At 41.4% G+C, this 54,052-nt stretch overlaps 3 protein-coding genes across 3 annotated transcripts; 1 reads left to right on the top strand and 2 right to left on the bottom strand.

Moving 5' to 3' along the window:
• Nucleotides 1-17,920: 17,920 nt before the first annotated feature.
• LOC143118915 (cathepsin K-like) lies at nt 17,921-20,653 on the bottom strand. Its single transcript, XM_076280054.1, has 8 exons — nt 20,547-20,653; nt 20,268-20,404; nt 19,842-19,964; nt 19,607-19,753; nt 19,165-19,380; nt 18,864-19,026; nt 18,453-18,546; nt 17,921-18,153 (listed from the first exon to the last, which is right to left on the bottom strand). Exons 1-8 carry the CDS (start codon nt 20,620-20,622, stop codon nt 18,057-18,059), a joined length of 1,053 nt encoding a protein of 350 aa, XP_076136169.1. The 5' UTR covers nt 20,623-20,653; the 3' UTR covers nt 17,921-18,056.
• Nucleotides 20,654-24,085: 3,432 nt separating this feature from the next.
• LOC143118916 (cathepsin K-like) lies at nt 24,086-28,819 on the bottom strand. The gene is made up of 8 exons (XM_076280055.1): nt 28,671-28,819; nt 28,143-28,263; nt 27,579-27,701; nt 27,233-27,388; nt 26,158-26,376; nt 25,700-25,865; nt 25,057-25,165; nt 24,086-24,592 (listed from the first exon to the last, which is right to left on the bottom strand). Exons 1-8 carry the CDS (start codon nt 28,679-28,681, stop codon nt 24,493-24,495), a joined length of 1,005 nt encoding a protein of 334 aa, XP_076136170.1. The 5' UTR covers nt 28,682-28,819; the 3' UTR covers nt 24,086-24,492.
• Nucleotides 28,820-39,839: 11,020 nt separating this feature from the next.
• On the top strand, nt 39,840-49,760 carry lingo4b (leucine rich repeat and Ig domain containing 4b). Its single transcript, XM_076279636.1, has 3 exons — nt 39,840-39,864; nt 43,632-43,642; nt 47,919-49,760. The coding sequence occupies exons 1-3, from the start codon at nt 39,840-39,842 to the stop codon at nt 49,758-49,760; spliced, it is 1,878 nt and encodes a 625-aa protein (XP_076135751.1).
• Nucleotides 49,761-54,052: the final 4,292 nt, after the last annotated feature.

Below are 54,052 nucleotides of genomic sequence, written 5' to 3'. Positions count from 1 at the left end.
AGTGTTGTCCCACCTTCTTTAAGACTGACTGACCAATGCAGTGACGATATGGGTCAAGTCGATTGCATAACATAATGTAACGGCATCACGTTTGAAAGGTTCGCTCCACCGTGCAGTTGAAAAGAGGAGGGAGGGGATGGAAAGCGGTTAAATGATGCGGAATATACTTAGCTTTGTCCTAACACTGTTAGGCTAACAGAGCAGTTTCTCAGGACGGACAAGCAGTTTTGCCGGGCGGAGAAACGACCTAACCTAGTCTTATAGCTTTTAGAATCTAAACTGAATGCAGGAAAATTAGGCTTATTTGAAACTAGTCTTTGGGCCAGTCGTGTAGATTATAGCCTAAGTAATGTGGTTATCTTAGCTATTTGCCTTGATAACAAAATCTAAGCCTAGTAGATGGCTATAGCAGATCAGATAGGTCTTATGTGTGGCTCGTAAGTTCTGAGATCAGATATGAGTGGCTCATACGTTTTTGAACCCATGCTTGACTAAAAAAAGGAATATAAAATCATCTTTTGGATATTCCAGGATACTATGCATCCTGATAAAGTTCCCTTGGCCTTTGGAATTAAAATATCCCCACACCATCACATACCCTTCACCATACCTAGATTGGCATGTTTTTTTTTATTTCAGTTAGCCTAATAGCTGGTTTAATTTGCATTGAGAGATGATCTTATGGAAAGTAGCCTACCCCATGCCAATCGTGAGATATGGTGAAGGGAATGTGATGATGTGGGGCTATTTTAATTCCAAAGGCAAAGGGAACTTTATCAGGATGCATAGTATCCTGGATCCATGAAATAACTGGGATTTCAAAATAAAAATCTGCCTGCCTCTATGGGAATTTAACATAAGGGTGCGAATACTAGAACATATATTTATTTAGAATACATTATTCATTCACAAAGAAAGTTGGTGTCCTTAAAGGTTGGATATTTCCTCATTTGTTTTATTTAAGGCATTAAGATCAATTTCCAAAAGATGATTATATTCCTCTTTTTAGTCAACTTTAGCATGGGTTCAAAAACGTATGAGCCTCACTGTATATATAAAGACATATATGTGTGTGTGTGTGTGTGTGTCTTAATTTAACAAAGAATTCAATCTAACATTTAAGTTTTTTAAAAGAGTACATGTCCAAAACCATGTACGTCTTGCAGGATGCTAAAAGCAGTCCATGTCATTTTTTGAGCTACAGCACTGTCGCCCTCATGCGGCCTTAAATCCAAACTGCGCTTTGCGCTGATGTCACGAAAATACATGCACACCCCACGCTGAAAACGTGATGCGTGTGACCCATAGTGGGCGTGGCCTAGCCTAAAATAACAAGTTAGTATAAAGTATAAGTATATGTCCTGTTTTGATCCCGTGAGGGAAATTTGATCTCTGCATTTATCACAATCCGTGAATTAGTGAAACACACTCAGCACACAGTGAACACACAGTGAGGTGAAGCACACACTAATCCCGGCGCAGTGAGCTGCCTGCAACAACAGCGGCGCTCGGGGAGCAGTGAGGGGTTAGGTACCTTGCTCAAGGGCACTTCAGCCGTGCCTGGTCGGGGTTCGAACCGACAACCCGGTTTCAAGTCCGAAGCGCTAACCAGTAGGCTGCCCAGTCCGATTCTATCTAAAAAATAAGATAAAAACAAATATTTCAGTTGACATAAAATGGAAATGTAGGCTAACATCGCTTGTTCCTCCCATAGACTGGTTCCTCCCATGCCGAGATATTCACGATTTCGTTTCAAAGTTCACTCAGGTTTCAAAAGCGAGTTCAATGCAACATGAAATCTCTGGCTGACAGGCTGGCATCGGTAGCCTGGCCCCGCCCGACTCATTCACACGTGAATAGATGGTTTCTTTCTCTTTGATATGTTAGATGCAGTTACATAGATCTCAATACAAATGTCAAGTTTTTGCCTGAAATTGCACTGTGCCTATTTACAAGGGCATTGTTCCCACCTCTTTTGGGGCCTATCAAATGTTGGACCTCTATAGAAAGCGGAGAACCTGTAGTTTTCGTAGGAAGCAGTCAAATAACTGTGTGATGTACTCACACAGAGTTACAGAGGCTAGAATATATTTTTTTCTTTCTGCCGGATTGAGCATCTCTGAACTGACCACATGCCCTCTGGGTCACTTGATATCCTTTAGAAACACAACTGAGCCCTAGCACCAGGTCTTGTGAGGCTGTGTGCAAAAGTAGATCAATAGGCCTATAGAATGAAAATATGAGTGCTTTAGACCATTATTTGCCAAGGTATGCTCATGCGTTTTGTAAAATGCCTATGGAAACTCCCCATAGGACTTTTTGTTATCCAAAATGCATACTGACACTCAAATGCTTACTGCACATGAACCCCTTTGTGTAGAAGCATAATCCTGGTCTCAAATGAAAGGTAACACTTTGAGGTTTCTTGTGGACTATTTAGATTGTATGTCAGGTGTTCTGATATAGCCTGACTACACAAAATATGGAATAATTACAAAAAAGTCTCTATTTTTGCATTTACTTTGTTGGTTCAATGAGTGTGTATAAGATAACCTATACATCTGTACAACTAATATTGGATAATACAACATGAAGATTCAATTTCTATGGATTCTTGGGAATATTTCAGTACCCAATATGTTGCATGTACTTATGGTGCTGCAGTCTACACTACATCTACACTGCAGCCAGAAGTCAGGGTAGCACCAAAAGCAGAGGAGGGGGAGGGGGGCATTTTGGATCAAATTTAATTAAGACATAATAAAATTAATCTGAAAATGTAAAGCACTATACAGATTGTACATGAAAGTTGTCATTTTTGGATTCCCAAGAGGCAAAGTTTTGAAATGGTGTATAACATTATGCTATATAGCAATATGGTTCATACAATTGATTTAGAATGTTTGGGGGAGGGGGGGGGAAGGGGGTAACCGTCCCGCCGGGTTTCTGGGATCGAGGAATTTCAACTGGGCTATATTTATGAAATAAAATGTTTGATGTTGACTAAAGGTTTGATGTACAATGTCTCAACCCTTTATTGGCATCAAGATATTTTTCATCCTGTTCAATGTTTCCCATTATTGACCAGCAGGTGGTGTTGTGTGCTTTGTTTTATAGGTAATTGCTGCAGCATGGTGGAATGTCGTATTTTTTTTTTCTAATTTGGTTTAAAAAACATGCCGCTAATGTTATACATTTCCACATTACCCTGAGGGATGCACTGCACTGTACACGCACTGTGTGACTGAAAAGACACAGGCTATAATGGACTCTTTAGCCCTATAAAGTGATTTTATAAAGGACATGTTTGTAAATAATCACATATATGTAGAACTTTCAGGAATATTGTCTCAACTATGCATGCAGGGGTGCTCCGAAATAAGTGTCTGCAGATTTTGCGCAGACCACAACCTTTTGTGGAGGGGACATGTGTCTAACACACATTTAGAAATGTAAATTAGTAGTACAATAATTCAGGTCCATTATCAGACAGGTCAACATAGACCGAAGATTAATGACCTGTAACCATTAGGCTGGTGAACGCATTGTAAGAACACTGCATCGTCCCTACCATGACGCTTGAAGAAGATCAGGTTATGCAGGCTATACCACTTACGTTCTTATACATTAGAGATCCTGAATTTGGGTTATTTTGAATATTGTGGGTGAGGGTTAGGCCTACCTGTCTAGACATAAGTTCCATATGAGTATGAATCCAGTATAATTTTTAGCTACTATTTCTATTAGCTCCTGTTAATTTGCCTTTACCACTAAAGCAGAGAGAAAAGTATACAGTTGTAAGATGTTTGCATTATAGTAGTGTGTCCACAATTTAGTGAGACAACTCTGTACATGAGCCAAATAGCCCAGCCAACCATCGTCCTAACTAAAGAGAACATTATAATACTACAGTAACTAGCTATGCACAGAACCCAAAAGCACGGATGTTTTCCCAATATTTTTTGAATTAGCAAGTCAAAAAAGTCAAAAGAAAATCTACTAGGCCTACTAAATAACCCTTTAGCAATATATCATATATTAAGGTAATGTTTCAGATTCTTGCGAGTTTTGGCGGGGCGCCACTCTTGGAAGTTGCATGGCTGGTTTTCTCATTGTGACATGCGATGCTCTTTTTAGACTGATTTTAGCTGCTACTTCCTCACACCATCACCTTCATGAAAAAAAGTGTGTATGTGTCATGAATGGCACTTGTTTGTATTGTATACACATCCAAATATACTGTAGTAGCAAATGGTTTTAGCTGTGCTACATACAACAGTGTTTAGGTTTTGTATTCTTCCAAAAGCAATGTTATTTTAGATGATAACAATATCATGATGTTGTTGATGTTTTGTGATTGTAGAATTTGATTAAAACAGAATGGTTTGAATGTACAAATATTTATTCAAACAAAATGTATAAGAGAATCTTACTAAGAAAATAGCTTTGGTTTTGCTGACTACGGTAAAACCCTGGGCAATAAATAAACTAATAAACTAAACTAAACTAAAATTAATTGTCATAGTACAGTACTGTACTGTACTGTTCAGACCTCATGTCTTGCAGCCGATATTTCTGAGACATGAAATTAAATTAAATAAACACATCTGAAAATTAATGTTCCATCCAGTTGTACAGAAGCCACGTCTACTAGTAGCAGTTTCCTTTTTTCACAATTGTACACACATACAGTAGCCAATGTGTTTAAGAGTTGTGAAAATGTATGTTCATCCATTATTCAGTATATGTGTTGTCAGATTAATTGAAGGTTAGTTTGTTCTATAGTTTGTAAGTTTGTTTCTATACCGGATGAATGATTCAAGGCCTACCCTAACATAGTAGTGTGTAACCAGGTGTCAGGTTCATTGTGGCAGATATGCTGAAGACAGAAAGGACAAACAGTTAAATAAAATATTTGTATTGTAAGAATAATTTGTATGGCATAGTATAAGCTAAATGCACATGCTCCTAGAAAGAGGGGTCATTTAGAGAAAATAGCATGAACTATTATTTGTTCATCGTCATTTTTTAATACTTTACCAGAGCTTTGTGTGACAACGCAAAGTTCAGTGTTATTGGAGATCAGCATAGCACAGGGTGACATTGGGTGTTACAAGTTACACAAACACTGTAAGGTAACACTTTTTGACAAAGTGAGAACTTGTCTTGCATCAGTTGTGCAATTTTGGTCAGTTGTGTGTGTCAGCTCTTGCAATCTTTAGCATGCAAGTCTATCTGCTATATAGGTATAGCCAATCACAGAGGCCTATCAAGCTTTTTAAAAGTGTGGGGGTTGTGGGATAGGAAAATGAAACAATCCGGCCAAATTATAAATAACTCCCTACAAGTATTTTCTGAGAGGGGTGCGGACTATATTGGTGTCCGGGAGATTCTCCCCCGAAAAAAAAATAAAATTCTGATTGCTAAACACACCATTTTAATGCAGTTTGGGACTGGGAGGGACAGAAGAAGCAGCGCCCCTCATATGTGTGGCTCATGTGACATGTAGGCCTACATGATCTACCTGCTATCACTTCACTATTTGACACTATACCCTACCTGGAGACATATCTCATGTTATAAATCAAGAAATCATTTCATTATGTTTTGTGCATATGGGTTAGCAGGATACAATAAATTGCCTATACAGACAGCAGCCTAATTTCGAGGTATCACTAATATCTATTAAATAAATGTAAATGACACAGAATAGTGACAGAACTGTAAGCTCAAATTCAAAAACGTTTGAAGTCTACCCAAACATATGCAAAGGGAATATAAATAAATTGTGTTGCATATAGCCAGCTTAATGTAAATTTAAAGATTATGATTAGCAGTTTCTATGCTTTTTCCATTGATAGTTACAGAAAGCCACGTTGTTGTTTAAACTAGTGTTGCTTCTAGCCCACGTTACCAACAGTTTCACTTGCTGCAGGGACGCACACATTGCATGAGCGCTCATAAGCGTTCTATTTCAGTTCTACATGCTGGAAATCTTAGTTCTCAGATGTAGAACTCAAATGTGTCTTGACGCCGCCGTTAAGATCAAAATAATATGTTCTTAATGGAACGCGATCGTATTTAAGATATTACGATAGATGTAGCACTATGACACACACTGACAGTGAAAGGCCGCCGACGTTTGTGATCAGATCAAAGAAGACAAATGGAACGCGATGTAATTAAGCTGTGCAGATCTTTTCCAAACGTCTTGGAGACGTATGTGTGCTGACTGGGCTATTTCTATATAGTTGATGACACCAAATGAATAAGTATTTCTGATTGGGGAAACTTTTAGCCTATTTTTTTTTCCGTCCGCGGTTCCATACCATCTTGCTGCAAATGATCAGACGTGTGAAGCACCGGGCATAACTTAATTTCGCGGCTGTGTTAATTGTTGAGGAGGCCCATAGTCTGAGAAAAGCTGCAGATCATAGACAGATAAAGCATAATGTTCTGAGAACAGTAGCCAAAGGTCTTTTTGCAGAAACAACAAGTGCCTTGGTGCGCACCCCCGCTTTCACTTTGACTCCCTGTATTTCTACATTGTGACAAAAACTGTCAGTCAGACAGTGAATTGTGGTTTACTAAATTAGCATAATGCGGTAACAATTATCATTTAAATTCAACCTGAAATCTGCTCACTGCAGACGTTATAATGCAGACCCAGGCAGCAGCACAGCCTTGAAAGACGCACACTTTGAATTTGATCAGAGCTCTGGTTCTTCACTGGCTAACTTGATGTGATTGGCTGGATGACCGTTCAATCAAATCAACAGACCTATTTGTGTCTCTTTGTGTGTGCATTATGGTAGATACAGTTCCAACTTTTTACGGGAGCGTTTATTTCCATATTTTACTTTTATTTTAATCTGTCAAAAAGTGTGGGGGATAGAATCGTGTTCCAGCAAAAGTGTGTACGTTATAACACCCACATCCCCCACCAGGCGCGTATAGCGTATAGCAAGCGTGGGGGATGTGGGTGTTATAACATACACACTTTTGCTGGAACACGATTCCATCCCCCACACTTTTTGTCAGATTAAAATGAAAGTAAAATATGGAAAAAAACGCTCCCGTAAAGAGTTGGAACCGTATCTACAACGCACACACAAAGAGACACAAATAGGTCTGTTGATTTTATTGAACGGTCATCCAGCCAATCACATCAAGTTAGCCACACCTATCCCACAACCCCCACACGCCCCTGTCCCCCACGCTTGCTACGCGCCTGGATAGTGTGCTCTTTGCTGCTCTCTTTTGACCTTTGTGGCCTTTTCTGCACTAGAATAATATAAATGTTACTTTCAGATAAGGTTGAAAGTTGTATTGAGAACAATGGAATATAATGTAGTTAAATGTTGAAAGCGGAATGTGCGGCAATAACGTTGGCGCTAGTGTACGCACTGTAGCGCTTAAAGCTCTTCTGGTTTAATGGCCTTCTATGTATATTTCCATACACGAGGGAAAGTCATGGAGAGAAGTTGAAATATACTTCTCTGTACTCTCTATACTAACATGTAAGCGTTTTGGTGTTTTGACAAAAAGTGTTTCATGAAAACTGAGTCAAAGGATGAGAATTAGCCTATATGGTTTTGCAGATTTGGAATGGGGTGAAAGTAATTGTGGTGAATAATTACTTAATATTGATCTTAGACTGGCGAACTTCAGGAAAAACTCAGGAATCAGGTTTATTCTGTTACAAGCTGAGAGAGAGTACAAAAAAAAGGTCTATGGTCTATGTAGGCCTAGCCCAGGCCTGAAAGGCCTAGGTTGGCCTGTAGCCAACTTATCCTCTCTTCCGCTACATCCTTAGTCCAAGTCTAGAAATCTAAAATCTGACAAACATTTCAGTTTAGTTACTTTTAAATGTTTTAAACAAAGAACAAAATGGTGCCAAGAACAATCCCACTTGGTTGGCTCTCCACTTGGTATCAGACACACCTACTCACACCCACTTCACACCTATATGAATAGCATGAGGAGAGATATCTTATATATCAGAAATATCACTTATAGAATGTTCCAAACATTCTCACAATCACATCATTAAAATCCTTGTAATGAGACTATCAGAATGATACCAGACATGAATACATTTACATTTCATGATACATGGATACATTATATCAAGGTAGCATCCTTTGTCTTGTGTAAGTGATAGGCCTTAAACCAGCACATTAGCATTCCATTGGGGGAGGGGATGGGGTCTTTGTTTAAAACCATGAAGGGTTACATGGCTAACTAAAAGTAGTCTTGAAGTTAAATTATTATCCATTTTAACCATACATTTATTGCTATCAATTCCCCCTTTTCAAGTCTGAATGACTTGAATTTTAACATAAGATTCCATAAACATGAGCATTCTTGAACAATTTTACACATTTTTCTTTGTTTTTTTTTTTATATATAAAGCCCATAATCAATGTAAGTGTGTGCGTGAGCAAGGAAAGCAGCGTTCAGCATACATCCTTTCTTGCGTTTCTCTTCCGTTGAAGAAGGGTCCTCTTATGAAACTTGAATGTGTCTGCATTGTTTCAGTGTAAGTGTATGCGAGTGCAAAGGGTGTGCATGCAGGCCGCGTTCGGCGTGCACCCTTGTGTCAGTCCAAACAGTCCATGAACAATGGGCCATGAGTGTCTTTGATGATGCGGAGTGCGAGGCTGCTTTCGGCACCCCCTTTCGTTGCTTTCAGTCAGTCCAGTTTTGTTGCTTCCAGAGTCATGGCAGTTGGTTCTGCCACAGGTTCCGTTGGACCTGTGGTTCCTGAGCCTCGTCCAGTCTCGTCTCATGACATGGCCTGGCTGGCCACTGCTGCTGCTGGCTGTACCTGAGCCCAAGGCAGAGTTGTCTGGTCCATCAATCTCGTCCAGTGGCATGTCCTGGTCTCCACGGCTGCTGCTCTGGGTTGTACCGGCGTGGTAGCTGAGCCTGGTTGGTGGAGCCATCAGCCATCTTGAAAGGATCTTCTTGAGATGTTTGCGTAGTGGTAGTCGAAGACAAAGGCATGTCACACCTCCCTTTGTCCCTTCTGGCACGAAAGAGATTCTGGAGAGAGTGGGTAGGGTACCCCTGCATGTCTTTTAAAGAGATTTTGCATTAGAAGTGAGGGTCAGTAAAACAAAACAGTAGGCATTTAAAAAATGACCATTTGAGCAATAAAACCAGTAAACTTAGATGGTATTTCAAGTCAATACCATCTATCTCCCCCTTTTTATAGTTTCTTAACTATAACAAAAAAAATACAAACTAAAAACAAATAAAAGGTAATTTCAAACAGAAAGAAACTCAAGTTGTGGGTATGAATCCATTCAATTGAACATTTGCCCACATCAAACAAGGTGTAAACATGTAGCAAACATTTCCCATTGGCATACAAGCAAAAATAAAAATATGTCTTAACATGTTAACCCCAAAAGATGTCCCTCAAATGAAAGAAAGAAAATGGTTGAAATCAACAATGGTTTCCCATTAAAACTCCTCTTAGGTTCATATCTCCCCAGTGAAGTTCCTTTTGTGTCCATGGGGGATAAGCTGGGGGGTTGGTTATAGAATACAGTGGTGCTAAAACAAAGGCAGTGAGATAAGATAGCAAAAGGTGTGAAAACTTTTGACCCAAGAAAACAGACAAAAGAAAGAACATCATTTCAACAGTTCAGATAATCCTGTTACATAGTTGATGAAACTTAAAGGCAAGAAAAGTTTAAAATAAAAATTGAAGACTTAAAATAAATTGTATCTCATCAAGTAGGCCTAAAACATCATAAACAGCAATTCATTTCAGCTGGGAAATAAAAGGTACAGGAAAAGAAAAGGTACTTGATACTAAGTCCTTGATCCTGATAAGATTATAAACTTGCAACAATTCCTCACCCATACATTTCAAAACAGAAGGACTTGAAACAAAAAATGGAAACAAACACATATAAAGAAATAAACAAAATTCACACACACAGGGCCGGCCCACACGCGCATTCATTCATACTGGACACACAGACACACACAGCTCCATGGAGCTGGAGGACAATTTTAAACGGGGTGCAGGAAGAATTTCCTGCTTAAAAAAATGGAACAAAAGAAGTTTAGTCAAGCCTTTTCAGTTAGCTCATATTAGCTCACAAAGACATCTAGACGCCCCTAGCGGCAGCTAGTTAGCTCAGGCGTACTTAAAAGAGGCCTAACCATGCTCTCTTGAGCTTATGCTGTTTGAGCTTGCTGTTTGCACACTTGAAAAAGATTACGACATGAATCCTGGATTCAGATGTAAAACAAAACACCACATCTATTCAAAAACAAAACAAGACTAGTGTTAGCTTAACACTTTGGATTCTAGCCGCTCATACGCTCTTGGTGATAAAAACAAAAACAGCAGCGCCAAGTTCTGTCTAATATTCTGTTTTGGTAATGAAGGAATAACAATGCTCTGTAAACAAAGAGGGGCATAAACTACGTAGCTTTTTGGGTCCTGGCCAACGTACCCGTTACCCGCAAAAAAATAGGTAGCTCACTATACCACAGTGATTAATATGAGTTTCTTAGCAAACTCGCTAACCTATTTACTCTTTATATCCAATAAAGAGGCTCCCTTCTGGATTGGGCTTCATAGAAGCTATTGTAATCCAGCACAAATAGGGCCATTTACAAAATATGGATTAATTCGTCTTGTGCGACGTTTTGCCAAAATCGGGGAATCACAAATTTGTGTCCACTATTAAGTTACGGTTTTGCCAAAAATGTCTACTCACTCAGAATGCCTTTTCCGATATCTTAACGCCCGTTCCAAACTGTGGTTAGCAGGAACCGCCCGGGTTTACAGATCCACCTTCGTTCATCACCAAAGAAGAAATGCAGATAAAAAGCGTCCTTACCTGGGAGCTGACACCAAAGCGATGAGAAAAAGAAGAAAAAAAAAAAAACTGCGGCATCTTAGAATCAGCGACAAAAGTATATTATCTCTGCGGTTGGAACCTCCATGAAAGTAATTGTGGTGAATAATTACTTAATATTGATCTTAGACTGGCGAACTTCAGGAAAAACTCAGGAATCAGGTTTATTCTGTTACAAGCTGAGAGAGAGTACAAAAAAAAGGTCTATGGTCTATGTAGGCCTAGCCCAGGCCTGAAAGGCCTAGGTTGGCCTGTAGCCAACTTATCCTCTCTTCCGCTACATCCTTAGTCCAAGTCTAGAAATCTAAAATCTGACAAACATTTCAGTTTAGTTACTTTTAAATGTTTTAAACAAAGAACAAAATGGCGCCAAGAACAATCCCACTTGGTTGGCTCTCCACTTGGTATCAGACACACCTACTCACACCCACTTCACACCTATATGAATAGCATGAGGAGAGATATCTTATATATCAGAAATATCACTTATAGAATGTTCCAAACATTCTCACAATCACATCATTAAAATCCTTGTAATGAGACTATCAGAATGATACCAGACATGAATACATTTACATTTCATGATACATGGATACATTATATCAAGGTAGCATCCTTTGTCTTGTGTAAGTGATAGGCCTTAAACCAGCACATTAGCATTCCATTGGGGGAGGGGATGGGGTCTTTGTTTAAAACCATGAAGGGTTACATGGCTAACTAAAAGTAGTCTTGAAGTTAAATTATTATCCATTTTAACCATAAATTTATTGCTATCAGGGGTTGTGGTGTTTGAAAGACATGTTTAAAAAATGGCATGATGAGTTGAAAAAAAACTGCACATTGTGTACTTCACAATGTGGACAGAAAAAAGTCCTCAAATGTACATGTCTGATCTTATGTGTCCTGTTTGGTCAGTATATTCTTGTATTCTTTATTGTACTCTAAATAATCCTACTTGAACAATATTTCAAGAAAATATGTTTTGTCAAATGTGGTTTGCTTACTGTATGATGGATGTGTTTGTGATAAGACAACAAAATAGAGTTTTGATTAATAATTGTGTTTTGGTGTTTCATCTCGCAAAACATCTGACGGATTCTGCTACTTTGGTATGGTGTTGTGTTAACTGTGTGTAGTATTTTGAAAAAAAAACTGTCTCTATTTTCAAAATTGTGCCTATATGCAATTGAAAAGCTGAAATGTGTTCATACATTGCTACAGCAATTGTGCCTATATGCAATTGAAAAGCTGAAGTGTGTGCTCATACATTGCTACAGCAAAATTGTGCCTATATGCAATTGAAAAGCTGAAATGTGTGCTCATACATTGTGCCTATATGCAATTGAAAAGCTGAAATGTGTGCTCATACATTGCTACAGCAATTAACAGACAGCGCCACTTCATGTGATGGCTCTCATGAGATACGCATCTCTGGTTTGCTAATGTATGAAGCAATCTCACACCTTTACAAATACACACACACACACACAAAATCTTGCATCAGTTCGGTAGGCTGCATGTTTCCCATTACTGAAAAATGTCCATTATATGTAATGAAATAGGCCTATATTTCTTTGGTTGTGGGGGCTGGCGACATAGCACATTTAGTAATAAGTCTATCAAAATGTTGATTTACAGACAAAAGTATTCAGTCTGCATGACGGCTTTGTTGTTGGTGTTCATTGTGGTGCCCATGTTACTGTAACAGGTTAAGTCAAGTCAAGTCAAGTCAAGTTTATTTATATAGCGCATTTCATACACAGGTCATTCAATGTGCTTTACATAAACAAAACCAAACAATAATAACAAATAAAAGCATAGAAGGGTAGAAAGAATAGTTAAAAGGTAAAGATCATAATAAAAAGAAAACATAAAACACAAGGTAAAATCATTTAAAAATAAAGAATAATTAGTAAGAAAAAACAAAGGCAAAAGTAGTAAAAAAGTAATAAAAGAAGGTAGAATAATTATCAAGGCAGATTCAGAATTTGTAACTCGGCGCAATTAGCAGAAAGCATCTGAGAACAGTTTGGTAATAAGTCTAGATTTAAAACTGGCTACAGTTGGGGCCTTTTTGATGTCATCCGAAAGTTGGTTCCAGAGCTGAGCCGCATAGCAGCTAAAAGCTGCTTCACCATGTTTAGTTCTAACAGTAGGTTTTACTAACAGGTTTTTCACCTGGGACCTGAAAGAACGAGAAGCTGTGTACTGCTGAAGCATGTCTGACAGGTATTTAAGTCCTGCTCCATTTACTGATTTATAAACAAGCAATAGTGCTTTAAAGTCAATTATGTGACTTACTAGAAGCCAGTGCAAGGACTTAAGAATTGGAGTAATGTTTTTGTTAGAATCCTAGCTGCTGCATTTTGTATCACCTGAAGCTGTTTAATAGTCTTTTTAGGAAGGCCTGTAAACAGTCCATTGCATTAATCAACCCTGCTGGAGATAAATGCATGAATGAGTTTGTTTTGACATCAGCCCTCTGAGTTTGGCAATATTTTTGAGGTGGTAAAAAGCTGATTTAGTTATCGCTTTCATGTGGCTGTTAAAATTTAGATCACTGTCAATTAATACACCAAGATTTTTAACAGTATCCTTTGCCTTCAACCCTTTTGTGTCAAGGAGAGTGCCAACCCTAAGTCTTTCCTCCTTTTTACCAAAAAGAAAATTTTGAGACATCCAGGTGTTGATTTGTTCTATACACTGACACATAGATTCAAGAGGACCATAGTCGTTTGGTGACAGAGCTAATTTGTGTGTCATCTGCATAGCTATGATATGAAATCAGATTGTTTTGGATGATTTGTCCAAGTGGGGGCATATAGAGGTTGAATAATAGTGGCCCCAAAAGGTTAAAGTTGTGTTGATATGGACAAGGCCTATGCTGTGTCCTACATTGTCTAATTCACCCAATTTAAATATTTTATCTTCTCATGACAAGGATAGTCCAACGGTACTTTTTTTCTATTATGCTGACAACAAAACAAACGTTCTCTTTGTTTAGTCTTCAGTTTTTCTAAATGCGTTTCTTTCAATACCACCATGGCGACAAAAAGAAAGAAGTATGATTTGACATTTAAGTTGACAGTTGTCAAGCTTGCCGACTGTCCGAGGAAGACGGCAAAAGGGCCAGACTCCGAGGTGGAGGGAGGAAGAAGGCCTCATGTAAAATGCTCAGGGCCCAGGCAAAAGAAATCAATGCAACAGTGAGTGAGGGCAGTGATGGCTGGCTGGACAAATTCCTGAAGTGCAACGACTTTTCGGTCTGAAGACGCACAACTGTGGCCCAGAAAGATGCCAGGCACTTCACTGAGAAACTAGTGAATTTTGTCACATTTACGACATGGATTATTAAGGCAAATAAAATACAGCTGAAAAACATTATAGCCTGAAACAGTGGTGTGGTTTGATATGGGCTCAACTACGATGGATGCGAGAGGTGTGTGCAGTGTTCCACTGGAAACCACAGGCCAAGAGCCACTTAAGTAAGGGATAATGTATAGAATGCCGGTCATTATGTAAGGCAGGGGTATTCAATTAATCTTCAGCGAGGTCCAGTTATGGAAAATTTCCTCAAGCAAAGGTCCGGAGCATCATAATGTTTAGGCTATGTATATGTATGTATGTATAATATATATCCACCTGATGACCCCTTGGTTTCAGCACGGATCTCGGATTGCCTTTCAGACATAGCTACATGGATGAAGGCACACCACCTCCAGCTGAACCTCTCAAAGACTGAACTGCTGGTCCTCCCAGCTAAACCTACCATACACCACGACATCAACATCAAATTTGACTCCCTCTCTGTTTCACCTACCAGGACTGCAAGAAATCTAGGAGTTGTTCTCGACAACCAACTAAACTTCTCAGATCATGTTGCCTCAGTCGCCCGGTCATGCCGTTTCGCACTGTACAATATACGGAAAATCAGGACTTACTTAACTCAAGATGCCACCCAACTTCTGGTTCAAGCAATAGTCATCTCACGACTCGACTACTGCAACGCCCTCCTGACAGGTCTCCCAGCCTGCGCAGTGAAACCACTTCAGATGATCCAGAACGCGGCGGCGCGCCTGGTCTACAACCAACCCAAGAGGGCACATGTTACCCCGCTACTCATCCAGCTACATTGGCTACCTATGGCGGCCCGCATCAAATTCAAGGCTCTAACGCTTGCCTACAAAGTAGTCTCCGGTTCTGCTCCCACCTACTTGAATGCCTTCATACAGACATACGCTACCTCCAGACCGCTGCGCTCCTCAGACGAACGACGTCTAGCTCTACCTCCGGTACGCTCAGGCCAATCCAAACTTTTCTCATCTGTTGTTTCTCGCTGGTGGAACACACTGCCAGTTCCTACAAGGGCAGGGACATCCCTCTTCATTTTCAAAAAACTCCTGAAGACCCAGCTCTTTAGAGAACATCTCCTCTCATAGCAACACTTACAACAAGTCTTGCTGATCCTAGCACTCACCAGCCGTCTTAAACGGACACGTAACTGTTAACAACAGCACTCACTGATGCACTTATTCTTACTGTACTTATTCTTATGTTTTTTAAATTGTCCTAAAATTGTTGTGAATTGCTCTAAAACTTAAACTGTTTACCATGTTGTTAGTCGCTTTGGTTAAAAATGCGTCAGCCAAATGTAATGTAATGTAATGTAATATATACAGGGGCGGATCCAGAGGGGTGGCTCCGTGTGGCACAGGCCACCCTTGAGATTCGATTGACCACCCCAGGTGCCACCCCAAATCCTAGTCTACGATTGGCCATTAACATGGTGTAAGGCGGGACCTTTCTTGATGCACTTGCAGCAGTGTGAAGTGTCAGACGTCAGAAATGTAAGTGGCAAACACGCTTGCCTTTATTGGCCTGCGGCACAATTGAACAGCGGAACGAAAGGTTTCCCCGATCAGGAAATACTCCTTAATACGCAACTTTGTGTAGGCTTAACAGAGGTAGCCTAAATATCGTGCCTATGACGATGACAGCTTTAAAAAAAAAACATTTATTTTACTTGTCTTGCTGGATTGAAGGCAGAATGTGGGCTGTTGCGCAAATAGATGAATGAGGGTCGGGAGATTCCGTTAACAAAACCTAAAGTTTTGCTAACATTTTCTCCATTATTATCGTAAAATATGTCTCCATGCAGGGCAGGGCTGGTTCTAATCAAGGCTAGGCTACTATATTTGGGTGGGCTGGTAGAAATTTTGGGTGGGCAAAATAGCAAAGCTGTCAAATTGGATCAAAACTATAACATAAACACAAAACAAACACAAAACAATCAGTACTACCTAGCTTGAGTTGCTGCAGCCAACAGCCAGGGATCGGCAGTATGTCTGATACATGTATGTAAAATACAAAATAGTATGTTGTCATTTTTATTTTATTTAGTTGGAAAAAAATGGCATCATATTTTGTATCAAAATACTTTATAGGTTTGTAGTTTAAAAATAGTGCCAAATTCTTTTGGTAAAACCAATAACCTACTTTTGGTGATGTGATTATAAAAGTGCAAAACAATGAATGCAGCACTGGTGCTGACTTGTAATTTGCCCAGAGTTGTTGTGATCAGAATATTGAGATTCAGGAAGATGAAATTGCTCACATACACAATACACTCCTTCATACCAACCTCAAGTTTCTTGAGAAAACAAACAAATAGACAAAAAAGCAGGTCAAATTATTGTAACACCTACAAAAATAGATGGCCATAGAGTGGGGGAAATGTCTTGGATGAGTATATTTTGTATATCTTCATTTACAGTAATAAAATTGTTTATATTTTAATGTCCCCATGATGGAATTTGTTTTAGAACAGCATAGCCCAGTGACAGACAACTTAGATAATTAACTTTAATATGTTTGTATTACATTTTATTCAAATACAAAGACATTTTATGTGATAGTAAGGTATTTGTGTTTTTTTGTCCTTCAATTTATGAGTATGGTGTTTGCATCTGGTTTCCCTAATGTATTTGTGCTAATTTCACATCTTGAGCCTGTTTCTGTTTATCTGGATGTTTTGCCTCATGCCACCCTTGAATTAATCAGTGCCTCACTAGTGTCACCCTTGTTTAATGTCTAGAATGTCTTTAATGTCTAGAATCGCCACTGGCTAGGTTTAGCTGTGACAATATCCTGGGTAATCCTAACAGCTAATTTTATTTTACACAGTAAAATCCGAATTTGAAAGCCTGGTCACCAGTTGCCAGTTTGTATGGCTAGTTTGTCTACTTTCTTCTTCTTCATAGCTGATCTACAAACCACAAAAAGGGGCAAACATGTACATGCTGAAGGGCAAAGGGAATATCAAAATGTTTTACTTTGGCTTTTTATGGGGTATGTATTGGCAGGCAGCCCTGGTAACTTACCGTTGTCGTTGACACACCTGCTCGCTTGACTGCCAGTTCAAAGTAGCCTGTGCATTGGCACATGCAGATAACCCTTCCCCCTCCCCCTCGGTTTTTCAGCCAATCAAATGACGTTTCTTGTACTGTCGTGCTGGCTGTCGGAATGATCAGCAGCACAAGTGAGTTCGCTAAAATATTGATGGGGACAATTTTGTCATCTTAAAATTTTGATTAGGACTAGTCCTTAGCGTCCCACCCTAAATCTACGCCCATGCTATTGACATTGTATGGTGGAGAGCAAGGAGGAGGATGAGGGGTTAACAAATTGACTTGTACTTGAGGATCGCGGTGATGATGATAGCGATAAGTAGGCCTAGAGTCATTTTTAGGGTTGCCAACCGTTCCGTAAAATACGAAATCGTCCCGTAATTGAAAGGAAAAAGATGTGTTCCGTATTGAACTGATACGGAACGCATATTGTATGCATATTGTGCATAATTTTTGTAGGCACTGTAGACTAAGCATTTTGAGCAAGGTAATACACTACAGTATGTGGTGTAGTTTGCACTAATTGTTTTGAGAAATGCACCAAACGTTTGTTGTGCAAACGTTAACTATGATTTAAGAAATACACCATAGTGACTGAGAAAAAAACAACTACATATGAGACCAATGTGCAAGTGGCGCAAAGCATTTATTTTTCTTCAGGCAGAGTAAATCAATGTGGGAATACACACAGCACATGTTTATTTAAATCTCAATGTTTTCAACTGGCAAGAAAATCACTGAGACTCCTTTGCAAAATGCATCTTCACACAACTGGAAAGCTGGCCATGTTGGCAATGCCACACATGTTGTTTCCCCTCTGGATGTTGATGTACCCCTGGTCTCCCCAACGTTTGCCCCAGCTGCCAAGGCACAGACAAGATGAACATGTAAATAGAAAAAAATACTTGAGGATAAATTACCACCCACTGTGAGGTGACACAACAACAACAACAACAACAACAACAACAACAACAACAACATGCAAAAGCATCTAACCATGCAGACGACATGACCATACATTCAAAACTGACGTTGTACAGAGCTTATAACATTTCAACTGCAAGCGCAGCATGCCCTACATACTAGTCAGCAACAAGTCAAACTATTTAGTGATAATCAATGTAAGCTGCTCAGAGCTGCCGTAAGAGCCAAAACCCACCTGTTTTTCACAATCCAGGCATTCTGTGTGTAACCCACTGCAAGGATGGCATGGTTTAGTCTTCTAGGGTTACACGCCGGGTCAGAGTATACACCTGAAGACAATGTTAGGAGATGCACAGAATTCAGAAGCATTTTGCAGCTTAAATTGAGAGAGGAAAGAAGCTCAAGGGTCAATGCAGTCTAACCAAAGCACAGGGGGCCTGCCTAATGTATGTATAGTGCAAGGTTAAGAGTGGACGCTACACTATTTTTATAGCGTTATCATTAAAATATCAATTAATATCTATGCTAGTATGGAGAGAATTTCTACAGAAAAAAAATTATATGCTACACTATTCAATTGCATGTCTCCACCATCCCCCCATAAATTAGAGAGAGAGAGAGAGAGAACACTTTAGTGATGGCTTACCTTGTTTGTAGAAATGAAACGTCCTCTGACCTGCATCCACAGCCACAGCGACGGGGCCAACCTGAGCCACGGCTGCAACCAAATCCGTCTCACTTCCATGAATTTCCTTAAAGCCTGTGCATTCGAATGCCTTCATGCTATTACTGTAAGCACATCTCTCATCCTGGAGGGTATTGATGTATTGACATACAATTGATAAGTCTCAACACATATCATAATTTAATTATGTTTTGATAAGTTTTGCAACCATTTTTGACCATTTTCATTACATTAGATACAACAAGAACGATGAGAAGCCTACCCTGCCTGTGTAGGGATATGCTTTCTCAGAGGCTATGCCATTCCTGTGGGCGTAGTCGAATGCGTAGACCATCCAGCCGCCATTGCAGCCTGTGTCCTGGCCCACACAGTCCACCAGGTTCTGGGGACTCAGATCCACCAGGTCCTTCCCTTTCATCTTCAGCTGGCCCTCCAGAGCTCCAGCAGCACTAAAGGCCCAGCAGGAGCCACAGGAGCCCTGGGGACACAAAGGGGAAACAATAAAAAAGAAGCTCTGAATGATGCAGTTTCTAATATGAAGTATAAACCTTCTGTCAGTCTTGCTCCTTTGTTGACTGTGGTGTGTAACTTTTCTTCACATCGTCTGGACAGGATGCAGTCAATTAACCACTATAACTATTTATATTTGTAACCAAGCTTATAGAGTGCGAAATAATAAGGCTACATATTGCAATGCCTCCTACCTGTTGCCTGACAGGTGTCACACGGCCATTTTTACGGTGGTCAATGGAGGAGGGCACAGGTCCAGACTCAGCAACAAAAGTGTTATTGCTCTCTGCTTGCATGTCAGGTCTGAAGCCCATCATCTTCTCCATAACCTCTTCTCTCGTCTAAAGAGTTGATGCAGTGGAGAGTTAGAAAGGGACAGTGGGTGTACATGTTGGACTTGCTGTTGATTGATGTACCTAAATCTCTTACCATGTCCCCCAGGTGGTTCATGCCCAGCTCGTAGGAGTGGATCCCCAGCTCATACTCCTGGTTGTGCGCCTCAATCAGCTGCATGTTCTTCTCCCAGATGGACCTGCGGATTGCCTCCTCACCCTGTAGCACACACAGACAAACGCAGACAGACAGACAGCCTGAGATAGTGACAGTGAAGGATATTGGTGTCCATCAAGATCCACCTTTTGCCAGCTGCTAGACTGGGAAAATGGCAAAATGTTCTTTGTGGCCCAAAGTGGATTCTGCTGACACCACTGTTCATGCAGAGGTTTGACAATATAAGCGTGTTTTGTTATTCTACCTTTTCCATAAAATGTATGATAAACATCAAATATATTATTTTGAATAATACACAGAATATAAACATCTCAAATCCAAAATAGACACAGATTTCAAACGTACCAAAATGAAGTACTCTCTCTGGTGGGTGGATTTCCAGTCCTCCCATGCTGTATCCAGAGCTGGGTTGTGTGTGGCGTGGACCAAAACGGATCCAACCACCAACAGCACACTTCCACAAAGGATCATTCTGGGCGACACTGAAGCAATATGTAAGTAAAAGCAGTTAAAATGTAGTTTGGCTTGTGTTGCTGTAAAATATAGAATTGCAGGTTAACATTATACTCTAGATACTTAGTTATGGTTTGGTCCATGATTCATCTGTTTTTGTGGTTGACGTACCTTTTAGGTTCTGATGAGTGATGACGGTGGAGGGACTCTTCAGACACTCCTGTCTCATCATCAGATCACGGAACATCACTTTATATAGCCTTGATAAGGGGAACTTCATCAAAGCATTGCTGGGTTTATTTCTTTACAGTCTGATGCCAGGAATGATTATGCATAAACATAATTTGGGATGTGGTTTGTGTTTCTTAACTCCAAAAATGTGTTGAAAGCGTCAAACTATCAGCTGTGATCATGCGGTAACGAGGCCATGCAAAAACAGTTTTTCTCAGTTGAATTATTAGTCTTTCTCAAAAGCAAGTATTTATACCACATTCAGTGCAATCAAAACGACATGTCCTTATGCCTTTGTTTATGATCAAGAGAGTCAAACTACTTTGTCATGTTGTCAATATGACAGTTTACTCTGTAAGTATTTTCTAATGAACAATGTGCAAGGCAGCACTGTTATCTATGTGGCATTGCTATTTCAAAACTACAAAGATAAGAAAGATTATTGGGTGTGGAGGGGGTCGATTGCAAGAGAGTGGATATGTTTCAGAGTTTTTACTCTTATGAAAGGCTTGGAGGAGGAACGCGCACCCAAGTCAAGGTGCAGCCAGGGGGTTTATCAAATAAAAAAAATACACTCTGATCTCTTTTTGTATATTTATTTAACCAAATATTGTTCATTATGATTTGAGAAATGCACCAAAGCGACTGCGAAAAGTGATAGGTGTCAAGTCAAAGACAGTTACATCTTGGGAGGAATGAATACAATTCATTTTTATTCATTTTGGCTTTTTACGTTTTTTTCTGATTCCAGAAAAATGAAAAAGAAATGACACAGACAAAAAACTAGATGTACCGCATAGCGGAACAAAATATGACCGCCGCTCAGTCCTGGTCATCCTCTCCCACTTGACAATTACAATTTGTCTCCATCTTCTACTCCACCCCCTACTCTTGCAACTTTTGCGTATGCTTGTATATGCGTGCCTCTGTGTGTGTGTGTGTGTGTGTGTGCGCGTGTGTGTGTGCTTCTGTGTACTTGCGTGTGCACACACGTATGTGTGTGTGTCTAATTGTGTGGATGTGTGTGTGTGTGTGCATTTGATGTGTGTATGTCAATTTGTCTCCATCTCCTATAGAGCCTGACCAATATGGTATTTTGAAGGCTGATAACCTACTGATTTCAATATTTGAGTTAGGCTATTCAAAAACTGATAACCGCTATATCGACCGATAGTCATTTTTAATAAAAATTTGAACATGTAAAAATGTTCTACCATAACATGGTTGTAATCAAGCTGGGGCGTTATGTATTTGAATTGGCCTAACTATCTAGATTCCTAACGAGAGGCTCTTCATATACAGTAATTTGTTTAAGAAATAAAAGATTGTATAAAATAGAAAGAATACGAATAAAATAGGTGTTGGTTTTGTGATAATCCTTGCCATAAACTACATTGTGAGCAGTTTGCAGTGCCCTTGCCATAAACTACATTGTGAGCAGTTTGCAGTGCCCGTTCAAAGATGCTATTCCTGTAGAAAACCCATAACCTGTAGGTAGGCATGCTTTAAAAATAGGATGATATGGAAAAGCATCATTCCAACTAAGCATTCAATAAGGAACATTGGATATTATATTAATTAATTATTAATTATTATTATTAATTATATTAACCTTTAATAAATGTGCAGTGAGCAGAATTTTGCATGTGACCTTTTTCACAGATCAAAATGATAAGCCGTCTAACAGCAATTTTGAGTTAAGGCTATATGTTTATTGTTAAGCCTATTGAATAACTTTATGATAGAGAAGACAAACCATTTTGTGGAATGATGCATCATCATATGAAATTTGCAATGATGTGACTTAAAAACAGTCTCTGGTAGGCAGCATGAGTGACATCTCGCCCTGTCTGCCAATCATTGTCTGTAGCTGAACATTCTCAGGTTTATTTCGGCTTCAAGAAGAAATAGGAATCACATTTCACCTGAAAATCATCCTACTATGAATACACAGGTCACAATGCTGTGAAACCGTAAGCTGTGGTTTTTGGAAGTGAAGTGGAGTAATGTCCTAGTACAGCAGCCATAATACGGCTCTGTCTTGCTGCACCATCTGGTGGACAAACTATGTAACATTATGAAAATAAAACACAACTTTTTAATCTAAAACTTAATTTGAACATATATTAGCAGAATTCTTCACTTTCTGCTGACGAAAAAACGAATGTCCGCCATGTTTTTTGTGCACGTGAGCAACGTCTTTTTGTTGTTATGTCACAGGGTGTGAATAGCTCAGCTGTGTGGCCAAGGCTATTTGTACCAGGGGTGTAAATAGACACTCCGACACCCCCCCCCCCCCATGGATGAAATTCTACAAAATGTGGCATACCCCCAGAGGATGTCAGGTTAATCATACACATGAAAATTGGTGCAGTTCTGAACATCTCAACTGAAGATAGGGGCGACTAAAGCAGAATAATATTGCATTTTCATTTTTTACGGGGGGGTGGGTGCAAATCACAAAAGAGTGATTGTGGGCTAAGTTGATGTGGGCCCTTGAGACCAACATACCATAAAATATTTCTTCATCCTCGGTGCCACGGTTCAGGTAGTTATTTAGGAAAATTTTTTTGGGGTTTCAGCGTGGGGAGAGAGTGGCCCCCGGGACCAAACAATTTTTTTCTGTAAAAGTCTAGTGGGGCTACATGCCCATCAAATTTCATGTGCCCTGGTGTTTCGGTGTCCCGGGTATCATTGACCAAAAATTCAGGAAGGTGACGGGGAAAAAAAGAAACAAACTTTGACAATCCCTATGACCGATTCGCTAGATTCGCTAGTGGCGGTCATAATGAAGGCTGCACTCCTCATTGAAAACAGGGTTTTGCATTTTGTTGTCCATTGTGTAATGATTGATCGAAAGCATACAGTGATTTGACTACAAGTTGTGTCGTTTGAAGGCAAAATTAGCTTTTGCTGCATGTTCCAAATGTTTGAAGTGTCTTTTGCAAGCAAAATGTGTCATTTTGGCCAGAGTGCTTCTGTATGTTTTGAAAATGTGATGTCAGAGTTGACTCGAGCATTAAAGCAATCGAAAAAAACTGTAAAGCGATCAAGCAAAACTGTAGCACTGGCACCGAGGTGCAAACAGACATTCAGCATCCTGTGGGTTGCAGCCTTTGGACACATTTTGGTTTATTCTGCCAGTTAAATCATCATGGGTGTGACAGGGGTTACAGACTCTTCTAAATACTATCACTAGATAGAACTGGTACATTTATATTATGACCTAATTTGTGTGGCCTCAACATAACTGATGAATTTGGTTTTGAACTTTGTTTGGTTTGGATTGAGACTGCCATCTAGTGTTCAGAATTGTTTACTTTTTGTACAGATGTAATGCCTTATTTTTTCAATGACAACTTGTTTTAACCTTTTATTCAGTTGCTTTGTTTGTTAACTCAATAAATCATACGTTTCTACTTATCAGGGAGAAAGTATGATTGTATCAATGTGTTAACCAGACTTTTGAGAAGAATATGTAAAATACTCAACATTTATTTCATCAGTTAAAAACATTTTTTTTTTTGTGTGTGTTTACAAATAAGCCTCACCAGGAGGAATACTTTGTTCATGAGGTACAAAGAATTGCATTATGTGCTTCCATCCTGACATCTTGTCAAATTGTGTGGCTTACATATATATATATATATATATTGCACAACAACATTCTTGGACTGCTCGTATGGCAACATCCTCAACTGTTCATAACATGAAAACATAGCAACACTGTACAGCACATCACACACTAACTCAAACAAGCAAGGACAGGGTCGGGTCAAGGCCAGCTGGAGGCACGTGAATCAGACTCAGTGCCTTGTAGTTGATATTTGAAGTAGTTCCCTCAGTTGTCATTCTCATCCCATGCCTCCTCCTGATGATCTGGTGATCACATGATGGGGTAGCTGGCGAGGTTGGCGATTCCACAGGCGTTGTTATGATTACGCGCCATCAGGATGTAGCCCTTGTTTCCCCAATCCTCACCCCAGCTGCCAGCCAAAAAGAGAAAGAATCGTGAAGGGTGCGAAACACATTGGCAGCAGTGAGGAGAGTGTTAAATGAGTGTTATGAGAGTGTTATGAGAGTGTTAACCCAGCGCACAGGCCTCCTACTACTACTCAAGGGAGAAGTGTTACGTATCTCCGTAAGAGAGAATAAAAAAGAGCACACAAACCTACTGACTGGCACTTTAACCCAAATGTAACCTGCGTTGTGTTGAACCTGTGTAGTTCAGCCCTGCACACGCCCGGACTCAAACCCGCTTGAACTTGAGCGTGCTGACAATCGAGCTAAACGCCCAGGCTGCTAGCTTTCATGCCAGCACTGCTCTTAAGGGAGTGAGGTTTACTAACATTCCACACGCAGAGCTATGCTAGCTGGAATCTGCTACACAAAGCAATTTGTAAGTGCCGTGTAAGTGTAAGTAAATTGTTGATTATGGGCATGCACTCACCTGTTCTTCACAATCCAGAATTTCTTGCCCTTGGTGGTGACTCCATAACCCACAGCCAATACTGCATGATTGATATCATCTTTGTTGCAGTTGCGATCATAGTACACACCTAGGAGGTAAAACATCATTCATGGAATATTACTTACCAAAGCACTGCCATAACATTCATATTTATTCATTTAGGGATTACATTGTCCCTGGAGCAACTTGTGGTTAAGTGCCTTGCTCAAGGGCACAACGGTGAAAGCCTGGAATTGAACCCACAACCTTTCAGGCAACTGCATGCAAGCACAGCTTCTTGAACACTACAAACATCCAAAACAAACTAAAACTTAGTCTCATCAGTTTCATAAAGATATACTGTATCCCTCATAACAACTAAGAGGATTTAACCTTTATAGACACTGTTCCAGTGTGTAACAGATACAGTTACAAACAACTGGCTTTATACACGGCTGAATGTTCTTTTCTTCTGTGCAAAGAGCCTTGGCCTACTGCCGTATGGATTATCCTTGGCCAAAAGCTATGCTCTGCCACTATAGTCAACACATCCCCAGCAGCAAACTACCAAGCCAGGAATAACGCAGTGCAAAAAGTATGACTATTAATGTTGTTTTTCACGGTCATAATGTCCATTACTTACCTCTCTTGTAGAAGGCAAAGGTGGACAGAGTGGCATCGATGCCAATGGACACGGGTCCCACCTTGGCCACTGCCACGGTCAGGGCACGCTCGTCCCCTTCTTTGATCTCTTTGAACCCACGGCAGTCGGCTCCCCTCCCTGACTCACTGTAAGCACAACTCTGGTCCTGGGGAGAAAATAAAAAGAGGAAGTTGAAAATGCAGAAAATGTCTCTGAGACCAAATCATTATATGAAATGTGACTGTCACTTTGACTTTCAAGTACACAAAAATTGTTCACCACTTATCTATCAGAATCCATGTAGTAATTCTAACATAAGATTCCGTTCCGCAACACGTTCTAAAATTCTATGTTGAATTCAATGAATCCAGATATTCTTTAGAACGTTCATTTTCCAACATTCCCGTACACCTTTAAGTTAACAGAAATGAGTCCAATGTTTATTCTGAGGGGCGCACCTGTCCTACGTAAGGGTAGGCCTGCTCTGAGTCGATGCCACCGTTGTTCTTGACGTAGTCGAAGGCTTTGGTCATGTAGCCTCCGCCGCAGCCGCTGTTCTCCGTGACGCAGTCCACCAGGTTCTGGGGGCTGAGGTCCAGCAGTTGGCCTCTGGTCTTCATCAGCTGACCCTCCAGAGCACCGCACGAGCTGAAGGCCCAGCACGAGCCACAGGAGCCCTAAAACAACACCCGTCATTAAAGTTAAAGATAAAGCCGACTGATATTTACACAGGCACTTTTATCCAAATCGCCACAGACTCACAACAGTGGGAATGGAACCCGGGATAGCACATCTGTGAGGGCATGCTCTCACAAGGGGGGGGGGGGGGGGGGGGCTATGTGATGAGATCAGGTACCACTTGATGTAATTTGTAATTCTTATGAAGGTCAACTCACATGTCCGGCTACATACATATAGCATATAATAATGTAGGTCTAGGCTGTGTGATAAGTAGCCTGGCAAGCCAGACCCACATTAAAATGTAGGGTCTGGGCACTCACCGTTCGCAGTGCTCAGTGCGTCTAGATTTCTAGGCTATGTGATAAGAGATTTATTAACAGAATTTCAGATGAGTGGATTTCAAAAAAGACAGAATCCTTATGGCAAAAGAAGTGTACAGCTTTTTAGAAGTGTTGAAGTAGTTTACCAATATTCATCCTAAACCTGCATACACAACTGTGTGGTGAGTATGGTGCAGTTCCCTTAAATTCCACAAGAGGGAGCTTGTTACTCTAGTCAGTTGGCTGATTACTGTAAACACATGATAAGCAGTTTCTCTTCCTCATTCCTATATGGGCCTGCCTATTCCTGGAGAAGGATGTTGACAACTAACACTTGATTTGGCTAATAGTATTATACGATCTGACAATCAAGGTTGGATTGACATCACAAACAGACTTCTTTATAATTATAGACATTGTACTTTCTTATTTGTGTAGGGATAGGCCACACATTACTGCTCTAAATTGTTCTGACTAAGTAACAAAAACTTAAGTAGTTACATAATTCCCAGGCCTTCGTGTGGTCTCCTACCTGATTTTTGACTGGAGTGACGTAGCCTAGTTTGCGGTAGTCCACAGATTTGGGAAGCCTCTGGAGATCTCTGGGTTCAGCAGTGAAGGTGTTGTTAGGATCCCTGTACAGGGGCACCTGAAGCCCCATCATTCTCTCCGAAATCTCTTCTGTGGTCTAGAAAGAATATTGTAGCCTTAAGTCAAGTGTCCCTGACATAGACCACAAAACTCAAATATCTTATTTTGTGAGAAAAAAAAAAGAAGAAAATGTATGGGAACAGCGGCCCTTTCATGAAACAGGAAGTCAACATGTGTTGAGAAGAAAAGGTGTGACATTTTATTGATGCTGCTTGATCATCTCTCACCATGTCCCCCAGGTGGTTCATGCCCAGCTCGTAGGAGTGGATCCCCAGCTCATACTCCTGGTTGTGCGCCTCAATCAGCTGCATGTTCTTCTCCCAGATGGTCCTGCGGATGGCCTCCTCACCCTGCAGCACAGACAATCACAGACAACATGAGAGCACGGACATGTTTTTAATACCCACACAGTCTGACAGTTGTATTCATTGAACCTGGAAGAAGATCTATGAGCTTTTTAAATACATACAATGAACATTTAATTGTTTAGAAAGAAACGTCAGGAATGTCAAGAAACCCATGTAAATGGGAATTGTGATGTACTATGGCATCTTGGAGCAATTTACAAGAGTGTGTGGACAAACTAATTGATAGCCAGGCTGTTTGCATTGGCACAAGGATGCCAACAGTCACACTTTACATTCCACTGTCAAACATGTTTGACCACACAGCTGAAGACTGAGGGATATTACTTCAATTTGTATTGGATAAAAGATGTTCTATCAAGGACCTCCGTATATGATGATAGGACAACATAGAGTTGTTCAGCTCAAGTGAGACACTGAACCTACCAAGCCATTGTATTCCTTGTTATGTGTGGCTCTCCAGCTTTCCCATTCCTTGTCCAGTGAGAGATTGTTTGGCTGGGCCAAGACAGTCCCCAGCAGAATCAGACCGACACACAGATGCATTCTAAAAAGGAAAGCCAGAACATTATTCAAATCTGTGATGTAGGCCTACTTTAAATTACTGGCAGCTTTTTGTTGTTTTTTCTGACAATCAGTAATACAGAAGTTCGCACTAGCCTACTTTGGTTATCTGGAAACTAATGGCGATTACAAAATAACGAAACTAATGGCGATTCAACTTCAGGCAAGTCGTTCAATTATAGGCCGATCAACCGACAATCCCTGTTATAACTTAAATCATTCTTCAGAAATGTGTCGTATAACTTTACCCAAAGGTTCACTTTAGGGTGTATGTATGCATAAATCAAAACAAAATTCTTGGTACTAGGCTACTCACTCTTTATGGTACCTACAACTGTACAACTGTAACGAAACTAGGTACATAAGGTTGCTTGAATGGGTTTTGCTTACCTTAGTTCCATCTTTGGCGAGGTGCAATTGTTCTTTAGCGATTCAGTCGTTTATAACTAGGTCAGTAGGTAGACGCTTTATATTCCAAAGTTTAGAGGAAGTTGGTTTGCAGGGGAACTTCGGACAAAGCGGAATTACATCTGGAATAGCTCAGGCGCAGATGATGTCAGGTGTCAAATTTCAATTTAGGATTAGGCTACCCTCCCCCTCTACAGTAGGCTACTGTGGCATATGCCTTGGGTACTGTATTGTATTAGCCTACAATCACTGCGTAGACATGTTGTTCGGCCATTAAGATCATAATGAATTTATGAAGAGCTGCAGTCAGTAGCCTACTTAGTCTTAATGAAACTTCTGCTCGAAACCTGGTGTAACAGCACCAATTATCTATAACTTCATATTAAGTGCATCCAAAGGCATTCCTCGGCGGGTGAGATGACGTCGGCTACAATCGGTTGCAAGCTCAGCAACTTCCCTTTGTCGGTCAGTCAGTGATCCCACGGTTATGTGTCAGGCGATCTATAGCCCCGTGAGTTTTAGCGGTTTCTTGTGCAGTAATTTGTATTTAAGTCATCACTTGTAATACAGACCATGAAAACATGTATGCTATTATCTAAGACCACTTTGGTAACTAATTATGTAGGTGTAGATGTAGATGATACAGTGTAGCCTATGTGAATGTGTTCATGTGTGTGTGTCCAACATACATTTACACTTTAAGGTTACTGCAATAATATTAATTATTAATAATATTGTAGTAAACAAATTATATTCTGAAAGTAGGCTACTTAAATGCGACAGTACTTTTATATAATACCTAGGAGAACAATGCCAATGCATGGGGGAGCATTTGATGGACAGTCAAGCTATTTTTCTTCTGAAGAATCCCTTTTAATATTCCTGTTCTCTGAGACAACAACACAAGCAACACAATGCTTCATAGCTTAGCAGAGCTCATCTGATGAAGAGAACATGCAAAATTCATGAACACACAATTATAGTCCTTTGATGTTACATAAGTATTAAGCTACTTCACAATCATTAGATAAGCACATACATCTTCTCTCCATATCTTGATTGATGTGTCCTTCTTTGACCTGGACACATATGAACACACGCATATGAATGAGTGTGCACTCATATATGTATCTACGCACATGTGTGTATGCGCACACACACACACACACACACACACACACACACACACATCTACGCAGGCACACGTGCACACATACACAAACAAACACACACACACACACACACACACACACACACACGTATGAACGAGTATACACACTTATACACGCATTTAGACAGCCACGCGTGCACACAGACACACAGACACACACACACACACTTATCTTCCACAGTTAATGTACTTCACCCAGCACTGAGGCCATCAGGTTTGATCTGTGTGCACATAAGGGCCCTGTGTTGCTCCACTGGCCTATTGGCTTCACCCCCCACATGAAGGCTGGCTATTAAACAAGTCTCCCTGACATCACCACACCACTCTGCCTAATGAGAAAAGCCCACACAAAGCCCCACGGGCCTGCAGAACCCCTGATAACCTCGATCCATCTGGTCACTTATGGACGGGACAGCCAGCGAGAGCAGCTTGGGCCATGGTGTATCACTAACATACCCCTCAGAAACAGGGATTCAATCATTGTCTATTCACACAGTGTCATCCAAACGCTATTCATTCTTCCCTGTGAATCCGTGGGGAACCACCGCTTGCATTTACAGGTCAGATAGACTCGGATGTGTCTGTGGGAAAAGTAGCGAAGGACTGGAGCTCAGAGCACCGCCGTCGTAGCACTGCATTCCGGGAGCACACTGTGCTCTCCCCCCCCCCCCCCCCACTTCCCCAGAAACTTCAAAGCAGCCAAAATCCACATCTGTTTCCTGTTGTCATGCGCGCAGCCCAAGTGCACCTCAAAACTGGAAGCCGAGGCAGCCTTCCCATGATCCTTTGCTCCAGTCATATGACCAATCCCATGACCTGTCACACGACACTAACTCCTAAATGGGAACATGGGAACACGGCTTATGATAACCAAACAATACAATGCCACAGTATTTTCTGAGTATTAGAAGCCAAAGGCTATGCTAAACATGTCTGACAAATCATCTAAAATATATTTAATGAATATGTTCATCTTATGTGCTTGTCTGCATTTACTTCACTGACCTGATGAAACATTAATACCTCCAGCTAAAAGAGGGCTTTGGGATCCTCTGATGGCCTGGGAGATTACATCTGTCTTTTATGCTGCTTAATGCACCAAGACAATCAAGTGGGTAGAGGAAGCAGAAATATGGCTCTGTTTTGTTTTGTTTTGTTTCAGGGTTCTTTTTTGTGTGGTGAAAATAATCCATGTTCATTTATTGTCAAAACACATATGACATACATGACACACACACACACACACAAAAACATATTACTCAAAGCTCTTCATTTTCCTTCACTGTAAAATAGAGACCTTGTGGAGACCTTGAATGATAGATTTGTGAGCGCATTCCAAGTCTGATGAAATCACCTCATCAATAGCACAGTAAATCTTTACATTGGAGGCAGGAGAAAATTCCTTTGGGCCATAATACTGGACCGCAACCCCTCTCTCGCCCCACCCCCTCCTCTCCTCTCTTCAATTAGCACAGGGATCGTAACATGCAGAGTCAGCAATACTTGTCAATTGAATAGAGCAGAAGGCCACAGCTATTATACAGTACATCAAAACAAATAAGGTGTATTTGCAAACAAGGCAAGGCACCAGCTATGCCATTATCACTGTTACAATTCCCTTGGAGATAAAATATGACAGAAACAAAATATAGCTGCTACATAAACAGCTTTGATAGAAATATGCAAATTCTGGAGCAGAAAAAAACCACCTCATAAAACACAGAAAAAAGTATTCCAAAGACCACTTTATAGCCACTCAGGGATACCCTGAAATGCAGAAGCCATTCCTAACTTTTGGCGTCTGCTCAAGGCATTTGTTGTAGTCAAAGGGGTCATGTGCTGTTGTGTCTGCTGGCTCATGCATGACAGTTCCCCACGCACAAGATTATGAGTCCTGTCTGTGGACTAATGGGGGGAAGCCGCAGCAGTGATGAACCGTGCATCACACACAGACTGGGGCATTACGATACAGCCGCACGCTGCCAGGAAGCGCACAGTGTGTCATTTCTCTCTCTCTCCCTCTCTCTCTCTCTCTCCCTCTCTCTCTCTCTCTCTGTCTGTTCTTTAATGTTCTTTTTTTTGTCTGTAAATCACTGAGCAGCCACGTGCCGAGCGATCTCCAATTTAGGAGATTTAGTCTAACGGGAGATTTAACAAAACTGGTGCATTGTTACTGCTTCATTCTATTTGAATATTTTTCAGTCTGGTCATCTGTGTCTGTCTGTTTTCTGTTTACAGAAGAGGAGAGAGAGAGAGAGAGAGAGAGAGAGAGAGAGAGAGAGAGAAATGACAGACTGCAGGCAGAGTCCACAGGACAATTAGTACTTTTGTGTCTTTGCCGATGTGATTTATCTTCTGAGTGTCAATGAATGAGTGTCAGCAGACACCCGACCATAAGTATGGAATCAAATACTGTAGAGCTTTTCATACCTGAAACAATCGTCTTCATTGCATTCGATTCATTTATGGAATTAAAAGCTTTGACAGGCAGATGACAAATAATCACAGATTAAGGAATTTTCAGGCATCACAATATGGCAATTACATAGGCCTATGTCATGTAAGATCACGTTGACTGTAAATGTAAATGTGCATTTATTCATATCGCACATTATTATACACAATGGTCATTCAATGTGCTTTACATGTTATGACACAAGATTAATCAATATATACAATGCATGTAAAAAAAGCAATATAAACAGCACTACAAAGAAAAATAATATGAATTAGAAACAAAACAAACAAAAACAAACAAAAAGTCAACAGATTAATCAAAGGCAGTAGAACATAATATATTTTTATATTTCTTTTTGAAACAAGCAACTGTTGGAGCAGTTCTGATGAGAGTTGGTTCCAACAGTGGGCACCAAAATGGCTAAATGCTATTTCACCCTGTTAAGTTTAGACCCGGGGCACTACCAGCTGACCAGCGTCAGTAGATCTAAGAGACCTATAGTAGGTTTATATTGTGCATATGTCTGCAATATATTTTGAGCCCAGGCCGTTTAGTGTCTTATAGACAATGCGTAGCACTTTAAATTAAATTCTAAACCTAAATAGGAGCCAGTGCAAAGACCTGAGGATTGGGGTGATGTAATCTCTTCTTTGTTTTGGTTAAGATTCTGGCTGCTGCATTTTGAATTAGTTGGAGTTGCCAGCGAAGCATTGCAATAGACCCTTTCAAGAGAGTTCCATTATCAGCATCATAGTTGGCCCCACAAGACTTCCTTTTTAACATTCCATAATCTTAATGCAGAGGAAGTAGATTGGGACCCAAATAGAACGTTCAAGCATTGTTTTTGTTTTTATTGTTGAACACAAAATCTCTGAGCTAAGCTCTTCATTATTACACCAAGGTTTTTGACAAAGGTTCTAGTTTGAAGTGCTCTAGACTCCAAGTAGGCGCTGAGTTTCAATCTTCCCTCTTTGTTCACAAACAGAACTATCTCAGTCTTTATTTAATTGTAGGAAATTACAACCCCAAAACAGAAAAAGTTGGGATGATATGTAAAATGCAAATAAAAACAGGATGTGATAATATACAAGTCTTGTAAACCCATATTTAGCAGCAAAAAGGACATAAACAATATATCAAATGTTGAAAATAAATTTGGTCTATTTCATGGAAAATATATGTTAATTTTGAATTTGATGCCAGCAACATGTTTCAAAAAAGCATGTTTACCACTGTGCTGCTTCACCTCTTCATTTAACAAAATTCTGTAAATGTTTAGGAACTGAGGAGACTATTTGCTAGCGTTTTAAGAATGAAATGTTGTCCCATTACTCCCTGATATAGGATTTCAGTTGCTTAACAGTATGGGGTATTCTTAGTCATGTTTCATTCCATTATGCACCTAATTTGACAAATTTGGATGGATTGCAGACAGGCCATTTTAGCACCTTTAGACTCTTCCTCTATAGAGATCTACTATTTAAATATGTGCAGAATTCATTTTGCCATTGTTTTCCTGAAATATTCCAGGTCTTCCCTGGAAAAGACATTGTCTGAATGGCAGATTGGCAGTATATGTTGCTCAAAAAAACTGTATATATCATTCAGAATTGATTGTGCTTTGCCAAATGGGCAAGATGCCCATGCTGTAGACACTAATGCTCCTTCACACTGTCATAGATGTTTCGAACTGAGCACTAAAACATGTTGGATAGATTGGATACTTGGATAGGCCCCCTTCTCTTTAGCCCAGATGAGTCCATGATTTCCAAAAAGAATGGCACATTGTGATCTAACCACAGGACCTTTTCCATGTTACACAGGCCCAGATAAGAAGGTGGTGTTTTCTGTCTCAATACAGTTTTGGCTTAGCCTGGCGAGCCAGACCCACATTAAAATGTAGGGTCTGGGCACTCACCGTTCGCAGTGCTCAGTCCGAGGGGCGGAATAATCAGTTGTCTTTCAAATTCCATCTGCACGCAATAGGACGCAATAGGATATTTGTTTTCAAGTAGCAGGGAATTCAAGCCAAACCGTTGCAACTCTGCCATCAATCATTATGTTAAGCCCACCAAACGACTCTATACACGATTTCAATGCCTGATTAAGTTTTGATTTCTGGAGCTCACAAGCCAACAGAGATTTGCTAGACTAGCCCTGGCAGCAAATGTAATTTGCTGCCGCTAGGGGCGCGTCTAGATTTCTAGGCTAGTTTTGGCTGTTTTGGCTCTTACAATTTTGGCTGTAGTTTTTGAATTTGAGTATGAAACTGTGCACATAGACAATGGTTATCAGAAGTTTTCCTGAGCCCATACAATGACAGGCCTGGAAACAGGTCTGGGGTGGATGCAGTGCCATCTGAGGTCCAAAAGACCATGGCTATCCAATTTGTTTTTAGCTCTTTCCCTTGTTTGCAAAGATTTCTCTGGATTCTCTGAATGTTTTAATAATAGTATGTCCTGTAGATGATGAACTCCCCAAATACTTCACAATGTCATGTTAAGAAGCATTAAATTTGCATTGTTTCATCATTTGTGTACACAGGTTTACACAGAGTGATGAATACTTGTTGAATTTGTTTTCTTTATCATTACACAACTTTTCCAGCATTTTGTTACCCCCGTCCCAACTTTTTTTAAAACATGTTGCTGGTATCAAATTAAAAATTAACACATATTTTCCATGAAATAGTTAAATTTGTAATTTTCAACATTTGATATGTTGTCTGTGTTCTTTTTGCAGCTAAAAATGAGTTTAAGAGAAACGTTCCAACGTTTTCTGTTTTGGGGGTTGTATGTTGCATCTAGCCATTCCCATAGACACAATGACTCAATGGGACCAACATCATTTGGTGACTTTATCTGAAGCTGTACATTTGCACATGATATGACAGCTTCAGATAAAGTGCACTGAGTCTTTTGCGCTGAGCCCTGCGGCAACCACATCAAAAATATTTGGGATATTACCTCAACCAAAAGCAACCTAGCGGTGAGCGAAGCGCATTCCGCATGCAATGTGAAGTCCCCTTTAGATGAGCAGCGAACCACTTGAGGTTTTAAACTAATTGATAAGAAAAGCCTGTCGTAGTTATGTGACAAAGAAGGGAACCCAGGGCTGAGTTCAAGACGAACAAAACAAAGTACACTGCAAAGTGTATAATCAAATGCTATCAGTAATGCGTTGTACACTGTCGTTTGCACACGCGCTCTATCTATCTATTTTCAAGTTTTCATTCTTATCTTTCATCTGTAAATGACTTGATGATGGATATGCTATGCTCACTGCCTTTTTAATACGGCAGGTTTTACATGTCGATGCTGACAGGATAGCACCTCTGACACAAAGAAGCTACCTAAAAAAGACCTAAAAACCATAGATATTAGAAAGCTAGATACCACATAGGGCTCCAGAACGTACGTAAATAGTGCTGCCATCTTGGTGGGGGCAACAATCACTAGAGCAGGGCTGCCCAAATTCTTCCCCGTCAAGGGCCACAAATGACTCGGGGTGGAGGGCCGCAGGCCAAAACTAAATGTTCAATTCATGGACCATGTGAAAAGGGAGTCCCTCCTTTTCCCCAAACTGCCTGACCCTTTCCAGAACATTTAGACTGACTATTTCTCCTACACCCACAAATACTGAAACACTCTCGCACGCACATTTTCACTCCCTGCAATTGGGTCACGTGTTCCCTGGTTGGAAATGGGGATTGGGAAATGTGTTGATTGTGCGGGGTGGCTTTCATCCCCATTTTAAATAACTGTATGTATTGTAGTGTTATTGTAGTGTATTATTTAAATATGAATATTTAGTTAGTAGTGATCTGTGTTAAGTTATGTTTCCAATGTATGTTTAGGTTAATCAATGTATGTATTGTGCACGTCTGTTTGTATGGGAGCTGGGTAACCCCCACCCCTCAATCATAGTGGTATCAACCAATTGGCCCCTAATTGGTTGGCTTTATTTAAAGCAAGGCTTTTCTGCCTGATGGAGAGCCTTGTGAGAGAGACTGAAGAGTGTCAACTAGATAAGAGGTTGTATGGAACGTTTTCAGTGTGGAAATTGCTAGTGCTTAAGAAACCGGTTGGTTGAATTTTGTTTTGTCTTGTCAAGTCTTTTTGTTTGCACTGTTATCGCACTGTAAATAAATCTGCACTCTCCACCACAATCCACGTGTGCTTGCTGTGTCTTCACCCCAACATCACTTCACCTCAGTGAGTCCTAGCCGCTCATCCTGTGTGTGGGTACGGACCTGAAGGGCCGTATTTTTCACAGACCATTAAATTGAAATGTAATTTATATTATATAAAAAGTAGACTATTTTTAAGAAATAAAAACACTACTCTTTACTGTGCTTGTCTTTGCACTGTTTACAGTACTTTTATTAATATTGTGAAATGATTGAACATCCATATGGCTGTTTTAAGTAGTAGAAATATATAGTGTATCTGAAGCAATCAAAATCTTATTTTATAAGAAAGTTATTTGCATCAATATGAATTAATATAGAACACAACATGCCCCTATGGGACAAATTGACACATTCTTCAGAATAATCTTTTTTTTTTCAGGAATGGGAACCATTTTTAAAAAACTTATTGTGCAACACAATGTGTTTCCATAAATTTCTTAATTCACATATTAAGAAATAATAAAATAAATATTCATACAATATTAATACACAAAGGTAATAAACAAAATATTAATACAAATAGATTTGATTTGAATGACAATTGGACAATTCAGATTAGCTACTAGCTTCTCATCAGCCCTCCTCACTATGGATCTGCGCTGACAGAAGCTCAATAGCGCCCCCCTATAGCCCCATCTAAAATAATGTTAAACTGTGCTGTGGTCAGATAGTAAACTGCAACCAGTCTTTGAGTCAATAGAACGTTGAGACAGAATTAAATTCTGACTGGGCCAAAAAAAATCAAATTGGGCAGCCCTGCACTAGAGGCTATGGTGAAACAGGTGTCTGATTGGAAAACAGACAGGTGTCTCGGTATACCACCTAATAGAACTCGACGGACAATGCGGTACCTAGCTTTCTAATATCTATATAAAAACTACCTCAAAAAGCTGTTGCACATCGCTGTGACCGAATATGTTGTTCAAAACTAAGTTTACAAAAATGTAGAGACTCGCAAGCAGGTGGAGTCATAAACAGTGTTGAAGGCGGGGGCAAAGGGTGTAGACAATCTGTAGACAAGCTGTTTCAAATTCATTATGAATTTTCTTTTTTTTTTCAAAAAAAAAAACAACAACATATGAAGGTACGTTTGAAGGACTAAGATGAGTTTTTAAGGGTTAATGAATTGCTGCAGTGGGTCTTTAAAGCACTTCATTACACACTTACACTTTATCCACTGGACATCCACAAGGTAATCTGCAAGAAAAGTACACTATGATACATATTTGTCTATTTATATCCTTCTTTAAATATGTGCCTCAAAAGCACTCACGGGACGACTCTTTGAACATGAATTGTTCTCAACTAGTTACATTGTGACAAGGGAAAACACAACACAAAAATTATTTCTAAGAACTTCCATTTCATTCATTTTTATCCCCGTTCAACATTTTAATGACAGAGACTGCAATATTTATTTGTTTAGGCCTTTCATTACAGGACAAAAAAAATAAATATATAAACACTGGATGACGGTCAAGAGCCATCCAAACTAAGTAATCCCCATGTAATCAGTGTGCTTACTAAAACAACCACTGGCACAACACCAAGCCAGCTCTGCTGCTGGGTCTCTAGCAGAGATCAGAGGGTGTGAGATTTGAGAAAAAAATAATGAGGCTTTAATCATTGTCAGGACTTCAATTGCAAAGACTGGGACGGAGGGTTCTGGTATGGTTGTCACCGTAGCTTCACCAATATGCAGATTTACTGAGCTAGTTTAAGTACTTTTTCTCTCCCTTCCCCAGTGGAAACATTTGATCTTTGTACTGTCATTTGTAGATTGCTGCACTTGGCTCGTAAAATCGACAGGAATAAAGTAGGGCACTCTCTGGTTTTGATGTATTACTTTTAAGAGTTTATGAGACGGAGCTCCTGATGGGGATAAAGGTGAACCTTTCCACTAATAGAGAACAGGCTCCCATTCCCTTCCTTCATTTAAGACGTTCTCTCTCCAGTGGCCAAATTTAATTAAATTCCTAACGGCTTTGCCAAGACCATCCCGGCCCACTAAAACACTAATGGATGCCTTAATAGCACACACACACACACAGACACACAGAAAGAAACATAGATGCACACACACACACACACAAACACACACACACAGAGAGAAAGAAACATAGATGCACACACATAAACATAGATGCACACACACACACACACAGAAAGAAACATAGATGCACACACACAAACACACACACACACGCGCACACGCACACACACACACTGACGTCTATATATGGGGGTCTGTCCAGCCGCTCATCTGGGCAAGCAGGACTCATCCAGCAGATAATCAGCTGGATCCTAGCAGGACGTACAGTCCCATTTCTCCTCAAAGAAGCAGACGGTGTGTCTGCAGATGACCAATTTATTCCACTAAAACACTAAAATTACCAAGTTTTATATCGACTGAATGCCTTAGCAGTTGTTGCACGTCTCCAGGCAGCATGGCTCCCGTTACTGTAGGCTTAAGATGACATGGCAAGTGCCCTTGTGTAAGCATACCCATGTGATGAGTGCTGTTAGATTTAATGGCCTTCTGCACCTGCTTATGTTTCAGATGGCCCTCCCTCTTGTGTGCAGTATTAAGTTGGTGGGGGTAGGGGGATGGCAGATGCTTCATGTGCTGCTGCAAGGCAGGGGTCAACCCCATTTGGCATCCTGGGTCTAATCATCAAGTGCAATCAGTTGCTAAACTGAACCGCTAATCATTTACTGCCTACATCAAAACACTGCCATATTCACTGTATGTGAATGACAAATATTCATAAACTGTGGGAACTCTCTCCACATGTCACCCAGCCCAACACACAGATTTGTTCTTGGCAGGCATTTGTGAGGCACGTAATGCATTATGCATTCCTGAATGCACACTGCACACAAAACATCAATCAACACAGCAAGAGACCCGTGCACAGAGTGTGTCAAACACTCGACTCATGAGGGCTGGCGAACATGAAAATAAGTCATCTGATTTGCACTAGCAAGGAGTCCAGATTTCATCGAGGGACAGGAAGGGATTAGAAATAGTGTCAATAAATAAGCTTAAAAGGATTTTCTAAACGGGTGCCATTTTATATGTGCTCCGCATCTCCACAGCAGGCTATGGGGGAAAGACATGCATAGCACTGCGAGTGACTTTAATCCACCACTCTAGGCTAATTGAATTTAAAGTCACGGCGGCCAGACCTGCCACCTGAGTGTCGTGCCATTTGCTGAGCTCCCTCAGTAGTTGGCATAAAAACATAAAATGGCCGGACAGATCATGCTGAAGGCGTCTTAATCCAATCTATTCTGTGTTTTATTAATCCCCTAATGTATTTGCAGAAGATGGGGGGTGAGGTGAAAGTATACTGTATCATCTTGCAAATCTGCAACACCAGCCTTTAGGTATCATAATAACGTTGAAAGAAATGTGTTGGCAAGTTGGTCAGAACTCTGTGGATTGATTAAATGGACTTTTAGACTTCTATTACTCTGTGATCAATAACTAAATGGCTCAACCAAGCAGGCGTAATGTATATTTCTGAGGCAGCGCATAGCGAATCGGCATGTGCGCCGAAGCAGCTGAGGTTATGGCCAGCCAGCATTTTATTCTGTTCCCATCTGGAGTTTTACCTAAATCCGGAGATTTGGCTGACCCGTGCACATTTGCCCATCCTTCCTACAAAATGCCCTCACCAAAGCAACAGTCTGTCCCGGATAGTCTCCAGCGCCGACTTAATTGAATAAAAACGCAAATCCTGTCGGGATGTTACCCGCACCGCACTACCCTATGTATGGAGTTGCATCTGAATGAACGGTGAGGTCACATGTGATAACAATAGTTTGGGAATCTTTCTAGGATCCAGTGCCGTCGGAGCCTTCGAGAGCGTCAAATATAGGAAAAATCGACCCAAATTAAAACAAGCGATATAATTATCTTACAGGACTCCTGAGAATGGTGCGGCACACATAGGAAATTAATGAAGGAGATGAACAACTGAAAATGTTCGTGTTTTTCTGAGCTGATGTCACTGCAATCTTTGAAGCATGAAGTCGCTCACTGCGCATCAGAAAGCGAAGGATAGAGGCTTGCATTTGCAAGGAAGAACCATGCTTTATGGAAACGTTCATCGTTATCTTTGAAATAGACTGCAGCAGGTGAGTGAGTGCTGTCTCGTAAGGAAGTTTTGACTTGAAACACACTGCCTTTCATATTTCTGGCATTATCTTTGGTGTCACGCTGATATGGTAAACTTCAACCTTAAACACATAAATACGGTCCGTGTTTGCATCTGAATTTTTACCAGAACAACTTGCTGTATCGACATAGTCTTAATTGTGCACCAGTCTCGGCAACACTGATTGAAATTGCTGGCTGCAGTAGACTTGTATGTTTCCGATGACACGGAAGGAAGTGTTATGTTCTTAGACCAGTCTTCCTTCACCTCGGTTCTTCCTATATTTGTATAATGCGCACTACATGCAAATTGCTGTATTCGCCTATATGGTTTGAATCAGTAACATTAGCTTACAATTTAACCCCTGAAACTCAGCATGCACATCATCAAAACAGTTGGATGAAGAGTTGACTTGCCGGATCGCAATTTAAAACAGTTTGATGAAGAGTTTACTTGCCTGATCGAAATTTAAACATAAAGAAAGGTATATGCTCAAATATTTTAATTTAAAGAGTCGTCTGATGATTCCACAACAACACAAGACGATGTCATTATATGACACCCATAATTAAAAACAAAATATCGATATGGTTCGTTAGTAAAACTTCAGGTTTCCACTGAACGCTGATGCAGTTGGGAAACTTTAAAACTTTTAGAATCAACCTGATTCGAAATGCATGAATAATGTACAGCCAAGCAAATTCTATGCCGAGAGAGAGAAGGCCCGCTGGGGTGTAGGACGTTTGGTGAGGATCCAACAGCGCAATTTAATCAGTGCGCTTTATGCATTCCTTGTCTTCCAGTCACTTCTTAGGGAATGATTTATCTCCGCTCCCTCTATTTAGCTTGACACAGAGAATTGATAACGCTGAGGAGTGAGGCTCTCATCTTTACTAAAGTGTTTGATTTCCCCCAGCCAGTGTGAGGGTTTCCTTGAATTTCCCCTGGGGATCAATAAAGTATCTATCTATCTAGCTAGCTAGCTAGCTATCTAGCTGTCTGTCTAGGCTGCGCATCAACCTTTCAAACCACCCTTTGTTCATTAATCTAAGGGCATGTGGAATGAGGCTAGTTGTGAGTCAAATCAATGAAATGCAATGTCCTAGTCTGGAGGTAATCCCCTAATCAAGTTCAGTTTATCTGGGTTGCTCATTAGAGAATAATCCAGAATATCATTTGAAATCTGTGTGGATTTTGTTTTGTTTTGTATTTTTTTTACTAGAAGAAACACTTGTTCTATGTGTGTGTGTGTGTGTGTGTGTGACAGAGCTTTAGCCATGGTTTAAGACATTCTTTTCAGATAAATCATGAAGGTGTGATATTGGTTGTAATTCTTATGTTTTCTGTGTACTTGGATGTTGCATGTGGAAAATCCTGTTAGTGAAGAGCCACATTAGATGTTAATAGTTATTATTTTACTTTTATGAATAGTTACTATCCGGTTAGATAGGCACATAGCTTAGTTAAAGCATGACTAATATTGTAAATGTAATGTTTCAGTGGTCCATTCAGTTTGTGTTTAATTTCTCTTAAACGGCTGCTGTAACAATGGTCCTCAAGTACATATAAAACCCATACTCCCAAAAGCATAGGGTCAAGACCTTGACCATGTACCCCGTTTTGCATGTTGCAATTAGGGACACCTTCATACCTCATCCAAGAGCAAAATCTCCCTCCTACTCGGCCGGCTTACTTGTGTGTCAATGCAAAATGCAACAGAGTTAAAGTGCTCCAACCGCTCCAGATGAAATAAATAGTAGTCTGATGAAATGCAACTTTAAAGACCCTGCAGTGTTTAAATTCTGTGTGCACCCACTGCCACACAGTTCTCAATAGCAACTAATCCTGCTCCCACACAAGGAGGAGGAAAAACCCATCACACACATACAACTGGCAAGCATGGCCTTTGTCTAGCATACAAGTCATGTAAATGCACTCGGAAAGGCACAGGCACATTGGCATCGGTAGCTCTTTCCAACACAATGCTTGCAAATAAGCAGGAAGCAAGAGCCTCGTTTCAGCTGGAAATGTGAGTGCAGACCCATCAAATTCATTTGTGGCAGTCAGGAGCCCTAAAGCTGGATAAAGCCCTTTCTCTCTCCCCTCAGTTATCCTCATGCACAAACACAAAATCAATCTGTCAAGCGATGTTCAACCGTCAGCGTACAGAGACTCGCGTCATGATCACGTCGCCTCTAAAATGTTAATTCTCATAACCAAACCACGATCACGAGTTTCACTCTTTTCTTGGAGGAGTGGGGTGAGGGTAGCTTCAGTCACATCAACCGTGGTATGGATTTATAACAAGCCCAGTTTGATTATCACAGCTTTATTCTCCCTATGAAATATAATCTGATTAGTGCAGACAAACTGACCCCTACCCTTTTGGCAGACCTAAAGGAAAAATCAACAACAACACAACACTCACATATCCCATAAGCATTCTTGCCATCCATCGCTGCCCCTGCCCCCCTACACCTGTTGTGCTCCGTTCCAGACTTTTGATACTCGGCTGTTGGCATACCACCACACTTCAGAGCCCCGTGGCCCTCTAGTCAGGTGTCGGGGGCAATAAACAGGGTCTCACTAAGGCACACTTGTAGCCTCTCATCACTACTGTTGTCTCTCTTAGGCCCCTTTTCTAATTGGGGATTTGCACTGTGTGCTGTTGTGCTGTGGCTCTCATCAGGGGCTCTCCAGCCTCTAAGAATAGCGTGTTCGTGGGTGTCAGGGAGGAATGGGCTGGCTAGCGCTGTGCATTCTCCTGCCTGAACACAGGGGCAAAAGGGGCATCTTGTGTGTGTGTGTGTGTGTGTGTGTGTGGGCGGGGGGTGGGGGTTGGGGTGCATTTGTCGGGAGTGGCTCAGACGACAGTTCCTGGTTTGGTGCTGACGCACAAGCTCAGGCAGAATATAAAAAGGCCCAAGGAGAGCCAAATGCTGCTCTCCAGGCCGCCAAGCCAGTGTTCTGGTCTTATAAGATGTAATATGCATACGCACGCAAGCTGATTCAGCGACAAGGCAATCCAGCACTAAAAGCTGCAACCTTTTCCTCTACGCCAACCTTTTATTTATTTTTTTTCAAAAAAGAGGATCAAGCTATTTGTGGAAAAGCCACTGTAATATGTATAAAATACTGCCCTTTCCTTTGTAAAAAGGTTTTAGATATCTTGACATCCGAAGACACCTGGTTATGTTTCTATAGACCAGTGGTTCAGTGGTCACCAGACAAGAACTTTTTGTCTGGTGACCCCCCAAAAACATATGGGCCAAGTCTCGAGACCCCCTTCTCTCTAACTGGTGGAATTTTGTTTCGAAATGTTGTGAGATGGGCATTGGAAGCAAAGGCGTCTTCTCTCATAGGTAGGCTATGTCAACACAAAATGCATTAATGGCAGCCTTTGACTAAAAACCTTCAGAAAAATGTTTTTAATCCAGACACACATCATTTAGCGTCCCTTCCAATATTTTTGCCGACCCCCAGATTAAGAACCACTGCTAGAGACCATGGTGAATTCTCAGTTAACTGTAATCAGTGGTAGACATATTCTTCCTGAGAATAACAAAGCTGCCACAATGAGATCTGGATTTTCGGGAGCAGCTTAAATACTTGGTGCTGCACTGTTATCATTGAACGAAGTCCTTCATCATACCTGCCTTTCTGTGTAAAACTAAGAGACAAGGGGACCAAATGTAAGACAGGCCCATGTGTTATTACCTGGGTAGACCGCTATCTATTATGTAATTCATTTGATCGGAGTCTTTACTGGTGAGGTAAAATTAGGTGAATGCATCAGTTTGTGTTGAGTTCGTGACAATAGCAACTTAGACAAAGGAAAGCTTAGTGGAATGTTTTGATATTAAGTAACAGGATCAGGAATATGGTGGCCATATGTCACAGTGCGCACTGTCTGGGAGGACAGCGCAAAAACAGATTGGCTCGGATATTAGACCATGTTTGGCTTGGTGTTACATGTTAGATAAGATCTTGGCTTTCACTGAAATGGAGGTGGGCAAGTGCGGTTACGCAAATGGTTTAGCCAAGCGTCCGGTTGGTCAATCAGGCACTGTGCCACTAATTACCTCTACAAATCATATAAACAAACTGAGGCTGGTGACATAATTCTATAAAAATACCATTAAGGTAGACTTAATTATAGAATTGGTTAAGAATGTCAAATTCTATTTATTTGTGCACATCATACAAACTCTGTTACTATGGTCTGACAGGATTTGATGGACAGGCAAGAACTTTGTTTTGTTTACTTAATTGGTGTGTCTGTTGATTGACTCTGACAGTAAGGGCAGTCTCTAGCGACAGTGTTTGGACAGTAGAACAGCATTGTTTAACCTAGTTGATGAAATCTCAGAGAGAGAGAGAGACAGGCAGAGAGAGAGAGAGACAGGGAGAGAGAGAGAGAGAGAGAGCAAGAGAGAGAAAGAGAGAGAGAGAGAGAGAAAGTGAGTCTGAAAGCCTCTGTGCCATTTCCAAATGACCACCACTGGCGTTGTGGCTGCACCTGCCATTCTGTGTCTGTGTGGAGTGGACACGGAGGGATCAACACTTTTAATTTGTGTAAGCTCAGCTCTGTGTCACACAGAAAGTGAATATCGTGTCAGAATGGCGCGGCTGGCCAGGCCAAAACATCTGAGTTGCCAGCACTGGATTATGAGTCAGCTATTCCAATGCGGTATAAGGCCCTTTGCGTGAATAGGAGGGATGAGACAAGATTGGACCCAGTCAGGGATCGCTTTTCAAATTTACTGCAGCAAGGCCGTAGATCAAGGACCAACCAGGGCAAGAGGAAGCATGTTTCGTTGTGACTCCAGCCTAGCGGGACGCCTCACTGCACACAGGTTTGACTTTGTCTCTGAGTTCGGGACTTTTGATTAGGCATTTCAGTGTTTACTTTGTGGCTGGTTTTGGGTTGCAGAATGTGAATGTGTTTCTGTGTTTCTGCATCTTTGTGTGTTAATGGATCGGAGTGTTGTTGGGAAACAGGCTTTTGTATCAGTTTATGTAACTCAACCTGCTTCTCTAAGCAGACACCACTTTAATTTTGTGCAAAAACATATAGTGTGCCAAGTAAAATACTGAAAATAACTAAATCGAGTATATGCCCCGTGTAAGTAAATGACCTGACGATTAACAAGAATTGACAGTGTGCAAGAATTGACACATGAACAGGAAATGTTATTATTGTGAGTTCCTTGAAACTGTTTTTCTTGTGATCTTTTGGCAGATCACATGCTAAAAAAACTGAACATGATCTTGTTTTGTGATGACAGGTACTGTGTGGAAGAACACGTGTTTGAGTTTTGAGAAAGAAGGAGAGAGAAATAACACAGTACAGCAGCATTCATGTTCTCCAGTTGATTTTCAACACCCTTTAACTCCACGTTGAACCTATGGCTTATGGTGTGAGGTGACACAGGGCCATGAGAGAGAGAGAGAGAGAGGGGGGGGGGGAAGAGAGAGGGAGAGAGAGTCTGAAGAGCAGCTGTCCCTCCATGTCACGGATCATCCACCCACCCAACCCACACCCCCACGCTCATAAAACAGGAGACTGTGGATGGCTGGCATGGCATGGGAGTAACGCACCCAGCAAATGGCTCTCGCTCATTTCGCTAGAGATGAGTGAGTGAGATGAGTGTCTGTTGAACCCCTCCTCCCTCCTGCTTGCCTCTCTCAATTAATGAGATATTTTTTAGAGCAAATCCTGGTCCATGTTGTACTGACTCGGGCCATAATTATAGGGACACGATCCCAGTGCAGCTGTGGGCCTCTGAGGCATTTTGCCTTTTGCTCATTTTATGTCTTTATGATTATTAATCTTTTTTTCCCTCTCGTGTAGATTTTTATGAAGTGATTTTTTTTGGTATGTCTCTGAGGATCTGACACTATTTGCTAACATGATTAGTTGACTGGTTTGACATAAAATAGTATGACAATGTCTTGTGAAAGTTTTCTTTTCAAACATATCTTTTGAAACAATCAAACAATCTTTTTTTTTTCTCTTCCCCTCCCCAGGCTGTTTGAAGTGAGTTTTCTCATGACGTCTTCGCCAGAGATCTTCGCCTCCCGAGCAAAACCCATCCTGGAAATTATTTGGTTATGAGAACCTGCATTCATACAGGGAACTGGTTAGTGCAAGAGTCTGAGATCATGTACTGTATGCAATGTGTGGAGTTAATCCCAGTAATAGTATCTATTTCCAGACATTAAGGTAAATTTTTGAACAAATGTCCAAATAATTATAGTATGATTTCATACAGTACATATTAAGCAACAATTAAAATTTACAAAGATTTTGGTGGATATAGCCTACTGCATTTATAGCCTATAGTATTATACATCTAATGTTGGTGTGCAAATATCAATCAATTCGGTCATATGGATATAGTTTATGCAAAGACTCACAATTTATCACAATAAAGGGTTTCCGCAGGGTCTTAAAAAGTCTACACATTTCACAATATGCATTTTAGGACTTAAAGCATCTTAAATACATTACAATATTATGCAGTTTGTCTTAAACAGGGATGGATTACTGGACGGGCCTACCGGGCCAGGCCCAGGGGCCCAAGGGGTCAGGGGGCCCTGAAGCCCAAGCCTTTGCATGGAATCATTGCCTTAATATCAACAAATCAGTATTGGCGATCCCCAAAATGCACCAGAATACAGGAAATCACATCAAACAAATTAAAAAAATTCTGGGGGAGGACCCCCAAACCCCCCCTCCCACATATACGACAATAAGTGAGGGGCCCTTAATACATCTGGACCCAGGGGCCCGAAAGTTCATAATCCGCCCATGGTCTTAAATATGCATAGTTAGGTCTAAATTCTGTTAATGTTCATTGAACGTGCAACACTGGTCTTTTATTTTTATTAGCAGCATAGATTGAAGTTGTTTGACATTGTAAATCTCTCTCAGATACAGCATACCACAATGTAATAAAATGATAACAAGATTTATGTGGAACTGATAACAAAAAAACTTTGTAGCTTGTGTAAAAGTTTAGAGAACAAATTTATTTACTTTGCTAATAATTCTGGGACCTTTTCCTCATATTTCTGTCAGTATTGCCGTGATTTAAATTTCATTCATAACCGTCTTAAAGAGGTCTTAAAAAGGTCTTTAAAAAATCTTACATTTAACTTGTGGAAACCTGCAGAAACCTACAGCAGATGACTTGATAGAGTGCCATTACATGGCAGGTGATTCCCGTGTTGTGCTCCACAGGCAGGCGGTAATATGTTTGGGGAGCCTGTTGCCCACCTGTGGGCGTGGGGTGTGCCGCTCCTCCTGTGGTGCGCCAGCGCGTCGGCCGCAGACGCCGTCCCGTGGCCCTGCCCGCAGCGCTGCGACTGCAGCCCGGAGACGCAGGAGGTGAACTGCTCCCGGAAGTATCTGACGGCCGTGCCCGAGGGCTTCGCGGCCGACACCAAGCGCCTGGACCTGTCGTCCAACCGGCTGAAGACGCTGAGCCGCCGGCAGTTCTCCGGCCTCTCCAAGCTCCAGGAGCTGGACCTGAGCAACAACGTGCTCTCCATGATGGAGGTGGAGGCCTTCCAGGGGCTGCAGAGTCTCCGCGTGCTCAAGATCCGTAGCAACCGGCTCAAGATCATCCCTGTAGGCGTCTTCACGGGGCTGTCCAACCTGCGCAGCCTGGACCTGAGCGAGAACGAGATCCTGGTTTTCCTGGACTACACCTTCCGCGACATGGCCAGCCTGCAGCAGCTGAACGCGGGCGAGAACGACCTGGTGTTCATCTCGCAGCGCGCCTTCGTGGGCCTCCAGGGCCTGCAGGAGCTCAACGTGGACCGCAGCAACTTGACGTCCGTGCCCAGCGAGGCGCTGTCGCAGCTGGGCGGGCTGGTCAAGCTGCGCTTGCGCCGGCTGACCATCAGCGCACTGCCCAACAATGCCTTCCGTAGGCTCCACCAGCTGCGCAGCCTGAAGATCCTGCACTGGCCCTCGCTGGACACTGTGGGCAGCAACAGCCTGCTGGGCCTCAACCTCACCACACTGGCCGTCACCAACTGCAACCTGAGTGCCGTGCCGTATGCCGCCATGAGGCACCTGATCTACCTGCGCTACCTGGACCTCTCCTACAACCCCATCACCACCATCCTGAGCAACCAGCTCGGGGACCTGCTGAGGCTGCAGGAGCTGCACCTGGTCGGCGGCGGCCTGTTGCGGGTCGAGCCGGCGGCGTTCCGGGGGCTGCCGCACTTCCGGCTGCTCAACGTGTCGTCCAACCGGCTGACCACGCTGGAGGAGAGCGCCTTCCACTCGGTGGGCAACCTGCAGATCCTGCGCCTGGACCGCAACCCGCTGGCGTGCGACTGCCGCCTGCTGTGGGTGGCGCGCCGGCGCCTGCGGCTGGACTTCGACGGGCGCCAGCCCGTGTGCGCCGCGCCCGAACGTGCCCGCGGCCGCCGCATCAGCGACTTCTCCGAGGGCGAGCTGCCGGTGGTGTTCACCTGCCGACAGGCCTACATCCCCGACCGCCGGCCCCAGGAGGTGCTGGCCGAGGAGGGCACCACGGCGCTGTTCGACTGCAAGGCCGAGGGCTATCCGCTGCCCAGCATCACCTGGCTGTCCACGCAGCAGACCATGCTCACGTCCATGGGCCGTATCCGCGTGCTGGCCAACGGCTCCCTGGAGGTGCGCTACGCCCAGGTGCAGGACAGCGGCACCTACATGTGCCTGGCCACCAACGCCGCCGGCAACGACAGCATCTTCGTCAAGCTCCAGGTGCAGGGCTTCCCGCGCAACCGCACGGCGCCCTACTACCCCGAGGGCGGCTGGAGCACCACGCCGTACCCGCCCTCCACCAACACCTCCGCACAGGTGACGAACCCGTACCCCTTCGACGCCAAGACTCTGGTCATCGCCACCACCATGGGCTTCCTGTCCTTCCTGAGCTCCGTGGCCATCTGCTTCGTGTTCATGTTCTTCTGGAGCCAGAGCAAGGGCCAGATCAAACACACGGCCACCATCGACTTTGTGCCGCGGTCCTCCATGGGCGGCGGCGGAGGGGACGGGGACACGGGGAGGTTCACTATGAAGCTCATCTGAAAAGAGGAAGTGATGTCGCTGGCACTCTGGCACACGCTGGCACTCAAACCATAGTTTCTCTGTCTATAACTCAAACAGGCCTTCAAAAGCTGCTTGTTAACCTGCTTAGACAGAGCGGGAATCTGTAATAATAGTAATAATAATAATAATAATAATAATGATAATAATAAGGGTTTGCTATCAACTGTTTTGTCTGTCATTTATAGTCTGTGTTCCAAGTGTTGAAGGTTAAACTAACAATTGCTGTATGCTGTATGTTATATGGCATTTAACCATGTACGATATTCTCTATTTTTCATTAAGGTACAATTTAATTTAATTCATGTAATGTAAATTGCAGTCCTCTCTGCAGTGTACATATATTTTGCATGAAGTGCCACATTTAGCAGCAGTATTTTGATACAGAAGTCAGTGAAGGCACATATGAATGATTCTAGTATTATTGGTCTTCCTGGGAGATTTGATAGAGATTCTTTATGTCTCATATATATATATATATAAATTCATATCAACGTGTGGCTGTTATACCTAAATATAGGATTTCTCTCACCAAAAATGATTCTAAGCATAGACGGACATTCAATTCTAATAATTTATGTTTTGGGTGCTTTTGAACTGTAAGCGTTAGAATACATTTCAGTATTGATTTGATGGTAAACACAAAATCAATGTTCTTCTTCCATTTTACACTTACACTGCATAACCATGCATACCTTGCATAACCATGCATACCTTGCAGGCACAATGCTGACAAGTATCTCCCATGTTGCCACTAGTGTAGTGCTTTCCCTAAAGCTTTTATGGGCAAATCAGGAACACACCTCAGCGAATATTTTGCTTTGCAAATTTTCACTTTGAGTTTTTATAAATAGCCTATTCATGACATTTCTTTTTGAAAACCTCTTTGTAAACCTCTTTCATTTTGCATTAAAACAATATGCAATTTTGGCTGTTGAGCTGTCAATGTTTGCCTTTGATTGTTTCAAACGAATGGATCAAGGGAAGAGAAATGAAAGTGAATGCACAACTTCATGCACTATGCACCAGGTTTCCTACACACACTAAGTATGTCAGTGACAACTTCCCTTTTCTGCAAGCAGAATTGTGCTTATAGCTTGTGAAAATGTGAAAAGTAAAGTGAAGTGATTCTGGTATCATCTATAATTCTAAGGTTACTCAACAGTCCATGAAATTAGTTTTGCACGACCTGCCGTCAATCAGAAGAGAAAAAAAAATCCAGTGACCTGTTTAACGGGTATCTCTGAGCCTGACTGTCTTTCTATGTAACTGACCTTTCCACAGTCAAAGCCCCCAAAAAATAATCCATTTTCTCTACATAATTTCTACTGGGTCACTGACTACTCTGTTGTTATTGGGTAACGCAGTCAGCCTGTTGCAGTGAGCCCAAATACCTCTCGTCCCATCCTCTCCTGCCAACCCCCAACCCCCCTCCCGCAACAGCCCCCACCCCCATCCACTCCTAACTAAAGGCAGCCTGAAGGTCAGTGAGCTCCACCCGACAGCGACTCCCTTTCCAGACAGCTTGGAAGGCCCACTCTGTTGTAAGTGGATTTCGCCGGGGACGGTGGGGTGTGTGTGTGTGTGTGTGGGTGAATCCTCTCATGCAGAAGCCTGGAATAACCCAGAAAAAAAGAGAGATGATAAATCACGTGTACGACCAGAGATTTAAACCCTTTTGGATTACCTCGTCGCCTGTGGCTATTTGTTATATAGGTCTGTCTGACACCTGTCGTAGTGCGCCATCACTGGCCCATGTGTTGTTTTCTGTTACAGGCTTCCTCGAATGTCTGTTCAGATGTGATGACAACTTACACAAATCATGAAAAAGAAAGTGTGTACTAATCTTGGATGGAATTTGTCAGCTATCATGTAGGGTGTATGACGCGTCTGTGTTTCTTCTAAACATAAATCACATATTCACAACAAGTCAGCAATTGGAGGGCACCCAAAAGAAACATATTTATATTTGGATTACAGGTGAGGAACAGTTCAGCCTGGAATTAAAATAGTTGTTTTCTTCTTCTTGAATTCCACTGCTTCTATTGGTGGTTTCTAAGATGGTTTCTTATTCCCTTTGTGCATGATGTTTTGTTCATAAGTTAATATACTTAACTCATAGTTAATAGATTAGATCTACCCTTAATCTCTCCCTTCATTTGAGGCTCAGTTCTATATTTTTCTCTACATTTCACAGTCCAATGATAATTTTGCATTAGGCCTATATAAGGCACAAAAGACACAAGGCTAAAGTAGTATACAGGATTAATGTTTGAGAGCCAGTTACCACAAGCCTACGCAGGTAAGAGTGTTCACATATCATGCAACAAACAAATGTGAAAAGAATGTAGCAATAAATAATTAACATTATTTGTGTCTGTGTGTCATATGCATACCCAGTTATGTGCAAATGTCAAAGTTTGTCTTTAAGTAAATTAACATGTTAGACTAGAAATCTAGATGCACCCTAGCGGCAGCAAATTGGCTCGTCAGGCTTAACATGTAGGTCGGAAATCCAAATAGCAGCTGTGACGTGACGTCGCCTAATATCCAAATTCGGGTATGTTTCAATGTTTCAGCCATATACACCTATATAAATCCATGGTTTCAGCACTGTTGACGTGGGAAGGTCTTAACAGCAGCGCAAACGTCACGCTCCGATAATGTTTAGTATTAATTAGGAAGATCAAAACTGGGCCCATGGCCCAGGCCTGTGAGGTCATGGATATCCCTAAATGCTGGTAGGAAAACTACATTATAGGAAGATAAACCGCTCTGCCCTTTGTGTATACATGCGGGTAATGCAAATAGAATTGAGGTAGTATGAGTCTTTATCCGAATTAGCCAGAACAAACGAACACTTTGAAACATTTGGCTCCGGAGTGAGGTCTACAGACATTAAAATTACGTAAGCTATGCGCATATGGGTATGTACCTGCCAGTCAAACGTCGACTGAGCTAAGGTTCCTACACGGCCAGACTTAGGCACTTACAGTAAGTTTGTGATGATGTGTCCATTCGGTCAACTTCCTCCTGGGAACAGTTGCCTCTGTTGCCTCTAGGCAGCGCCAAACTTACAAAGTCGGATGGTGATTCGTATCGGCTACACGGCTACAACGATCCAATTTTCGGGAAGCCTTCTTGCAGTTTTTGAACTAGTAGGCTAGAAGTAAAAGCGCGCTACCTTCACAATCCCATCACACTCCCCACTTGCTTTGGATCATTGAATAACGGTTCAATGACAACAGACAAAAAAATATGCGTATTATGCAGCTAAATTTGTCAGCTAAAAGTTTTCCCCTTGAGTAGTTTAACCGATATGACACATTTATTCGTAGACTATATTTTAAAGCAAATCCTGGAAATGAGTGGGTGTGACACTACTGCTTTCAATATTAGATGGGGCATAGCACCCATCCTCCCGAAATAACGCCTATAGGCACATATGATTAACGGCTATCCACCACAGCAGGTCCTAGGTCACCTGCAATGCGGCTGCACCTGCACTGAGCCACCCCGACCGGAGGGCGCATAATGAAGTTGTGATGGAAAGCGAAACGAAAATCAGCAAAGGTGCACCTGTTCTTCTGATGCTGAAAAGAACACGGACAATCAGCAAAGTTTAAAAGTAGCCAATTTTACAATACCGAAGTACATTTTTATTAAATCCATTTGGTTGCTATATAACAATTGTGATTTCGTCCATGATAGCCTAAGCCTACTCTTGTTTAAACAGTCAACTTTTTCGGCTACTTGCAATTCAACATCGGTGCACTGCGAACAAAATATAAGTATATATGATATAATAGGTTGTACATTGTTTTTATTATTGTTATCTTTAATTGCATGACGCCACTGACTCCGTGTTTCTTTGTATTACACTAATGAGGTCCACAATCAGTTAAATGGTCCTCGGCGGCCAAGGCAGAGGTCCACTCCCATCTGAGGTCTGTTTTGACACTTAAATCAATGGAAAATCGTGGGATGCGCACCACGCAGAAACGGCAGTGCGTAAATTAGTATCGACGAAAGTGATACAGCAATATTGATCCACATATTTGGAGTGTCTCTCTAATGGTGGCTAGTATTTAATCATATCTGACCTAAAAATCAAAACAAATGAAAGGAAATAAATGGAACACTGGTAGCCTACTATGCTAACCATCTTAAGAATCCAGTTGCAAAATACGTATAGTTATGTTAGAACAACTGAGTAATTTAGGTAAATTGCAATTACTGTTGGAAGTAGTCCAAGTTGAATTTTGTTTGATGTG

Source organism: Alosa pseudoharengus, unplaced genomic scaffold, assembly GCF_046254945.1.
Source record: "Alosa pseudoharengus isolate Yale_2024_CS ecotype anadromous, Long Island Sound unplaced genomic scaffold, YU_APseudo_1.1 YU_APseudo_1.1_scf_12, whole genome shotgun sequence".
Lineage (NCBI taxonomy): Eukaryota > Metazoa > Chordata > Actinopteri > Clupeiformes > Clupeidae > Alosa > Alosa pseudoharengus.
The sequence above is the reverse complement of the archived record's forward strand: the minus strand, read 5'-3'. Positions and strand labels throughout refer to the sequence as shown.

Bases quoted from the DNA above. Each gene is read 5' to 3' on its own strand.
- LOC143118915 (XM_076280054.1), bottom strand. From the start codon at position 20,622: ATGTTCCGTGATCTGATGATGAGACAGGAGTGTCTGAAGAGTCCCTCC. The intron at 19,754-19,841 runs GTAAGAGATTTA...TCAACTCTTTAG, and splicing joins TGAACCACCTGGGGGACATG to ACGAGAGAAGAGGTTATGGA. The intron at 18,547-18,863 runs GTAAGCCATCAC...CATTGTCTTCAG, and splicing joins GTTTCATTTCTACAAACAAG to GTGTATACTCTGACCCGGCG.
- LOC143118916 (XM_076280055.1), bottom strand. The intron at 27,389-27,578 runs GTGAGAGATGAT...TATTCTTTCTAG, and splicing joins TGAACCACCTGGGGGACATG to ACCACAGAAGAGATTTCGGA. The intron at 24,593-25,056 runs GTGAGTGCATGC...TTTGGCTGGCAG, and splicing joins TTCTGGATTGTGAAGAACAG to CTGGGGTGAGGATTGGGGAA.
- lingo4b (XM_076279636.1), top strand. From the start codon at position 39,840: ATGGGGGGTGAGGTGAAAGTATACT.